Genomic DNA, 72,089 nt, shown 5'->3' on the forward strand with positions numbered 1-72,089 from the left:
AACATTGGACATTGGAAGATGGTTGGAAAACCTAAGTTAGGTTATCGGGTTAACCTAACTTGATTATGGGTTTTGTCAAACATCAAAAAGGGGGAGATTGTTGGTGCAACCTTAGGTCAAGGTTGACCTGGTTGACCCGACTCGAGTTGACTTGACTCGAGTTGTATTTTGATGTTTGACTTGGGAAGATTGTCGGTGCAACCTTAGGTCAAGGTTGACCTAGTTGAGTTGCATGTTGATGTTTGACGAAAAGAGAGTTCTATTCTTGATGTTTGACAAGAATAGATGTTTGGGAGATGGTTGGTGCAACCGTAGGTCAAGGTTGACCTGGTTGACTTGATTCGGGAAAAAGTCCAAGTATGGAGACTTGGCGGGAAAAGTCAAGCAGGAGCTTGGCACCGGAAAAGTCAAGTATGGAGACTTGGCAAAAGTTCAAACAGGAGTTTGGCACGGGAAAAGTCAGGAGTGAAGCGGACAGTGGAGAAGTCTGGTGAGTGAAGCCAGCAATGGAAAGTCCTGGTGAGTGAAGCCAGCGGTGGGAAGTCCTAACTGGGATGTTAGGCGGTTGGAAAGTCCCGGTGAGTGAAGCCAGGTGAGAAAGTCCTAACCGGGATGTTAGGCGGTGTGGAAAGTCCTGGTGAGTGAAGCAGTCCTGGTAAGTGAAGCGCGGTGAAAATCCTAGTGAGTGAAGCTAGGTGAAAGTGAAAGTCACGGTGAGTGAAGCCAGGCGGTGGAAATCCGTGAGTGAAGCCGGTGAAAACCCTAGTGAGTGAAGTTAGGTGAAAGTCACGGTGAGTGAAGCCGGCAGGAAAATCCAAATGGATCAAGGGTGATCGGACATCTGGTGTTGAGAAGGTCAAGTAGGTCAAGGGAGTGACCGGATACTTGACACGAAGAGAAAAGTCCAAGTGGGTCAAAGGGATTGACCGGACACTTGGTGGGAAGTCTTAGCAGGTCAATGGAGTGACCGGATGCTAAGTATGATATACCAACAGGTCAAGGTTGACCGGATGTTGGTTTGAAAGGTTTGGGACTTGGTTTGGGCAAAACCAAGCTCTGGATCGATCAGTGGATCGATCCAGTGATACACTGGGTTATCTGATCGGTCTGGTGACCGATCAGTAACCAAACAGTATGCTACTGTATGCTATCTGATCGGTCTGCAGACCGATCAGAAAGCGAACAGAAGGCAAAGAGAAAAGGAGAGGATCGGTCTGTGGACCGATCCACATGCACCCTGATCGGTCCACAGACCGATCAGGAGACGAACAGAGAACTTGGGCGAGTTCTCTGTGAAGAGTGCTGATCGGTCTGGGGACCGATCAGAACAGGTCCTGATCGGTCTGCAGACCGATCAGAGAGGATCTGGACCGATCAGGCTTCAGCCTGATCGGTCCACGCACTAGCCGTTGCGACACAACGACTAGATTCTGTGTCTTCTTTATCTTCTTCGCAGGTGCAGGTATAAAGGGGTCCGGGGCTTCGTTGCTGGGACTTAATCTCTTCCTCTAGAACTTCTGTTCTTCTGCTGCTGAAGCTTCTGCTTCAACTGAGCTTTGATTGAGCTCGCCTCCGAAGCTTCGCGTAAGCTTCCCGTCGTCGACAAGCTGCTGCGTTTGGGTTGTGAAGTTGCTGCTTCACCTCCAGTCGACAAGAAAGCAAGAAATTGGTAGAGTGCTATTGTATTCATATTGTATTGCTTTTCTTACTGTTCTTGTACTCTTTGTTTGCTGTTGCAAACGTTTGTGGCGAGGTTTCTCCACCCACAAGGAGTATATTGTATTAGCCGGTTCTCCGGGGACTCATCCACCGACGGATTGACTGGACTCGTCCACCTTACGGACACGCCGAGGAGTAGGAGCCCTAATCTCCGAACCTCGTTACATCCTTGTGTTAAGGTTTGTCTTTCTTCTCCTGTTTTCTTTCTACGTTGTATTTCCGCTGCACTAATCTAATCGTAGGAAGAAACGCGAAAGATTGGGGTCGGCTATTCACACCCCCCCTCTCTAGCCGAGTACGAAGGATCCTAACAAACTCAAGTTAAGGCAGGGTAAAAAAACAAATAAACAAAATAGTAAAATAATTGCAATTAATAATCATGCTATGTAATTAATAAGTATGCAAAATTAAAACATTTAATATGCAAAGTAAAATGTACCTCCCCTAGACTAAATCTATAATTCTCCCCATTAATCACATTAAAAATAAGATAAAAATTCTAAGGGTTACAAACAGTGACTAATACTTAAAAAAATTCTGGGAATTTTTTTTTCCAAAAACTAATTTTTTATGATTTAAAAGTTTATTTTAAAGGAAATAATTTTAAATTAATTTTTAATTGATAAAAAAATTTTTAATTTTTATAATTGGTAAACATACTTATCCAAAATAGAAATAAAATTTCACAAATTAACAAAATTAATATAAGTAGTGATAAATTATTGTTTATAAAAAGATGTATTTTGAAAAAAAAAATCTTAATAAATAGATTTTGAGTTCGAAAATTCTTACAACTTTTTTTCAATATGTAAAAAAAAAATTTATCTTTAGATTTTTTTTTAATATTGGTTTTTTTAGAATTTTTAATATTAAAAATTAGTATTTTTGACAAAAAAAAAAGTCGTAGAAAATTAAATAAAGCTTAAAAAATTTTGAAAAAATTTCTTTTGACAAAGAACTTGATACTTTAATAAGATAAATAAAATTTTTAAAAATAACTCTATGAAATAATTTTAATTTTAAATATATGATTTTTGCTAAAAAAAATTCTAAAAAAATAATATATTGGTCAAAACATTTCAAAATTTTTCTTTCAGTTAAGTGATAAAATCCTTTTCATAGAAAAATTAAGATCTAATTAATTTCAAAGAGAAAAGATACAAAACAATTTATTTGAAAATTTTGACAGTTTTAAGCATGAAAAAAAAAATAAACAATAAAAATAAAATTAAAACATGCATAAAGATTTAATTTAGGCATGATTTTAAAACTTAATATAGGTTCCTACCTAATGGATTAATCAGAAATTTTCTTAGAATATATTTCTTTATTACTTTTCTGATTTAATCCTTATAGATCTATATTACCAATTTAGGCCTCGATAATTTCTTAAATTTGAAATAGCAAAATTTGAACATGAAGAATTTTTTAAATTTTCTATTTTCTCTTTCAACTTAGCATTTTTAATTTTTAATTTATCAAAATTCTCTATTAAACATGATTTTACTAAGATTATTTTTATTTCTAATTTTTTTTTTCAATTTATCATTTTTGGTTTTCAATTTACACATTGATTTAGACATAGACTTTATTCCAAAATATAATTGATCAAGAAGTAAGAGACATACTTCACTTACCATGTCGATATGAAACTTGATTCTCCCCTTGTATCGTTGCTAGCTTCCGAGTTGCTTAGTTCTTCGTGACTAGTCATTAGTGCTAGTCCAGCATATGCTTCTATTTCAGACTAGGATGACATACTTTCATCCCAAGTGGCCTTGAGATTTTTGTGATTGATTTTCCTTGGCCCTTTATCCTTCCCCTTCTTGAGTTCTGGTCAGTCCTCTTTTATATGTCCTTATTGGCAATGGCAGCATCGAACTTTTTGTTTGTTTCTTGGATTTTTTTCTTGTCTGTATTTTTTTTATATTTGTTAGATTTAAAAAACTTTTTAAACTTCCTTACCATATAAGCTTCTTGGTCTGCTTCCATATCTGAGTCTAACTCGGATTCATCCTTCTTGTTGGATTTCAGTGTCAGATTTTGACTTGATTCTGTAGGATCGAAAAGAATTTAGATAACTCCACAATTGCATAATATTGTCCACTTTGAGCTTAAGCCCTCATGGTTTTTCTCTTGGGCTCTACCCAAAAGGCCTCATGCCCCCACTTTCTTTGTTCGAGGTCAATATTGTACTCACACGGCTCAATCAGACCATAGCTTTTGTGTACAGTCAGCGGTTAAACCTTCTGACAGTCCGGGCTCTGATACCAATTGTAGGGTCGAAAAGAATTTAGATATCTCCATAATTGTATGATATTATCCACTTTGGGCCTAAGCCCTCATGGTTTTACTCTTGGGCTCTACCCAAAAGGCCTCATGCCAATGGAGATATCTTTTCTCTTATAAACCCATGATTTTTCCCATGTGTTTTTAATATGAGACTATGTTTGCAACCTTGCAACCCCAACAGATTCTTTTGTTGTGCCTACACATCTAGTTTCATGTAATTCTAATATTAAGAAGAGTTCTTCTAAGGTACTTACCTCCAAGTCCTTAGAGATGTAATAGGTGTCTATTATTGAGGTCCACTCTAGAGTTCTATGAAATTCATTGAGTGTGTAGTGGACCAAATCCCAGTTGGTTGTCGTTTTACTGAGATTGATCAGTTCAGAGATCAGCTCCTTGATCTTCGCATGTAGTTGAGTTATCGTCTCACCTTTTTTCAGACAGAGGTTTAATAGCTTATCCCAAAGAATATCCCATCGTGCAAACTTTGCTTTGGATGTCCCTTCATGGAGCTCCAGGAATTTCTCCCAGAGTTCTTTCGCTGAATTATAGCTTCCAATGTGATTGACTTCTTAAAGCGGTAATACACTTAGTAAGTGATATTTCGCTTTGCTATTTGCTATGAAGTCGCTTTGCTCCTTCTTCATCCATTGAGTTTTTTTCTTTTTCTTCTCCTTGTTGATCCTTAGAAAATACAAAATCATACTTTATTATTAAAAAGAATTTTGAAATCTATTCTTAGGAATACCTCAATTTGGTGTTTCTAGTATACGAACTCCCCCTCAAACTTTGGCAGGCCATCGATTTCTTGGTTTCAATCAACGGTCAGTCTTTCTGAAGTGTCCTTGCTTTGATACCATTTGTTGGTCCCGGGCGGCCGACAAAAGGGGGGTAAATTGCCCTGAAAATGCAAATATACTCTTTCCAATACTTTTGACTTTAGATTAGAAAAACACTTTAATAAACGAAACTACAAGGCATAAATATAAGTACAAGATAAAAAGATTTACTTGGTTTGCAATCGGGGAAGTTAATAATTCAATGCAAATGGGAAGAATGTTAAATTAAGGAGCAAAATTGAAAAATCCTTACTTTGAAAATTTTAAAGTTTTTTAACACTTGAAAAACTTAAAAAAAAAAAAGAGTTTTCTTTTGTGTTAGAATTTTATTAATACTATATTTTACTTGACTTTAAACTAGGTTGCCATAAATTAAAAAGGGGAAGATTATTGATGATGGAAGCACAAGCTAATCAAACCTGTGTTTTAATATTGATAAAGGTTTAAAATTAAGGGTTGTTGTGATCTAACAAGGTTACATGAGTATGTAGGAAAGTCCTAGTTGAGGCTAGGCAAAGAAGCCTTTGTCAAGTGGATTGGGCACGAAATCCTGGTCAAGGGGTTTGGGCATGAAGTCCTAATCAAGTGGATTGGAGAAGACTTGGCTGATCAAGGCCATCGGGCGGAAGTCCTGGGGGTTGCGAGCACTAGGCGAAAGTCTAGGTGGATTGAGAATCAGATGTCTAGCTAAAGTCTCAAAGGTCAAGGTCAGAGCTGAGCAAAAGTCCAAATAGGTATTTGATAAAGGTAATCTCTCCTGAGAGGAGTAAATGAGGACGTGTTCCTCATTGAGGGAATAGTAAGTGTCGGTTCGACCTAGGATTTCAATAAAATCCAAAGCTAGAACCAGACAATCTCGAAACTGTCCAAATTATTATATTATGTCTATTTTTCTAACATTATAGTGTAAGAAATCGAAGCTGAAAGTTGGCCAAAAAAGGGGTATCGAGGCGTTCGGGAAGGGTCAAAACACTCAAAAGTTCTAGCGCCCGAACCAGGTCCAGGCGCCTGGATTTTCCCAATTTCAGGCACTCAAGTAGAGGAGTTAGTGCATGCTGATTGGCTAGAACACGTCAGAGTCTAGGCACCCAAATAGATCCAGGTGCCTAAATAGGTTCAAGCACCTAGAGAAGGATAAACTTTTGGCGGATAGAGTTTCGCTGAGATCACATAACGTCATCTTGATAGGGGCGCCTGGGACTGATCCAAGCACCCTAGCAAGGCTATAAAAAGAGGATTCAACCAGCACCTTAAACATAACTTTTCATACAACTTTTGTGCTTACGTGCTATTCTTTTTGAGTTGTTGGTGAAGTTGTCTCTTTACTATTAATTGCATTTCATTACATGTAATCAAAGTTTGTTTACTTAATGAATCTTTAGTGAATTTTCCAACAAAAGCTATCAATGATCATGGGCTTAGAGTAGGAGTTATCATAAACTTTGAACCAAGTAAAAAACAACGTGTTAGTGTTGCCTCTTGTGTTCTTCTCTTAATTCTTTCTTTCCGCTACATTTCCTCAATTATTTTATGATAAAAAGTGAAAAAGTAACTCTTATTATTCACTCCCATTGTAGTGCACTTTTTGATCCTACAACTATCCCTGAGAGTGCAGGATTATGTAATATATCGAGTCCTTACCACCTGCATCCTACCAGTCACATCTCATGACGTTGCTATGATGCGTCCATCCCACTCTTTTTTTATTTATACATTATGTCAGCGAATGAACATAGATATTTCCCTGCATATCTTTCATAATATTATTCATGCATCTAGCATAGTCACTACTCCTCTCAAGAGAAGTTACCTGTTGTCAGATTGATCCTCCAGACCAACTAGACTTTTGCTCAACGTCCGAAGCTTCTGGTCTTCATGTTGGACGTCTTCTCCATGACCCGCCCAGACTTCCACCTGTTCGCGACACCAGGATTTCAACCTAGAGTCCCCGACTCTAGGAATGTTGCCCGAAGCCTTCGATTCACCAAGACTTTCTACCTAGGGTTACCACCCCCTAGGACCTAGGGTTACCACCCCTTAGGGTTTCCCACCTACCTAACTGCAATTAGGACTTTTGCCTAAGAACACTTAGGACTTTTCTGTTGGAGGATCGGTGGCCGGCTTAAAGGGGGGTTGGATAGACGGCACCCCCAAATCGTTAGCTTCCTACGTATTCGTTAGTGCGCAAGCGGAAATACAAATACTAATTACGAATACGAAAGCTAAAGACAAGGAAAAGAAATGGCAAACCAAGCTAACACGTTCGTTTACGTGGTTCGGAGATAACTTGCTCCTACTCCACGGGTGTCCGTAAGGTGGACGATCCCTCAATCCGTCGGTGGGTTAATCCCCGGAAACTCCGGCTAGCACAATCCTCCTTGTCGGTGGAGAAACCTCACCACAACTCGATCAAGAGCACTTGGATTGCTAGGGCACTAGTTGACTACTAATTAGAGGTTACCCACCACTAATTTCGTCAACTTTGGCCGGCCAAACCAAGCTCCCTCTTATAGAGCTCGGGGAAACAGCCATGCTGTTTTGCCCGTTACCAGTCGACTGGTGCCAGCCACAACGGCACTCCAACGGCTATCTATCAGTCGACTGGTCCCATGACCAGTCGACTGATCCCAGCCATTTCGGGCACAGAATGCTTCTGTGCTCACCACCAGTCGACTGGTCCCAGTACCAGTCGACTGGTACAACCCTAAACTTAGGGTTTCCCATCCCGAGTACATTTCACTCGCACTCGGACCCTCACGACTCACTTGACTCTTCTTTGCAGCCTTGACCTCTTGCCTTCAAGCCTACTTCCTTTGGCTCTCGTCCCTCGGATGCATCCAAGCCCGCGGCTTGTCTCCAATGCCATCCTTCGCGTATGCCTCGAAGTCGCTTCCCTCGGCCCTTGTCCTTGCTGCCTTGTCCACGATCCCTCAGATGCATTCAAGCCCGCGGCTTGTCCTCAATGCCATCCTTCATCGGACCCGAAGCCGTCAACCTGAGTCACATGTGTCACCTGCAGTCCTGCACAACTCAAGTACACATATCAAATAACGAGGGTAATCCTAACTTAAACCCTTTGCCCAAACACCAAAACACATGGTCCCACGAACCATTGGGATTGCTCCAACAATCTCCCCCTTTTTGGTGTTTGGCAATACGTTTAAGTTAGGGAAAACATATAGCAAATAAGCATGCTAAAAACAATGGACTTACGATGCCAAGGCTACACACTTGGACTTACACCGCCGAATGGACTTACGATGCCAAGGCTACACACTTGGACTTATAACGCCGAATGGACTTACGTTGCCAAGGCTACACACTTGGCAACCGCCGAATGGACTTACGTTGCCAAGGCTACACACTTGGCAACCGCCGAAACAATGCACCAAGCATTGGAACCTATCACAAGGCTCCCCCTACACCTAAGCTCCCCATTGAGCTAGGATTTTCCCACAGGGCTTTTTAAGAACCTATCCCAAGGCTCCCCCTACGCAAAGGCACTTAAGGTTCACTTAAGGTTTTCCCAATTTAAACCTTACTTCTCCCCCTTTGCCTAACATCCAAAAAGTTCTCCAACAATATCCCAATTGTTGAAAACTTATCATCTAAACTGACCCTAAACTCATGTATTAATCCCCCTTGGATCCCATACATCTAAGCGAGTTGACATGGTCACAAACCAATGCTGAAAACAGTTTCAGATTGGTATCAGTCGACTGCCCTAAGTGCCAGTCGACTGCCCCTTTCGACAGAACCTTACAGAACCATTCTGTGGTCGAAAAACACTGTTACCAGTCGACTGGTATCTGTACCAGTCGACTGGTACCCTATTTCTGAAAAAATCAGCCTTTTCAGGCCAACTTCAGAAATGCACCAATAATTCCCTAGACCTCCAAAAATTCCCAAATTTTGTGGAGAGGTCTATTGTACCAGTGTCTACTTGGGAAAAATACATTACAAAATGTATCTATCACCAATCCCAAGATTGACACAAAATCCAAAACTAGCTAAATGGTTCAATTGAACCTTGACCTAAAGTCCTAGTTTTGCCTTCCTTTTGATGTATTTGCCCATACTAACCCACAATGCATCCCTAGCATTGGTTTATATGGCATCTATACATCCAAAACCAATTATCATGCTATATGACCCCAAATGTCATATTTTCAAGCATGAAACACAACCCATGTGTGCCAAATCCCTAGGTTTGAGACTCAAATCCATCTCCAAACCTTTTGGCACACTCCATGGCTCCTCTAGACTCCCAAGTAGTACCCACCTGAGATCCATTGGCCATGGGTCCCAAATTGACTCTTAGAGCTCCCCCTAGAGCTCTTTGCCTTAGCCACCTCCCTAGGTGACTCATCCACAATGGCTAGGCCACATCGGTCCACCCCCGGTGACACTTGGCCTACAAACGTAACTTTCTTAACCTTGGACACCTTGTCCTTGGTTAATTTCTTCTTACCATTAAATGGCTTTCCCTTGCCATTTATTGACTTCTCCTTGCTATAGTCATATGCAACCCTAGCATAAGACTTTCCCTTAGCCTTGGAGACCTCTCCCTTGCCATGATCATTTGCCACCCTAGCATATGATCTCCTTTTGGCCTTGGAGGGACTAGATCGGTATCCCAAGCCCGATCTATCATTGTTGGGTCTTTGGCTACCCAACACCATCCTTAATTCCTTAGATCCAATAGTGAATCTCTTAAGGAATTTCTCTAAACCATCAAGCTTTGCCTTCAAAGCTTGATTCTCCCTTTCTAGGTTCCTAAACCTAGAGTCAACATGTCCACCTTGGACATTCCTAGACCTACCCTTCCTAGGCATATGTCTCCCCTTCTTGGGATTAATGCCTTGGGCCTCCTTAGGTCTACCATTCCTAGGTTTTTCATGAATTGGCCTCCTAGGGTTTTGATCTACATTAACCCTATTCCTATCATGATACTTAAATCCAAAATTTTGCATGGGTAAATAATAAGAATTATTCCTAGCATGCATGGAGGAATTTAAATTTGACTTCAAATTCAAACTAGGGTTTACCTTACCCTTTACCTTTGGAGCTCCCCCTTGACATGAGCCTCCATTCTTCCTCCACTTCTTTTCCCACATCTTCAAATGCGCCAACTTCTTGAGCTCTTTCTTCTTTGGGCATTTGGTGTGGTAGTGCCCTATTTCACCACAAGTGAAGCATCTAATGTGCTTCTTCTCCTTCTTCTTCTTGGCACCATCATTTCTACAACCCACATTAGTATTCAAATCAACTTGAATGGGTTTAGAATTTACCTCTTTCTTACCCATAGGACATCTACTCTTGTAGTGCCCTTTTTCATTGCAACCGAAGCAAATGATATGGTCCTTTGACTTGACTTCGGTGGAGGTGCTCACTAGGTTGACTTCTTCCAAGATTTCTTCTTCTTCTTCTTCACTTGTCTTGGATTCTTCTTCAACCATTGAGAATGTAGATGCTATATCTTCCTCATCCACACTTGTGGATGACCTTTCTTCATCCTTTTCCTCAAATGTGACCAAATTTACTTCCTCTTCTTGAGCTACTAATCCCAACTCCTTAGGCTCCACATCCGATTGGTCCTTCTTCTCCTCTTGGACCACTTCATCACTTTCTTCGGATTTTTCTTCTACTTCTTGTGTAGGCGAAAATTCCTCCCATGGAAATTTCTTTATTTTGCTCCACAAATCATGGGCATTCTCGTATTTACCTACACGGCTTATCACGTCATTAGGCAAAATATCAATCAAAATAGATATTACCTTATCGTTTGCCTTTGACCGTGTGGTTTGCTCCTCCGTCCAATGTCGTGATCGGAGCTTCTTCCCTTTCTTGTCTTTTGGGACTTCGAACGGTTTCTTGATCATCATCATGATGTCCCAATCCGTGTTGAAGAAGATCTCCATCTTCTTCATCCAATAGGTGATGTCCCCAAGGCTTCCTCCTTCAAATTTTGGAGGGACAATCAACCCGGCCATCTTATGCTTCCTTGGCGGTTAGTCCAACGGAGAGCGTCCTCGCTCTGATACCACTTGTTGGAGGATCGGTGGCCGGCTTAAAGGGGGGTTGGATAGACGGCACCCCCAAATCGTTAGCTTCCTACGTATTCGTTAGTGCGCAAGCGGAAATACAAATACTAATTACGAATACGAAAGCTAAAGACAAGGAAAAGAAATGGCAAACCAAGCTAACACGTTCGTTTACGTGGTTCGGAGATAACTTGCTCCTACTCCACGGCTGTCCGTAAGGTGGACGATCCCTCAATCCGTCGGTGGATTAATCCCCGGAAACTCCGGCTAGCACAATCCTCCTTGTCGGTGGAGAAACCTCACCACAACTCGATCAAGAGCACTTGGATTGCTAGGGCACTAGTTGACTACTAATTAGAGGTTACCCACCACTAATTTCGTCAACTTTGGCCGGCCAAACCAAGCTCCCTCTTATAGAGCTCGGGGAAACAGCCATGCTGTTTTGCCCGTTACCAGTCGACTGGTCCATGCACCAGTCGACTGGTGCCAGCTCAACGGCACTCCAACGGGTCCCATGACCAGTCGACTGATCCCAGCCATTTCGGGCACAGAATGCTTCTGTGCTCACCACCAGTCGACTGGTCCCAGTACCAGTCGACTGGTACAACCCTAAACTTAGGGTTTCCCATCCCGAGTACATTCCACTCGCACTCGGACCCTCACGACTCACTTGACTCTTCTTTGCAGCCTTGACCTCTTGCCTTCAAGCCTACTTCCTTTGGCTCTCGTCCCTCGGATGCATCCAAGCCCGCGGCTTGTCTCCAATGTCATCCTTCGCGTATGCCTCGAAGTCGCTTCCCTCGGCCCTTGTCCTTGCTGCCTTGTCCACGATCCCTCAGATGCATTCAAGCCCGCGGCTTGTCCTCAATGCCATCCTTCATCGGACCCGAAGCCGTCAACCTGAGTCACATGTGTCACCTGCAGTCCTGCACAACTCAAGTACACATATCAAATAACGAGGGTAATCCTAACTTAAACCCTTTGCCCAAACACCAAAACACATGGTCCCACGAACCATTGGGATTGCTCCAACATTTTCTACAATCTGATTCAATCTTGTTAGATCACAAATAATCTTAACTTTGAACCTTTTGTCATTATCAAAACTCAGGTTCGATCGTCAGATGCTTCCCGCACCAACAATCTCCCCCTTTTTGATTATGGCAATAACAGTCAAAGTTAAGTAAAAAAAAACTTGATTATAAGAACATAAATGTGCACAAAAAGATGTAATATCAAGATGCAAGTGCAATTTAAAAAGTTGCAATATTTAGAACAACTTGTTGTAGCTCCCCCTTAATTACTTATTCACTACTTAACTTCACTTTTCTCTCCCCCTTTGCTATATATCAAAAATACTAAATAGAGAAAAGGATGTAAGGATAGGAACTTTTTAGCTCCCCTGAAAGGTAGCATTTACTTGGCAAATTCTTAGTTTTGAAAGTAGACTTTAATTAAGAAGAAGGAAAAACTTTTTAAAGTTTTAAGCTTTGAAAAGTAATTTAGGGTTTACTAAAAACTTAGCTAGTTTTGAAGCTTTGAAAATGACTTAGCTTTTCAATTAAAACTTAGTTAACTTTAGTTTTAAAAAATTATTGTTTTGAAAAAAACCTTAGCCAAATTAGAAATACTTTTGAAAATACTTAGCTTTGTTAAAATACTTTATCAAGATTTGAAAAAACTTTTGATAAAAACTTGGAAACATAAATTTTAAAACAACTTTCTAAACCAAATTTGATATAAATTTCATTTTTTAACAAATTTTTGGAAATAAGGGCTATCTGACTTAGGTTTTTATAGGATGATCTAGTTCGAACTCCTAGGGTTGGGTCACCCAAAATTTGGTCAGATGGGTGATTGGTACTTATTCTTGATGGTCTTATATTAGGGTCAATAACTGGTTCTTATGATTTACTAGATTTACTTTGAAAATTTTCTTCATCGTCTATGTTTCTTGTATTAACCTTTTCTGTATTGACATTTTCATTTGTTAAATTAGTTAAGTTATTTTTTTCATAAAAAATTACATTAGTTGTTTCTTCAACTTTTAGGGTATCTTTGTTATAGACTCTATAGGCCCTACTAGTTGTGGAGTACCCTAAAAAAATTCCTTGGGTTGATTTTAATGTAAATTTTCTTAAGTAATCTTTAGTGTTTAGAATGTGGACTTTACATCCAAACACTTTTAAATAGTTTAAGTTGGGGATTTTATTATAATATAATTCATATGGAGTTTTATTCTATAATTTATTGATTAAAATTCTATTTTGAATGTAACAAGCAGTATTTATTGTCTCATCCCAGAATTGATTATTTATATTATATTCATTTAACATAGTTCTAGCGACTTCTTATAGGGTTCTATTTTTTCGTTCTACTAGACCATTTTGTTAGGGGATTCTAGTGCATGAGTACTCATGTTTGTATCCATTAATTTCACAAAATTCAGTAAATTTATGATTTTCAAATTTTCCTCCATGATCACTTCTAATTCTTTTAATTCTAGTATCTTTTTCATTTTCTATTAACTTACAAAAATTATTAAAGATTTCAAAGGTTTCATCTTTAATTTTTAGAAATTTTACCAAGTAAATCTTGAGTAATCATCAATTATAACTAAGTAATATTGGTTTTTTCTTAGTCACTTGGCTCCATGTGAATCAAACAGGTCTAAGTGTAGGAGCCCAAGTATCAAGTTAGTTCTATTTAAGTTGGTTAACTTGTGGGTTGACTTGGTTTGTTTATCCTATTGGCAAGTATTATAAATTGTATTATCTATATTTTTTAAATTTGGGTAAACTTCTAACTAAGTCATTTTGACTCATTTTTTAAATGAGTCTAGTATGAGTGTGACCCAGTCTTCTGTGCCACAACTTAGTTTCCTCATGTAGTGTCAGGAGACACTTTAGTGAGGAGGTTGGTAGGTCAATTGTATAAATATTTTGTTTCCTAATTCCTTTAAGTGAAATTTCAGGATTTTTAACATTTTTAATTAAATACTTAGATTTTGAAAATGTGACTAAGTACCCAGAGTCACATAACTGACTAATGCTAAGTAAGTTAAAATTCAATTTATCAACCAATAGTACTTTTTGAATAATAAAATCGGAACTTAGTTCGATATTACATGTTCCAATTACCTTAAGTTTTTCGTCGTTGCATTCACCCTAGGTTCTTGAGTTGTAACTTAGTGAATTTAAAGTCTCCAGTCATGTGTTTGGAGTATCCACTATCTAACATCCATTGATCCAAATCTTTATGTTCCTACACATAAAGTATTTGATTTGGTTCAATTTGACGGATCATGCAAAAGATAGTTTAATTGAAATTAGCTCCTTACTACTCCATCTCACCCAGTTTAGATTGTCAAATATGTTATTCCTATGGATGACCGTGAGATAGTTTTGTGTTTAATTGAATTTATTAAAATAAGTTAAGTTATGAATTGATTAGACTTAATAAATGAATAAAATTTATTAATAAAGATTAATTAAGAATTATAGATTTATTAATTGATTAAGATTTAAGATTTATTAATTAAGATTTATTAAGTGATTAATTAAGATTTATTAAATTATTAAATTAGATTTGTTAAATTATTAAATTAGATTTATTAAAATAGATTTATTAAGTTAGATTTATTAAAATAGATTTATTAAATTATTATATTAGATTTATTATAATTTATTAAATTAGATTTATTAAAATAGATTTATTAAACTATTAAATTAGATTTATTAGAATTTATTAAATTATTAATTAATTCTAAATTTTACCTAAGTCCATCTCACCCTTTTCTAAATTATCAATCAGGGAACCTTATAGGTTTTTGTGAGATGGTTAATTTTATCTTTGATTTAGATTATTATCTAAGGATTGATTTACATTTGATTTAAACTCAGGTTTTACAATCAGTCAATTAAATATTCATTTCAAAAATTGACTTTCAGGCTGTGGCGAGGCACTAGGTCTTCTTGGGTATGGAATCATCCACTATTTCTAGACAAAGCCTTTCAAAGAAATTGGATATTTAATTCCTTTTTGAAACCCCTAGGTCTAACTAGTTAAGTGTAAATCATGCATAGGTCCTTATCTAGCCTAGTGTAAGCATGTATAATAAAGCAATAAAAACAAGAATCAAACAAATTTATTTATAGATAAAGATGGTCTTTCTATTGGCTCCCCCTAGATCATAGCTTCGATAGGGTCTATCAAGGTAATGGATATAATCCTTGGGGATCCAATATTGACCAAGTCCAACTTGATTAACCAAGTTCGACTTGCAAACCCATGCTTGGACTATTTTTCTATTAATTCTATTTACAAGTGATAAGTAAGACTTGTATTTTTGTTTAGCCTTAAATCCAAGTCCGGATCTGTTGTATACGTCTTTTTGTTTTCCAAGAATCATATCAAGATTCTTGGAACCCAAGGTAAACTGTTCCAACATGTCCTTAAGTTCTTTAACTTGAGTTTTCAAATTGGAATTTTCTTCCTCAAGTTGTTGGACTTGAGTTGAACTTTCATTTTGAACTGACTCAGTCAAAGAACTAAGTTTAGTCTCCTCTTTAAGAAGTGTTACCTCCTTTTGGAGTGACTTGACCCGGACGTTGGATTTAGCTAACTTACACATAAGATAATTAACTAAGTTATGTAGTTTAGTTATATGAGAAGTACTTACAGTGGGGTTAGACCTTTCAAAAATGGATACAGATCTATGGTTTCTCTCCGACTATGTTTCTGACTCGTTCTCGATTTCTGATTCATCGACTTGTTCCCGAGTCGTAAGCACGAGGAAGCTCGTCTGTTCGAGCTCTTCGTCAGAATCTTTGGAGGAAGACTCATCCCACATCGCCTGCAGTGCTTTCTTCTTCCTTTGCTTCTTCACTTCCTTTTGATTCGGACAGTTAGCTTTGATATGTCCCTTCTTGTTGTAGCCGTAGCAGGTTACCTCGGTCTTTATTTTTGGACTTGCTTGTACCGTCTTGGACTGAATTACCTTTTTGATGTCCTTCTTGGTGAATCCCTTCTTCTTCTTGTAGAGTTTTCATACCAGATTCACCAGCTCGGCTGTGATTTCATCGTCGTCTTCATCTGAGTCCAGTTCTTCTTCAGACTCGGGTTCAGTTCCGCGCTTTGCTTTTGCTTCCCGCGTTCTACTCGTACCTGTAATCCAGGCAATGCCTTTCTCGGTCACAGGTGTATTAGTCTGTTCATGTAATTCAAACTCTGAGAATAATTCATCTAATCTAATGGAGGAAAGGCCCTTAGAGTCCTTATAAGCATCTACCATTGATCCCCACAAGGTGTTCCTAGGGAATGCATTTAATGCATACCTGATAATGTCACATTTTTCCACCTTCTGTCCGATTGCGTGGAGACTGTTGAGAAGGTCTTGGATGCGTGCGTGTAGTTGACTCACGAATTCGCCATCCTGCATTTTTATGTTATATAACTTATTTAAAATCAAATCTCTTTTACTTACCTTCGTGTCAGACCTTCCTCGTGGAGCTCGATCAGCTTCTCCCATAGTTCTTTCGCACTTGAGAATGGGCCTACTCTGTTTAGCTCCTCCTTTGTTAAACCACATTAAAGAGTGCATGTCACTTTAACGTTGGCCTCAACCTTCTTCATCAGACTTGCGTCCCAGTTCTCACAAGATACTGGTTTTCTAGTGCCGTCGAGTGGGAGTGAGATGTCGATTTTGATGATCATCTACATCTCGAGTTGGGTTTGGAGGTAGTATTCCATTCGCCCTTTCCAATAGCCAAAATCTTCGCCGGAGAAAAGAGACGGGCGAGCTGTGTTGAAGCCTCATTGGTGGGTCATTTAAAAATCTAGCATGATAGAAAAAAATAAGAAAACTTGTTCCAAGACTTGGTCTTGGATTAGTAGTGTGGGATAATGAATTAAAAATGCGAGCTCGAGTGGTGTTGCACCGATTTCAAGAAACGAAAGAATTCGATAAAAAAAAATCAGAAGATGGCAATTTTACCGATTCTGATTGACTCTAAAAAATTAAAAATTACCACAAAAAAATTGCTTGAATGGTGGTTTCACCTATTTGAAGTGATCTCACTCTAATACCAATTGTAGGATCGAAAGCGCTAGAGGGGGGGGGGGGTGAATAGCGCTCATGGCTAATTCGTTCGTTTAGAGTAAAACACGCAGCAGAAAATAAAACACACAATGCAAACACCAAGATTTTACTTGGTTCGGAGCATGTGGCGACTCCTACTCCAAGGTCCGCACGTAAGAGTGCTTTTGATGGACAATCACTAATCAATCCAGAATAGTACAAAATGATTACAGTTGTAGTACAAGGAACTTCTAAATAAAAATAATACCAACAGCTCTGTCTGAGAAAATCTCCAGAAGAAACGTCGTCGGAGCTTTCGGGCGTTGTGGAAGTACTTTCTGAGCAGCTCGAAGAAGCAGAAGTTGTTCGTTTTGTTGTTTTGAAGCTTCTGGTCGAAGTTGCTTTTATAAGCTGCTCCAAGCGCTCGAAACCCCTCCGGGTGCTTGGACCACGTGGCTCGGCCACTCCACGCGCGCCACATCAGCTTGGCGATAACTTTTGAGTTCCGGGCACTTGGACCCACTCTAGGCGCCTGGACTAGCTCGAGGCACCCGAACTAGTTCTGGACGCCCGGACCCCTTCAGGGCGCTTGGACCAGCTTTTTTCAGCTCCTTATTTTTTGTAAAATAAAGTTAGTCCAAGCATAAAATAATATATATAAACTGAAATTTGACAACCTCAGACTGTCCGGTTCTGACTTTGAGTTTCGACGAAACTCTAGGTCGAACCAATGTCTACTGTTCCCTCTTCGAGGAACGCATCATCACCTATTCCTCTCAAGAGAAGTTACTTGTTGCCAGATTGATCCTCCAGACCAACGGGACTTTTTCTCAGCGTTTGAAGCTTCCAGTCTTCATGCTGGACGTCTTCTCCACGACCTGCCTAGACTTCCACCCAGTTCGCGATGTCAGGATTTCAACCTAGAGTCCCCGACTCTAGGATTTTTGCCCCGTGCCTTCAACCCGTCAAGACTTTCCACCTAGGGTTACCACCCCCTAGGACCTAGGATTACCACCCCCTTGGGTTTTCCACCTGCCTAACCGTAGGTAGGACTTTTGTCTAAGAACACTTAGGACTTTCCTGCAATCTCATTCAATCTCGTTAGATCACAAATAATCTTAACTATGAACCCTTTGCCATTATCAAAACTCAGATTTCATCGTCGGATGCTTCCCGCACCAACAACTTCATTTCTGTACATGCCGACACTTGAATATTTTGGAATTTAAATTTGTCCTTTTAATAGAAGACAACATAGGATAGCCAAATATGAAAATGAAGTTTTCATTGGCGTTCTCTATCCTACTCTGCTTAGTTCCTACCTTATTTCGATTAAAGAAAACAAATGTAAAGATATGGTCCAACTTATTTAAGGTGGTGGTTAAGATAATTGTGAAGCACTAGCTGTAAGTATGGTGATAAAGGAGTGTTTTTGGACTCTTGTGGGTGTTGGTGCGGTTAGCACTAACGATTTAACTCTGGTTTTGATGAATGACAAATCAGGTTAAGTTAGTCTGTTGTTGTCTAACATTCTGATCGAGTGTGCAGGAGAAGTCCAAACAGGTCGACGGGCTGACCGGATGTCTGACACAACTAGGTCGACGGGCTGACCGGATAGCTGGCACGAAGTCCAAGCGGGTCGACGGGCTGACCGGACGCTTAGGCACGAAGTCCAGCTAGGTCGACGGGCTGACCGGATAGCTGGCACGAAGTCCAGACGGGTCGACGGGCTGACCGGACGTCTGGCAGGTAAGTAAGGTAAGTCACTGGAGGAGAGTGACTGCGAGGACGCGTTCCCGGGAAGGGAACATTAGGCGTCGATCCGGCTTAGATCTATTTCGGATATCTAAGTCGAGATCGTGACTAGATTTCGGTCTCGGAAAGACGGAATCTAAGTCATACTCCTTTTTGCTAATTCATACTCACTTTGCTTTTGCTAACAATCTGTGTTGCAGGGTAAATTTGCCTCCGGACTAACGCTTGTCTTGCAGGACGGATTCTGCAGGAAAACAAGGTCCGGGCGCCCGGAAGGGATCCGGGCGCCCTGGAGGCAAATTTCATCCAAACTCGCGCGTCGCCACGTGGAGCTTGCTGGTTGGACCTGCCACGTCCCACCAGGGCGCCCGGAAGGGATCCGGGGCGCCCCGAGCCTCATATAAAAGGAGGGTCAGAGGGGAGCTTCAGAACAACAACGAAAAGAAAGTCTTCCACTGCTTGCTCTACTGCTCTGCGCTCCTGCAATGCTAACAAAGCTCCGACAATACGCTCCTTTCCTTGTTTTTTATTCTTGTCGGTATTTGCTTTATTTCCATTAGCATTCCTGTACTTTAATTTGTAATAATTTTTGAACTGCTAGTGATTGCCCACCGAAAGAACCCTTGTGTGCGGGCCTTGGAGTAGGAGTCGACACAGGCTCCGAACCAAGTAAAACCAGCTTGTGTTAGCATTGTCCTTTTATTTCCGCTGTGTTTATACTCGAACGATTTTGTTTATCGATATTCACCCCCCCCCTCCTCTATCGAATCTCACGGTCCAACAAGTGATATCAGAGCAGGTACCGCTCTGATTTGGTGCAACCACCAATCAGACAGGGGGTGAAAATATTAACTGTTATTTTATCTTTTTATTTTCAGTTTTACGCTTAGTTCTAATATGATATTATTATTAATTGCTTTGGAAATTTCTTCTTCGTTGCAATTAAATCTAAATTGGTGCAACACCAATTTAGATACTTCTATTATTTTTTTCCCCGCACTGTTAATCCTAGAGCAAGTCTTGGGATATTTCCTTTTTTTTCGTTGTTTACTTGTGTGCAGGATGTCTCAACTAGAAGGCTTTAGCACAGTACGTCCTCCCCTATTCAACGGGGATGACTTCTCGTACTGGAAGAAAAGAATGGAGGTGTACCTAAAGACAGACTACGATCAATGATTCAGCGTCATAAAGGTGTACCGAACTCCAGTCGACAACTCCGGAAATCCACTAGACCCGGAACAGTGGACTCCGGACATGAGGAAAAAGGCATCAACAGAAAACAGGGCAATCAACACGCTACACTGCGGTCTAACACGAGAAGAGCTGAATCGGGTCAGACCGCATCAGAACGCTAAAGAATTATGGGACAAACTGATCGAGTTGCACGAAGGAATGAGCGACGCAAAGGTAACAAAAAGAGACCTACTTTTAAATAAAATATTTAATATAAAAATGCAGGAAGGGGAAACGGCAAGTCAACTGCACGCGAGGATCAAGGACGTCCTCAACGGACTCCACGCGATAGGCCACCAGATGGAAAACAGATATTTAATAAGGTACACACTAAATGCCTTTCCACGTAATAGCTTGTGGGCATCGATCGTAGATGCCTACAAAATTTCTAAAAATCTATCTAAGTTAAAATTAGACGAGCTTTTTTATAAGTTAGAATTACATGAACAAACTAATGCTGGAGCCGAGAAAGGTATTGCTTTATTTGCAGGCTCATCCAAAGCAAAGAAGAGCAAGTCTGAATCTGAAGAAGATTCCGGTCAAGATTCCGAAGACGAAGAATACCTGGTGAACTTGGTAAGAAAAATGTTCACCAGGAGAAAAAGGAGCTTCAGCAAGAAGGACCTTCAAAAGATCAGTTCTCCCGCGGAACAAAAGAATGTGACTTGCTTCGGATGCAACAAAAAGGGGCACTACAAGAACGAATGCCCAAGACTAAAATTCGACAAACCGAAGCCGACCAAAAAGAAGGCCCTCAAAGCAACTTGGGACGACTCCTCCTCGAACGAATCGGAGGTAGAAGAGTAGAAACACCAGAGCCACCTTGCGCTGATGGTCCGCGAAGCTGAAACGGAAGACGAATCTGAAGACGGGTCCGAACCCGAATCGAGCCACGAGTCCGTACTCGTTTCCGAAGGCCCGGATGAGGTATATTTTAATTTAAACAAATTTTTTTTTAAAATTATTTCCTGCTTAAATAGTAAATTAGTTAAAATAGAAAATGAAAACAAATCACTACTTGAGGAAAATCAAAACCTCAAGGAACAAATCAAAAATTCAAATCCAACTCAAGATCTAACACTTGAGGAGAATTCATCATTAAAATTGGAAATTAATAAGTTAAAAGAAATGCTAGAAAAATTCACAACAAGATCAAAAATCTAGACTTAATCATGAATAATCAAAAGGCGTGTTATAATAAAACCGGACTCGGATACAAGTCGAATTCAAATAAAACTTTTAAATCATTAATAACCCAATACAAATCAACTAATCAAGCTTGGGTTCCGAAAGCATGTTTGACCACGCAAGTAGGACTTAATCAATATTATATACCTAAAGAAAAAATATATTATATAAACTCGAATAAACCAAATCAAAAACCAAAATACAAACCTAAATAAAAAAATTCAAAATTTAAACATTTTAAAACTCAACAAAATATAAATTATCACCAAGTTAATTATAACTATAAAAGAAATAGACAGAAACCTAAAACGAAAATTTAAGGCCAATAATTCAGGGGGAGGCTCTAGAATAGCTGGCACCTCCAAAACTAACTTACCCGACAGGGTAACCCAAACAAACTAACCCGGCAGGGTGATTAGGATTAGTTAAAAAGAGACCAAGTTTAACTTGAATCATGGTACTGGTGAAGTTTTTGGATGATAGTACGTTAGGGAAGCTTGGGCATCGCATATCTAGAAAGATATGGCTTCGATCTAGTGCATTTGGCCAAGTGGAACTGACCGAAGCTACCCTTAAATGGATCATAACTAGTTAGACCAAGGTTTAGTACTAAGCTCCGTGGATAGGACTATTCGAAAAATCTCGAAAGGTTGGTTACTTCTAATGACGTCCAAGTGACTCACCAAGCTTCGAAGTTTATCCGAAGAATGCCTATTTGTTGAGACCAAAGCTAAACCTGAATCTAACACAAGTTAAACCAAACTCTATAATTAAAATCTAATTCATCTCACAAAATTATAGAATTCCCTGATTGAAAACTTAGATCGGGTGAGATGACTAAGGATCAAAATTAAATTTTGAATTAAATTAATTAAATTAAATTTTGAATAAATTAATTAAATTAAATTTTGAATAAATTAATTAAATTAAATTTCGAATTAAGTTAATTAAATAAATTTCAAATTAAATTAATTAAATTAAATTTTGAATTAAATTAATTAAATTAAATTTCGAATTAAATTAATTAAATTAAATTTCAAATTAAGTTAATTAAATTAAATTTCGAATTAAATTAATTAAATTAAATTTTGAATTAAATTAATTAAATTAAACTTCGAATTAAATAACTAAAATGAACTATGATTAATTTATGTAAAATTTTAAATTAATTTTAAATTTTAATTAAATTAACTTTAAAAATTATTTTAAAAATTAAATCAACTTTAAAAATTATTTTAAAATTTTAATTAATTTTAAAAATCAAATTAACTTTAAAAATTATTAAAAAAAATTATTTTCAATTTTAATTAAATTATTTTAAATTAACTTTAAAATTTTATTTTAAATTTTAACTTTAAATTAATTTTAAAAATTAAATTAAATTAACTTTAAAAATTAAATTTAAAAATTATTTTAAATTAACTTTTAAAAAAAATTATTTTAATTAAATTAACTTTAAAAATTATTTTAAATTTTAACTTTAAAATTTTTAAAAAAAATTAAATTAACTTGAAAAATTATTTTAAAACTAAATTAACTTTAAAAATTATTTTTGAAAATTAAATTAACTTTATAAAATTATTTTAAAATTAAATTAACTTTAAAAATTATTTTTGAAAATAAAATTAACTTTAAAAATTATTTTAAAAAGTATATTAACTTTAAAAATTATTTTAAAAATTAAATTAACTTTAAAAATTTATAATCTTAAAAGACTAACCTTAATTCCTACTCATTGTAGGAAACCAAGTGGATTTTAGACAGTGGTTGCTCCAAACACATGACTGGAGATCACACCAAGTTCACTCAACTCACTTACAAAAGCTTAGGAACAGTTGCCTTTGGAAACAACAGCAAACTCAAGGTAATTGGTATAGGTAATATTGAATTAAAAATAGATTTCATAATTACAAATGTTCTACTTGTCGAGAATTTTAAATACAATCTCCTGAGTATAAGTCAATTGTGTGATACTAGGTATAAGGTTAAATTTCTATCCACAGAGTGCTTAATCAAACATCTAGATAATCCTACTATAAGCCTAAAAGGATTTAGAAAAGACAACATCTATGCTATCAACTTAACCACTTCTTCAATTAAATGTTATTTAACACAAAAAGAAGAAACTTGGTTATAAAATAGAAGAATATCTCACACCAACTTCATAAATATAAGCAAACTAAATGGACTAGTGAGAGGCTTACCAAAATTACCTAACCTAGATTCAACCATATGTAATGCTTGTCAACAAGGTAAACAAACAAAATCCACTCACAAACCAACCAATCAGCCACAAACCAACTCGATATTAGAACTTCTACATTTAGACCTTTTTGACTCCCATGGAGTCAAATCCATAAATGGAAACTTATACTGTTTAGTAATAATAGATGATTATTCTAGGTTTACTTGGGTAAAATTCTTAAAACATAAAGACGAAACTTTTGAAAGCTTTACAAACTTCTATAAACAAATTGAAAACGAAAAAGATCTTAAAATTAAAAGAATTAGGAGTGATAACGGGGGAGAATTTAAAAATCATAATTTTAACAAATTCTGTCTTGAAAATGGCTATCATCACGAATTTTCGTGTCCAAAAACCCCCCAACAAAATGGAATTGTAGAAAGAAAAAATAGAACCTTACTGGAAGCCTCTAGAACTATGTTAAATGAATATAACTTACCTAAATATTTTTGGGCAGAAGCTGTTAGTACAGCCTGCTATGTGCAAAATAGAACAACATTAAATAAAAGACATAATAAAACCTTCTTTGAAATATTTTATAACAAACAACCCAACATAAAATATTTTAAATTATTTGGATGTCGAGCCTTCATCTTAAATACTAGAGAACACTTAGGAAAATTTACCTCTAAAGTAGAAAATGGAATTTTTGTAGGATATTCTCTAAACAGTAGGGGTTACAGAATATATAATAAAATTACGTTAAAAATCGAGGAAACCACAAATGTAAAATTTGAAGAAACCCAAGGGCAAACTCAACTTCAACCTATTGAAATTAATAATTCTGAAGAAACCAATCAATCCCTAGACAATGAAAAAGATGAACACACTCAAGTAAATCAACCCCCTAGAACTATAAGAGTCAACCCTAACCATCCAACTGATCAAATAATAGGTGACCCAGACCTAAGGGTTCAGACCAGATCATCCTTTAGGAACCTAAGTCAAATTTCCCTGATTTCAAAAATTGAACCCAAAACTGTAGCTGAATCCTTACTTAATCCAGATTGGATCATAGCCATGCAAGAAGAACTAGCTCAATTTGAGCGTAATGAAGTTTGGGATCTAGTACCACCACCTAAAGATAAGAAAGTAATAGAAACAAAATGTGTATTTAGAAACAAATTAAGTGAAACTGGCGAAATTACTAGGAATAAGGCTAGGCTAGTTGCCAAAGGGTTCAGTCAAGTTGAAGGACTTGACTACGATGAGACCTATGCCCCAGTAGCTAGATTAGAATCCATTAGAATGTTACTAAGTTATGCAGCTCATAAGGGATTCAAGCTATATCAAATGGATGTTAAGTCAGCCTTTCTCAATGGACTAATAAAAGAAGAAGTTTATGTAGGTCAGCCTCCTGGGTTTGAGAATCTAGAACACCCTGATTATGTCTTTAAGTTAAAGAAAGCATTATATGACCTTAAACAAGCACCCAGGGCATGGTATGAAAGGCTAACATCTTACTTAACATCCAAAGGATTCAATCAAGGTCAAATTGACCCAACCTTGTTTGTTAAATTACTAAATAACGACATATTCATAGCACAAATATATGTAGATGATATAATATTTGGTTCAACTAACTCAGACTTTTTAGAAGAATTTATTAACCTAATGGAACAAGAATTTGAAATGAGCTTAGTAAGAAAATTGACCTATTTCCTAAGATTACAAATCAAACAAACAAATGAAGGAAATTACATTTATCAACACAAATACACTAAAGAATTACTTAAAAAATTCGGAATGGAAAATACAAAAGAAATAAAAACACCTGTGGCAGTAAACACAATCTTAGACAATGACCCAAATGGAAAACCAGTGGATCTAAGGTATTATAGAAGTGCAATAGGTAGTCTACTTTACTTAACTGCAAGCCGACCTGATATTTTATTTGCAGTTAATATGTGTGCTAAATACCAAACCTGTGCTAAAGAATCCAATTTGACTCAAGTCAAAAGAATTTTTAGATATCTTAAGGGAACAACAAATGTAGGAATTTGGTATCCTAGGACAAATAACTTTGAATTAATAGGATATTCTGACTCAGATTATGCTGGGTGCAAATTAGACCGCAAAAGCACAAGTGGTGGATGCCAACTACTAGGCCCATCACTTGTTAGCTGGTTTAGTAGAAAGTAACACTGTGTTGCACTATCTACAACTGAGTCAGAATACATAGTCATAGGAGAATGTGTAGCTCAATTATTATGGATGATGCACACCTTAAAAGATTTCAACTTAAAAATCACAAATGTAAAAGTCTTAATTGACAATATTAGCTCAATCAATTTAACAAAAAATCCAGTGCATCATTCAAGAACCAAACACATTGAAATTAGACACCACTTTATCAGGGATCATGTTACTAAGGGTGACATTAAGCTCAAATACATTGAGTCCAAGTCAAACTTAGCTGACATATTCACCAAACCACTCCCTGAAAGTGAATTTAGCAATTTGCGTAGAAAACTAGGAATGTGCCTAATAGACTAGGAGTTTCGAATTTCAAAAATATTTTCAAAATGATTGTTCTCAAATTATAGTTTAAACATGGTTCATTTTCAAAACCTTCCTATTTTTAGATTTTTAAAAATACTTTTAACCTTATACTAGTTCAAAATCCTTAGAAAGCATGTACCCATAGGACTAGTTTTTGAGCATCTCACCAAAACCCTAGGCTTACCTTGCTTGTGTTTGACGAACATAGAAAGAGGTGAGATGCATAGGCCACTTGCCTAAGACTTAAGATGCTTATTTCAGTGCATCGATATAAGTCTGGGCGTTAAATACAAAATATACATCAATCAAGTTAAGTTTGAACTTAACTTGACTAACCAAGTGAAAGCTGCTATCTTTTGATAGTTAGTCAGTAACTAACTGGTTAGACATTTGATTTAATGTCAGGTTCAGGGGGAGAAATAAAACTAATTCAATTTTTCAAATTGAATTTTAAACTTAATTTTGAAAATCAAATTTTAAAAATCAATCTTCAAAATCAACCTGTTTAAAATTGTAAAATTTTTTTTTACAAACTCTTATTCTTTTTACTTAGTCTTTAAAAACTGAATTTTTTTAGGTATTTTTAAACCATGGTTTTAAAACTAGTACTTTTGAACTTTGAAAATTTGATTTTGGGAAAAGAATTTTACAAACTTATTTTGAAAACTCCTTCATTTTACTTTCCCAAAATTCAAGATCACTTTTCTTAATGTTTAAATTTAATTCAACTTCACTTTGAAAATTATCCTGAATCCAGTTCTGAAAAATTTGATTTTACTTAATTTTGACAATTTGATTTGAAAGTTAAATTTTACAAAAATTAGTTTTAAAAATTACGTTGTTATTGAAAATTGTGGAAATTAGATTTTTCAAAACTTAAGTTTACAAACTAAGCTTCTCAAAATCATTTTCCTTAATTTTGAAAATTGAATCTTTTACAAACTTAGTGTTGAAAAATAAATTTCAATCAGTTTTGAAAAATAGATTTTTCAAACTTAGTTTTGGAATTTTGGTTTTTGAAAACTTATGTTTGAAAAGCGTTTCAAAGTTGAAACTTGTTTTGAAAATTTAAATTTAGAACTTATACACTTATGTTTGAAAATTAGACTATCTATACTTAGCTATTTTTCTAAAAGCTAAAAGCTAATGCTTTAAACAAGTTTTCAAAAGTTTAAACTCCCCCAAGTTAACTTGACATAATTTCTTACTTTGTCTAAAGTCTGTATTTATGCTTACTTGACATTAGTTCTTTTGATGAATGACAAAGGGGGAGGGTTAGGTGGTTAAGTTAGCTAAACCAAAATTGAAAATACAATACAAACTCACTTAAAAAACCCTTTAAATGCTTGTTTTTTCTTGCATATGTTTTCACTAACTTAACCAGGTTATCATTCCATCAAAAAGGGGGAGATTGTTGGTGCGGTTAGCACTAACGATTTAACCCAGGTTTTGATGAATGATAAATCAGGTTAAGTTAGTCTGTTGTTGTCTAACACTCTGATCGAGTGTGCAGGAGAAGTCCAGACAGGTCGACGGGCTGACCGGATGTCTGGCACGAAGCCCAGCTAGGTCGACGGGCTGACCGGATAGCTGGCACGAAGTCCAAGCGGGTCGACGGGCTGACCGGATGCTTAGGCACGAAGTCCAGCTAGGTCGACAGGCTGACCTGATAGCTGGCACAAAGTCCAGACGAGTCGACGGGCTGACCGGACGTCTGGCAGGTAAGTAAGGTAAGTCACTGGAGGGGAGTGACTGCGAGGACGCGTTCCCGGGAAGGGAACATTAGGCGTTGATCCGGCTTAGATCCATTTCGGATATCTAAGTCGAGATCGTGACTAGATTCCGGTCTCGGAAAGACGGAATCTAAGTCATACTCCTTTTTGCTAATTCATACTCACTTTGCTTTTGCTAACAATCTGTGTTGCAGGGTAAATTTGCCTCCGGACTAACGTTTGTCTTGCAGGACGGATTCTGCGGGAAAACAGGGTCTGGGCACTTGGAGGTCCGGGCGCCCAGAAGGGATCCGGGCGCCCGGGAGGCAAATTTCATCCAAACTCGCGCGTCGCCACGTGGAGCTTGCTGGTTGGACCTGCCACGTCCCACCAAGGCGCCCGAAAGGAATCCGGGGCGCCCCGAGCCTCATATAAAAGGAGGGTCAGAGGGGAGCTTCAGAACAACAACGAAAAGAAAGTCTTCCACTGCTTTCTCTACTGCTCTACGCTCCTGCGACGCTAACAAAGCTCCGACAATACGCTCCTTTCCTTGTTTTTTATTCTTGTCGGTATTTGCTTTATTTCCATTAGCATTCCTGTACTTTAATTTGTAATAATTTTCGAACTGCTAGTGATTGCCCATAGAAAGCACCCTTGTGTACGGGCCTTGGAGTAGGAGTCGACACAGGCTCCGAACCAAGTAAAACCAGCTTGTGTTAGCATTGTCCTTTTATTTCCGCTGTGTTTATACTCGAACGATTTTGTTTATCGATATTCACCCCCTCCCCCTCTATCGAATCTCACGGTCCAACAGTGGGTGTGTTTAACACTTAGATATGCTTTCATGTTGGATACTCATGCCCAAGTTGAATTGATAACTTTTTAATACATCAACTGCAATTTGATTAGTCTTCTTTTATTTCTACTTCATGTTTTTATTTCTAATGTGCTGGTTAAATTCGTGGTTGAAATTGTTTGCTATCATAGTATATATCTATTCTATTTTTGTTTAGACTTTCTATTTCACAATGTGCTAGTTAGTTATGTAACACATTAATGTGCATATCAAAAGTGTGGAAACTCATACCATAAAACAATAAGATGAATGTTCTGTTATGTATATCCTTATTCTCAATAGTAGTAAGCTGTTGGTTATCGTGGTAATCAATAGTCTTCACTATCCCGGTATTGTTATAAGTTCCTATCTAGCAGAACTTTGAGAACAAGGATATAAATAATATAGAGTTCCAATTTTGAGAACAAGGTTATACTTTTTGAGAACAACTATAATCTAACAGAACTTTGAGACCAAGGTTATAAGTTCCAATTTTCTTCATAGAGTTAAAATGGACTACTGATGGGCATTTATATTTTTTTCCCCCATCACTAGATCCATTCAAACTTATAAAGGGTGAGCTTGCCCCAAAATGTTGAAGAATAACTCTTTAATAATCATAAGTGGATAGATTCAGATGTTTGATTTTCAATTCTGGCCATTAGCGGGCACCTACTAAACTCTTTGATATGTAAGTTTTTAATAAATTTGGCTTCTATATTTTGCCCATATTTACCTTGATTTTGTTTGGAAGGTGAAGCCTATATTGTCCTTGAGGCTTCTTACTATCCTTCATTTTAGTTCTAAAGTTATTTTTGCTTTATTCACTTGAATTTGGTACCCTATCTTCTCTAGCTTTTCTATCCGTATTTAAGAATCTAATTGTAGAAAGAGGAAGTATGATATAGAGAATAGATGTACTGCTTTTCTAAATTTTAATACGGGCTCCTTTCCTTTGAAATGTTTCCTTACTACTTGTTTACTTTATTTTGTTGTTTGTTATGTTAACTAAAGAGATTGTTCTGAAATGGATTTACTATAGAATAGATACTCAAAAAATGTATTTTTGTACATATATATGCATCTCTATTCATCTCTTTTTTTTTCAATGTTATGGACTTATGGATGAATACATACTAAATTATCTAGGGTCCTCTATCATCCAATCTAACTTGAATAATGTGTAGGGAAGATGTTTTATATATATATAAATGAAAAAAATGCTAGCACATATTTCATTTGTTGTAAACTGATTCTCTAGGTCCATCAATCACAATATACTCATCAAGTTAGTTTGTTCCATGGATTATAGACTAAGAATGTTGTTGAAGATTATATAAATTAGAGTCGAGTCATTGTAAACCTTTTATAGTTCTTCTATTCATAATATTTCATAGACACATCATGCAAAATTAGCAATGAGGATGCCCATGTGAAAGATGTGAATAGGACTAACAAACTTTTTCTTATATTGGCATCCATGTTTTTCTCCCTTCTTTTTTTTTATAGATTAAGATAATTAAAATATGAAATTCAAGATGTGAAAGATATAAATTTTTACCATTACTTTGTCATTACCTTACAATTACCTTATAGTTACCTTTACAAATACTTAAAGAAAGAAAATAGAGCTGAGTATGTCTCATTTGTGAATCCTAGTCACAAACCTACATGCGATGTGGGCGAAGAAGACAATAAATTATCATAACATATTGCTGCCCAGTTGGGAGCACCAAATAGAGATAACATCTGTTTTATCCCATATAACACTGTGTAAGATTTTAATTATTTATCAATTCTTACTACATGCTAGTTAATGTTATATTTTCATTTGTGCAGGTACCATTGGATCATGACTATAATGAATGAAGATAAGAATATGATATATTTATTAGACTCTTTGAGTAACAGGAACCGAGACCATGCTTGGCAAACTATTGTGACTAAGTAGGTAGTATATTATATTGATTTTGAATGCATTCAATTCATTATAGGTTGAAAAAATAACTTTCTATTTTTTTATAATGTAGTGAGGTCAAGATATACAATGCATCAATGGATATTTCAAAAGGACCAGGTTTTAAACAATTGGTAATATGTATTGTGACTATGTATTTAGACATCAATTAATAATTAATATTATTTGGATTGTGACTTTGTGCATGACATTTTCAATTTCATTAGGGTAATCTTAAACAAAATGGTGGTGTTGAATGTGGATATTGTGTGATCCGGTACATGAAAGAAATAGTCTTGGATGAAGATCCACAATTGGAGAGGAAGGTAAATTTTTTCTTTATGAAATATTTTCTTTATAAAATATTGAGTCATTTTTCATTCACCCTCAAACTTCTGTTAATACTTCAGTTTGCAACATCAAAAAAATAAATAGTATTATAATCAATCTCAGTATAAAGTCAGAAATGAATGGAGCGAATTCATCTACTTCTATGTGGGTGCCTAAGTGTAGGCTATGATATAAATTTTAGATTCTATTTAGAGATTTATAGATACAAAAGTTTTTTAGTTATGGTTAAACATGTCTTTTATGAATACACTTTTAGATTATATTTGATAGATATTAGTGATATATTTGTTCAATTTTGGTAGTGAAAAATATTGTGTTATAGCAAAATATTATGATATATACTTTTCTCAATTAAAATTGTATTATAGTAAAATATGGTCAATTACTTTACTTTGACACTATAAATAAAAATGATGGAGTAATATAACACAAAAGACTTCAATAAATTTAAATAGTTGTGTAGTTAAATAAACTATTTACTTTGCCACTGATCAAATTTGTAAAGTCGTTCGTATGTATTACTTCACTAAATTAAATTTTTTTATTGTAGTAAAATATGGTTTATTACTTCTATACTACGAGGAAGTAATATAATAAAAAATACTTCGACCATGCTAAATTATGCAGAAGTAAAATTAAACATTGGCTACACCAGAATATAAAAATTATGAAGTTGTATACATATTTTACTTCGTCAGTCAATGTAACCTATGAAGTAATATATCATCAACCACTTCGGTACTTTTATTGATTTCGATTAAGTAATAGAGCCATTTTTACTTCAAAAACAGTCCGATTTTGAACCAGATTTGGACCGGTGATAGACTTCAGTAATTATGCGGCGAAGTAATACACTGATCCTTTTACTTCACATGCGTCTACTTCGGTAATTATCTACCTATTACTTCGAATCATAGCTGAAGTCTATTATTGATTTTCATATAGTGGTATCTTTAAGGAACTCAGTTTCAGAGTCTCTTATTCCCTTCTACTTTCTCGTTAGAGCTGCATACATACTATAATGCTAATTGGGTGGACAACCCTACTGATTGTAAGTTGACCACCATCTTCTAGATTTTTTTTTGGAAATTCTCTTATCTCTTGGAAGAGTAAGATGCAAGATACTATTTCTAGATCTTTCACAAAAACTGAGTATCGTGCCATGGCTACCATCACTTATGAGATTGTTTAACTACATTTGTTGCTTGCAGATATGAAAATTCTTCTTCGATAACCTACTATTCTTTATTGTGATAATAAGAGTGTCATTCAGATTGCACGTATATAATTTTTCATGAGAGAACAAAACATATTGAGATTGATTGTCATCTGATTCGTCATCATCTACATCTTGGCACTATCACGTGACCTTTCATTCCTTCCTCACTATAGATAGCAAATATATTTACCAAAGCTCTTTTCACTTCGTACTTTTATTTTTTATCTGATAAACTCTCAATGTTTTTAATTAGCTATAGCATCGTGAATTTGAAGGGATGTTAGATTATATATATTTATTAGAATTATTTATTTATAACTTTTAGAATATGTTGCTTAACTTAGCTATACTTATATAAGCCTTGTACATTATATTTCTCAAGATATATTTTAATTTTAATAAGACGACTATGTTTCTCTTCTCAAAACTTTTACCAGTGACAAACTGTATCCTGATAATAATCCACTGCCTGCAATAGTGTTCACACTCTTTGGATGAGTACAATTCAAGTCTTGGATTCCAACCCCCTCTGATATTATATATCAGTCTTAATGTACTAATAACCTGTTCCATTCAGATTTTTCTAGCAACTTCAAAACCGATCACTTTGTTCTCAAGCATTTCACCACACCAAATAAAGAGGTTTGAGCCATACGATTCGTGATAACAATTAAGGAAATTGCTACCAAATTTGAGATAAGATAATCTACAAGAAAATGAACACAACTTCTAGCTCACAATAAAATGCAACAAGCTAACTTGTTATGCTTGATAGGGATTTTTTTTGCTTTCCAAGAACATACTAAAAATTCAAATACCAATAGAAATCTGTATTAATTCATCTCAAAGTCAACACAACTGACATCACTACATTTCAACAAAATATATTGCACTCATGAAGAAATTATATGCTATCAATTTACACATTGTGTTTGCTAAAGAAGCTATAGGTACCTTGCGATGGATTTACCAAGTTGTACATCCCAATTGCTTGCCTATACAAGAAACTCCTTTCAATAACCAAACAAAGAACAGAACAAGGGGAACTAATTTTTTGTAGCATTTTTAAGACTTCGTATTGTCATGAGGAGTTGTTGTCTTTCACTTTCTACTTCTGCAAACTTCAGGCTTATGTTAGAATATCTTTCCTGCATTTCTTTCAGTTCAGAAACCATCAATTCATTTTGTTCCTTCAGAAGTGCCATTTCACTTAACACTTTCTCCATAACCTTCTGATCACAGGCAGAAGAAACAAAAACTGATTTGTCTTCATCTAAATTAGATTCTGCAAACCTGTAAATAACCATAATCTAGCATACTTTTAGTAAGTTTTTCATGTAAGTTTTTTCAAACAGCAACTTATGGAATAAGTTGTAAAGTTTCAATTTACAAATGAGTAAGTTAATAAAGGCATTATATGATCATTCACCTTCTCTGTGATTCTTTATCTGTGACATTTTTGTTGTGTACGCATCCTTTGTCTTCCTCCGGCTGTTGCTGATATTCCAAATGGCACTGGACATTGTTTCTAGTGAATCTCGGTATCTGATGAAAATTATTGGAATCCTGAAAAAGAAAAACAATCCATGAGCTATGTCTTCACTCAGATGATCATACATGTGCGTGTATATTGTTAAGGCATACTGTCATGTACTGGTAAAATACAATCTACACAAATTCCAAATGAGCCAGTACTTCATTGACCCTTCTACCGTATTTAGTTATGTGATGTTTTGAACCCAATCAAATGAGATAATAAATGAGCATACTCAATTGTTCTAAGAAGAGCAAAATCATCTCCAAGATCTTCACCTTTTTATAACTTGACCTCTGAACAAAGTACAGGATCGACAGACAAAACAATTTGAACTGATCATGTACTAATTGTATAATCAAAAACCAAAGGAAAATGCATAGAATACTCATTGGCAATAAATAATGAAAATATGGTGTGTGTTTGTATGAAGTCATGAAATTCAGAAGAAAACAAAATTGAAATGAAATTTTAAGTTAGTTTGTACATGTTGATAATTAAATTAGAAAAAAAAAACATTATATTACACTTATATAGAAATTAATTCGTGAGAATTCAAAAACGGCCTAAGGTTGTAATCCTCCTAACTCATACTCTTTATCATCAGGTACTTGAATGCTTTGCATTACTTCAATTGTATTACTTGGATCCTTGTCTGAGTCTTTAACCAATGAGTCTGGTCCCTATTGAAACATATCATAGTAAACACAACAGAAACAGCTTAAGTGAATAAGAAATGATGAAATAGCGATGAGCACTAATGTGAACAAGTTATGCAATATCATTTTGTTTGTATAACTGTGTTCATGTGCACATTCACAGAAGTGTTTCTGTTCTGCACTCATGTTTTGTGGTGTTCATGCCCTAGATCTGTGTATCTACGTGCTACAATGAATTTGGTAATCAGTTATGTGAGCTACAAAATATAAATTTTCATCTCATGTGGACATTTATATTCTAAACTGAAATCATGTTGGTCCTTACATTTGTACTTGTTGTCTTGTTGCATTCACTTTGTTCCACCAAGTCGGTAATCATTTGCTTTTCCTCCAAAAGACCATTTGAGTCATGCTTCAATAAATTCTGCTTTAATATTTGGTTTGGTGCCTTGGATTTCATAGTATCAAGAATAGCATCTCCATCTTTTGTATGCCTGAGATCATTTATGTTCACCAATGATTTACAGACTTTCTCTCTTAAAGTTTCTATCTCTTTCTTAAGAAAATCAATTTCCAGATTTCTGTTTTGCAAAGATATCTCACTTTCTATGAATTTTTTTCTTAGTAGCTCCATCTCAACTAGCAACTTTTCTTTTTCTCCATTCTGTTCCAAGAGAAAAGATTTCTCATCTTGGAGAGTTGCCACTTCAGATTTGAGTAACTGCAACTCTCTTATGAAGTTTTTTTGCAATGCTTCCTCAGATAACTTATGGTTGTCTAGTTCTTTGCTCTTATCTTTTAGTTTCAAGATCAACATTTCTACATCTCTTGACTTGATACCTATTAGACCTACTAGCTGCTTGAGTTTCACTCGGTACTTCTCCTGTAATAGCACCATATCTTTATTAGATTTCTCCAAAATTCTTTCCAAGTTCCCTTTTTGTGATTGCAACTTGGCATTTTCTTTAAGTGCTTGCATGACTGTCTTCTCATTAGCTTGAAATGTAGATGACATAAATGCAGAAAGACTCCTGAGTTCCTCTTGAAAACACTCAACACTCTTGGAAATGTTCCATTTAGTATTTCTCAATGTCTCTTCTGCTACTATGGCTCTTTTCTCTTGCTCAACTTTAGCTAGTGTGATGGTTGCTAGATCCGCTTCAATCACTCCGGTTTGTTTCTGAAGCTCTTTCTCCAATAACTCAACCTGTAACTCAAGATCACTGATAATGGAAAAATGTGCAGAACACTCATATTGCATCCTGAGTTGTTCATGTAGTTGCATTTGCTCAAGCTTTGTTGTGGCATCATGGTTTTCCTGTTTCAAAATTTCATAATCCAGAGAAAGTTGTTCCATTTGCATTTCTAGCTCTTCACAATTTTTCCTGTAAAATTCCGCTTCATTATTGAGATCAATGATCTTATTCTCCAATGAGTAAGCAGTCTTCATGTCATCACGCTCATTTATAAGTGCAACCAATGCATACTCCTCTTCATTGTCACTTACAGAAATTGTTTTGGGTATCTGTTGCTTACATTCAGATTTGTGCAGATGTGAAGATCCATTCCCAAATTTAGTGGCTTTAAGATCCAAATTAACTGTGTCTTTCATTTCCATTTTACTACAATTATCACATAATGTTTCATTATGCCTCTGTTCCAACATTCCCTCTAGATCTTTCACAGCAAGCACCAACTCAGAGTTTGCTTCTTGTGTCAATTTTAGTTGCAAGAGAAGATGGACATTCCGATTTTTCTCATGATCTAGCTCTTGCTGAATTTCTTCAAGTAAAGAAAGATGATTATCTCTGTCATGCTGCAAGCTGGTAGTTGTGTCAAACTTTCTCCTCTTTTCTAAGATCTTGAGTTCATCACATTCTCTTTTAAGTGCATCTCTCTCTTCTTGTAGATCACTCATTTCCTTTGAAATGTCTTGCCCTCGTTTGTTCTCCTTGATGATTTGCTTTCGTAGAGTCTGCAACTCTAGATCTGACACTTCCAATTTTCTAGTTAAAATATCTATATTGCTCTTTAATTTCTCAAAACTGTCCTCTGAATCATGTGATATCTCATGCAAACCGTCATCACTGGAACTTCTTGTGGATGCATCTGAACTGAACATCCTCATTTTAGAAGTGCCATTGTTGGTAAGAGGCAACAACACGATACCATTCTCTCTTGGTGTATATATTCCAGAACCAGTATCTGAACCTGAAGCTGACACGGCATCGAAGGTGTGTGACTTTTGGAGGTTTCCATTGGAATCAGCATTGTGGAGAGGGATGCCCCTGCTTGATGAGAACCTGACTGCAGCCTGATTGTTTATTTCTGAACCATCCTGAAGAAGAAATATCATAGTTCAATTCAATAATAATCTAAGAGGGTTCAAATGCAATTGGAATGAGCCCTCGCTTTCTTACAGAAGAAAATAATTCTAATACTAATACCGTTAAGTGTTAAGGATTTGCCTTATAAACGACCAAACATGTCCAAAAAAACAGTTATGAGCATTTGAACATTTGGAAGAGATGAGATTCATTTAGGCATTTTTTCATTGGGAGTCTTTTAATTATCAAGATGGAAGTCCTGACACCAAAGCTAGAACAATCTCAAGGAAATTTTTTTGTTCAAATAAACATATAAAAAAAAAAAAGTTGATGCGGTTCACCTCATCATCACACTTGCTTAACTGAGACTCCAATGTTCTTCTGTGTCGCTTCATGGTTGATTCTTCAATATCGTTTCCTTCCCTGAAAAAAGGGTCATGGAGATTAATGATTAGCCAAATCAACCCCTACAAAGCGTATTCCTCCAACCCCACTAGTATTGAAAAGAAGATACCTTCCTTCATCATCATCCTGCAGCCTCTGGATGGTTATCTGTATTTTGAGCAAAAGACAAATGATCAGGAAATGCAGTCATAACTAAATGCTTGTTCAGACACACACACACACACACACACACACACACACACACACACACACACACACACACACACACACACACACACGGTTAGAACTAAATGCTTGCTTCACAGGCAATGCATGAACTTATTCCTCTTCTTTTTTCGCTTTTGTGTAGTAACAATACGATTTAAGAAAATTATAAAGATAAAAAAAAGGGTTTGAACATTGAAGAGACAGACAGCGCGAGAGAAAACTTGTGATTTGAGTTATTCTGCATTATGGCGAGCAAGGGCACTAAAAATCAATGCTCATCAATTCTTAAAGTTTCAATGCTCACACGTAAAGAAGCTCCAGTGTTCGATCCCTTCAGAGGAAGAACGACAGAGGATGGCCTGAAAACATCAGTATAATCTGCTAGGTTGATGCTTGCCTCCCCCAAAATTTTGGTTTTGCTCGATCCCTGCAAACGATTTCCCAAACTAATCGTCGTGGATTCCACACAGCACACAACCAAAAGCAAACCTGAAAGACTCAAGAATCTTTCATACAGCATCGGAAACCACAAATCTGTAGACTTTCTCATCCATCTTTCCCGTCTTTGGATTCCGGACAAGCTTAGCCACCTCGAAAACCGGATTCACCCAGTCACAGGCCCCCTCCACCACGGGTACCCTCTCCGATCTTGCCGTCGGCCGGCCGGCGTCTGCTGGTATCACGGTCACCGTCACCGCCTCCCGTCCCGTGGGTTGCACCTACCAAAATGTAACGGCACGGCAAAATACATTACCCTCGGTAAACCTCTCTAAAAGATCACATTTTTGTTTATTTCTGGGCAATGCGACACTGACCTGAGTCGCATGGAACCGCAGTTGGAACACAACTTTGGTCTTGCTCTTCTCGCTCCTCCATCGCGCCGCCTTGAACATCTTCGATCTCGGCTTCAGTTCTCCATCCTTCGGCAGCTAAATGCAGGGCGATAACCTCACCCGATACCAACTTCTTCAAAGGAATCGGCAAGTGGATTTCAGAGATCGATCAATGTCAGTTATGCAAGCGGATTGAATTCAGACGTTGACTCACCAAAAGGCCAGCGCGAAGGGGGCGGCAATCAGCAATGCGATGGCCGGCGAAGGCACCAAAGATTCGAAGAGAACCAGAAAGCAGATCTGAGGTCCGAGCTCTTTTCGATCGCTCTCGGTCTCCTTCACCATTGATGAGTAGAAGAAGAGCAGCAGTTTCAGAACAAAAATGAGAAGCTTCTGCACGATAAAATAATAAAAATATACAGGTTGGTTTTTGAAAAAGCGAGGTTTATCCGTTGCTGTACTAATTTAATATATGAAAAATTTTCAGTTTACCCCTTCTACTTTTTACTTTTTTAGAAATTCTGATGAGGTCTTTCTTTTAATCTTATTGACTATTCTAGATGATCAATTTTGGTCTCATAAAATTTTCCCACTAGTCAAGTAAATCAGGAAGTTTAATATTTTTTAGTTGTGTATCTCATTTGGAGGAATTTTTTTTTATAAATTTGTCATAATTAGGGATCAAATTGTAGATACTTGAGTGATAATTTAGATATCCTATCACTATATCATAGATCCAGAGGCAAAATTATCACTAATAAAGAGAATTAAGATAGATGGTGATGGAATCTCAATGGTTTGCTTGTGTTTGATAATTCTAAGTGTATTTTATATTTAGTGTGGTGTTGACCTTTTGGGCATGTGGGGTGAAGGTCTTTTTGGGGATCCGAGGGTGGACAAGTAGGGTCATGAGGCAAGGTACAAGTTACTTTTATTGTGTTCTTATATAAGAAAGTCTTTGTATAGAAATTATACGGTGAGTGAAAGAAATCTCTCTTGATGATGATTGAAAGTTTTATCTGCATTCAATCGAACATGTAAGAAATCCTCAATTACCTATGTTCATACCTTAGGAGGGCCATTAGGAGTAGTTGACCTAAAGAGATTGGGAGTCAACAATAACAATGAGGCAAGACCAAAAAAAAAACAAAAAAAAAGGCTCACGATTGAATTGAGTTGAGCTAAGACAATGAGGAAAGGAATGTGTTGGGGTTTGATTAGGTAACGACTAGAGATGGAAATTTACATAGCTAATAATTTTTTTTATATTGGACTGGAACAGTCCTGTTGAAGATCCGTACAACAACCATGGGAACTTCACATGGGGTAATGAAAACGAGGGAATGAAATTACTAAAATATATACTTAAAATTATCAAAAAAAATATTGTTTATTTTTCCTGTCGTGGATTTAAAAACGCTCAAAAAAGTTTCTCCCTTAAACATGGAATGGAATTACTAAAATATATACTTTTTAAATATATATATATATATATATTAGAGATATGGATAAGTAATGAAGTATAAAACAAAAGGAAAAACAAAACACAATGTCTGTTTGACTGATCCGTCGCCTAAGCCAGACTGTGTAAGGATGCAGCACTGCCCGATGACTTACCCTACAAAAAGTGGTGCTTTACTGTCAGATCTAACCATGGTTAATGCGAAGTACTTGCTGGCCTTGGCCCTCCTCCTCCCACAATTAATCATGTGCACTGCTTTGCCTCCGTCCATGGGCAGCAAAAAGGCCAAACACACCATGCACTGCCAGCGAAGCCTGGGCATGGAGGCTCAAGCACACAGTAAGTAGTGTACTGGGCATAGTGCATTTTGCGTCATGGCCATGGTCTCCTCTTCTCTCCTCGTGCTTGGCACTGGGCCTCTTGTTTGAATCTGCCACACTAGACAAAGTTGGATCAATCGCTGCTTATCAGAGCTAACTACTCGCACATTTGTTCTTCGACCCAAAGATTCCATTGAGAGTAAATAAATCAAATCGAGTCAAATTTTGAGATATTTAAATTTATTTAATGAGATAATTAAATTAAATTAAATCAAATCTATAATAAATTAAGTCATTTAAATGATTATTTAAGTTTACCTTAATTTATTTTTTTATGAAATTGAGTTTGATCCAAGCTTGACCTGAATTTGGTTCGTTTAAATATTATCAAGATCTCAATTCAAACTTATTTAATTATTTAAAATTTTTATTTATTTGATTGATTATTGAACTTGATCATTTAAACTTGTTTATTCATTTGAAGTGTTTATTTACTTATTTAGTATATTGATAAGAGTTTTATTATTGAATATGATTTATGAACGTTATTCACAAATATTATTAACGAATGACGAACATGGTTCGTGAACGTTATTCAGGAACATTGTTCACGAATGTTATTCACAAACTAACGAGTTAAACATATGTGTTTAAGCTTATTTGTTTAGGTTAACGATTTGTTCAAGCTTGCTATTTAATTGATCTTATGTGTATTGAACGAAGATAAACAATCTCTTCCCCTCTGCAAGAACTCTTCCTCATACTCTTGAAGCTCATCCTCTTTATGATAAATGCTCCGCTTGCCCTGAAATGATCCGGCCCGATAGGAAAATCCCAATCCAGTGGGCCTTTCAATACAATCAAATAGATTGGTCCAAGGGCGTCATATTCTCGGAGCTCAAACTATGTGATTGAATAAATCCTCCTCCATTTGTTGCGGGTCGATGTTCTCTTCCTTATCAAGCCGAATACTAAGTTTGTTCATAAATATTCAGTTCATTTACGACCCTATATTCTACCATAATCTCTATTTCTTTCTTATTTTTCATTGTTGGAAAAAGAGTACCTAAGGGCTATAAACAAGTCAAGATGAGCTAAACTTTATGGTGTTCAGTTCAATCTTGTTTTATAAGATAACCAAATCAAGCCAAGACAAGCTGAACCTAAAATAAATCAAACTGTTGAAATAATTGTTTAAGCTTGACTTGGTTTCTTTTATATGAGCTTGAGCTTGAGCTTGATTCGTTTAGATATTATTGAGCTTTCAATTTAAGCTTATTTGATTATTTTAAAATTTTGCATTTTAAGTTTGTTTGATTGGTTGTTGAGCTTGATAATACAAACTTATTTATTTATTTTAAAAATTTCTTTGTTTATTTAGTATGTTGATAAGAGTTTTATTAATAAACACAGTTCACAAATATTATTTATGAATGTTGTCCACGAATATTATTCACGAATGTTGTTCACAAACATTAATGAGTTGAACACATATGTGTTCAAACTTGTTTGTTTAACTTAACGAGTTATTCAAGCTTGTTATTTAATTGATCTTGTGTGTATTGAATGAACATAAAATAAGCTCTTACCAAGTCGAACGTCAAGCTTGTTCATTAACATTTGTTCCTTTAAAGCCCTACATTCTACTACAATCTCTCTTTCTTTATTTTTTTTCATTGTTGGAAAAAGAACGCGCACCTAGAGGCTATAAACAAGTTAAGCCGAGCCAAGTTTTGTGGTGTTCAATCTGTTGGAGATCGGATGGTCGGCTAGAAGGGGGGTTGAATAGACATCCTCAATTCAAGGTTCTTCCTACACTTGTTAGTTACACAGTAGAATAATACAAAACAAACAAGCTAAACAATAAAGGAAAGAGCAAACTGCTAACACATTTCCTTTAACGTGGTTCGGAGATTAGAGTTCCTACTCCACGGCTATCCGTAAGGTGGACGATCCCGATCCGTCGGTGGATTAGCCCCCAAGAAACTCCGGCTACATCAAGTTGCTCCTTGTGGGTGGAGAAATCTCACCACAACACCAACTAAGACCTCTTGGAATACAAAGAACTCTTGAGCACTTGTTGACTACTAATTAGGGTTAACCAACACTAATTTCATCTACCTTAACCAAACTTCCAAGCCTTGGTTTATAGGCCACGGGTTGAAAAATCCCGCCTACCAGTTGACTGGTGAAAGTGCCAGTCGACTACCCTCTGTGGAATTTCGACCGTTACAACCCAACAGCTCGATACCAGTCGACTGCTCCACACTATTCGAGCGAACAGAAGCATTCTGTTAGTTCCCAGTCGTCTGAACCAGTCCACTGATGAAAGTACCAATCGACTAGTACCCCGAGTATAATTCCTCAGCACTCGGACTCTCACCCTCACAACTCACTTGACGTTTTTTTGCAGCCTTGACCTCTTACCTTCAAGCCTACTTTCTTCGACTCTCGTTCCTTGAATGCATCCAAGCTCGCGACTCGTCCCCAATGTCATCCTTCGCGTATACCTCGAAGTCGCTTCCCTCGACCCTTGTCCTTGCTGCCTTATCCACGATCCCTCTAATGCTCCATCCTTCACCAGACCCGAAGCCATCAAGCCGAGACATATGTGTATCCTACAAACCTACACACTCATATACACATATTAAATACAAAGGTGAACCTAACTTAAACCCTTTTCCCAAACACCAAAACACATGATCGCACAGACCATTGGGATTGTTCCAACAATCTTCCCCTTTTTGATGTTTGGCAATACGTTTAAGTTAGGGAAAACATAATAGCAAATAAACATGCTAAAACAAATGGACTTATGTTGTCAAGGCTACACACTTCGACTTACACCACCGAAAAGACTTACGTTGCCAAGGCTACACACTTGGACTTACAACGCCGAATGGACTTACTTTACCAAGGCTACACACTTGGACTTGCACTGCCGAATGGAGTTACATTGCCAAGGCTACACACTTAGACTTGCACCGCCGAATGGACTTATATTGCCAAGGCTGTACACTTGAACTTACACCGCCGAATGGAAAATACAAACATGCATTGGAACCTATCCCAAGGCTCCTCTACACCTAAGCTCTCCATTAAGCTAGGAATTTTACCACAGGGCTATTTAAGAACCTATCACAAGGCTCCCCTTACACCTAACCTTCTCATTGATCTAGTATTTTCACCACCACAAAGGTATTTCAGGTTTTCCCACTTAAACCTTACTTCTCTCCTTTACCTAGTATCAAAAAGCTCCAACAATATCCCAATTGTCGAAATTTATCATCCAAACTGACCCTAAACTCATGTATTTATCCCCTAAGGATCTCATACACCAATGCGAGTTTACCCGGTCACAAACTAATGTTGAAAATAGTTTCAAACTTGTATCAGTTGACTGCCAAAAACACCAGTTGACTACTCTTATCTAAACAAACCCATAGAATCATTCTGTGTCCAATAAACAATGTTATCAGTTGACTAGTAATTGCATCAGTCGACTTACACACTATTTTCATCCCAAACAACACTTCTGACCTAACTTCAAAAATGCGACAAATATTCTACAGACATCCAAAAATCTCCAAATTTTGTAGAGATGTCTGTTTTACTCGTGTCTACTTAGAAAAAATATATTTAAAAATATATCTATCACCGATCCCAAGATTGGCACAAAACCTAAAACTATCTAAATGGTTCAATTGAACTTTGACCTAAAATCCTAGTTTTGGCTTCCTCTTGATGTATTTAATCATACTAACCCACAATGCATCCCTAGCATTGGTTTATATGGCATCTATACATCCAAACCAATTGTCATGTCATATGACTCCAATGTCATATTTCCAAGCATGAAAAATAATCCAATTATGCCAAATCCCTAGGTTTGAGACTCAAGTTCATCTCCAAACCACTTGGCATATTCTATGACCCATCTAGAACTCCAAGTAACATCCACTTGAGATCCATTTGCCATGGGTCTCAAATTGATTTTTTAAGCTCCCCTAGAGCTCTTAACTTTAGTCACCTCCCTAGGTGACTCATCCACAATTGCTAGGGCACATCGGTGCACCTTCGATGACACTTGGCCTACAAACTTAATCTTTTTAACCATAGACACCTTGTCTTTGGTTAATTTATCTTTACCTTTAAATGACTTTCCCTTATCATTTATTGACTTCTCCTTACTATAGTCATATGCAACCCTAGCATAAGACTTTCTCTTAGCCTTGGAGACCTTAAATCGGTATCCCAAATCCGATCTATTATTGTTGAGTCTTTGACTACCCAACACCATATCTAACCCCTTAGATCCAACATTGAATCTCTCTAGGGTTTTCTCTAAATGATCAAGCTTTGCCTTCAAAGTTTGATTTTCCCTTTCTAGATTCTTAAACCTAGAATCAACATATCTACCTTAGATATTCCTAGACCTACCCATTCTAGACATGTGTCTCCCCTTCTTGGGATTAATGCCTTAGTTTTCCTTAGGTCTACCATTTCTAGATTTATCATGCATATATCTCCTAGAATTATGATCTACATTGACCTTATTTCTATCATGATATTTAAAGCTAAAATTTTTCATTGCTATATAATGATAATCATTATTTTTCCTAGCATGCATGGGAACATAAGAATTTGAATGATAATTCAAGTTAGGGTATACCTCCCTTACCCTTGAAGCTCCCCCTTTACTTGAGCTTTTCTTCTTCTTTTCCCACTTCTTCAAATGTGCTAGCTTCTTAATCTCCCTCTTCTTGGGGCATTTTGTATGGTAACGTCCCCGCTCACCACACGTGAAGCACATTATGTGTCATTTCTGTTAGAATGTATACTAAAAGCCTAGCTTTTGGTATAAACATTTATCTAGAAATAAGAATCACATTGGTTAGATGTCTACATTTATGATAAGTGTAGTTGTTCAATTAATTTATATTGTAGATAACATGGTGTGTGGTGTCACACACAGAGGATCATGTTATCAGTACCTTATAAATTATAAACAGTAGCTCACGACCATGATGGAAAGGAACAAACCATTGGAAGGTCGTAGTGTAATTAGGTATTAGTTTATCTTAACTATATAATTACACTAGTACACTTAGAGTGTATTGAGTAGGACCATTAGAGGTCGTTTCTTTTATACTGACTTTATAAAGGAACAAAGACCTCAGTTATTATGGAAGTGTGTGCTCTTAATCCTAATATAATAACAAACACATATATTTGATATTTATTTCTTTAATTTATCAATGGGTGAGATTTAGTTCGATGAATCAATAAGCCCGATAGGTTGGGAAATGATATCACTTATAGTGTGTATTGTTGATTATAGAAGGAAACTGTGTCCTAGTAATCTAGGTTGAGAATATCCCCAAGAGGAGCTCATAAGGATTGTCATGTTAAACCCTGCAGGTAGACTTAGTCCGACATGACAATAAGGTTGAGTGGTACTACTCTTGGAGCTAGATATTAATTAAGTGAGTTGTCAGTAACTTACTTAATTAGTGGACATTTGTTATCTTAAACACAGGGAGACTGACACACTCATAATAAGAAGGAGCCCAAAATGTAATTTGGGATTGGTGCGGTAGTTCAATAATAGTTCTCTAGTGGAATGAATTATTATTGATAAAATTAAGTTGTGTGTTCAGGGCGAACACGGGATGCTTAATTTTATCGGGAGACCAAAACCAATTCCTCCTCTCGGTCTCTATCGTAGCCTCTTAATTATAGAGTACTATACCCACCTATACCCACCTTCTTACCCATCCCATAAGGGGTCGGCCAAGCTAGCTTGGAGACCAAGCTAGGGTCGGCCAAAGTTTGGTTCATGGGTGCTTCAAGGTGGTCGGCCCTAGCTTGGGTTCAAGCTTGGTGTGGCCAGCCCAAATTAAAATAAAAAGGATTTTTATTTTTAAAAATTTTTCTTATGTGGATAACATGTTTTAAAAGAGAGTTTAAAAATTTAAATCTTTCCTTTTATAAGATTCTACAAAAGATTAAGAGAAGAGCTAAATCTCTTTCCTTATTTGTAGATTAAAAGGTTGATTTTAATTTTGGTAAAAACTTTATTTTTTAATCATGTTCATGATTTAAAAGAGAGTTTAAAATTAAATATTCTCTTTTATAAGTTTCTACAAAAGATTAAGAAAAGATTTGATATCTTTCCTTATTTGTAGATTAAAAGAGATTTTAATTTATAGAGATAACTTTCTTTTTATCCACATGTTTAAAAGAAAGATTTTAATTTATTAAATTTCCTTTTTATAAACCAATCATGAAGGGATAAAAATTATTGAGAAATTTTTATAAATTTCCGGAAGCAAATAAGGAAGTTTTAATTGGTGTTTAAAATTTTATTTGCTTGGAGATTTCTTGGTGTGGCCGGCCATTGCAAAATTGAAAAGAAAATTTATTTTTAATTAAATAAATTTTCCTTTTCAATGGCAAAAGAATTAAGGAAGTTTTTATTAAATTTTTCTTATTTGCCAAGACCAAGGATTATAAAAGAGGGGGTAGAGGAGGCTTCAAGAAGAAGGACTCTATTCTATTTTTCTCCCTCTTTTCCTTGGTGGTGTGGCCAGCTCTTTCTTCTTCTCTTCTTCTTCTCTTTGTGGCCGAACCTCTTCATGCTTATGGAGTTTTAATTGGTGGTCGGATCTAGCTTGATGAAGAAGAAGAGAAAGTCTACATCCCTTGGAGCTTGGTTGGTGGAAAAGATCTTCATCTTTTGGAAGCTTTGTGCTTGGCCGAAATTTGAAGAAAGGAGAAGGTGCTTTGGTGGTTTCTCATCTCGGAAGATCGTTGCCCACACAACGTCCGAGGTTAGAAGAGGAATACGGTAGAAGATCAAGAGGTTTTTCTAAAAGGTATAGCTAGTATTTTTTCTTTCCGCATCATACTAGTTATTTTTGGAAATAATACTAAATACAAGAGACATACGATTCTAGAGTTTCGAATTTGTTTTCGATATAGTGTTCTTTTGTTTTTCTTTTCCTTGTGATTTGATTGTTCTTTTCGGTTAACCCAAAGTTATTTTAGGAAATTAAATATTAGCTTTCCATAAAAGGTTTTGTCTAGTCGGTGGTGGTTGCTCCCATATCCAAGAAGGTCATGTGCCTCGCCACGTTAGTACTGGGAACCAATTATGGAAATTAATATTTAATGGAATTAATAACTTAAGGTGACTTGGGTCGAACGTGTTAAGTTCCGCAGGAGATCCAAGTCAAAACCTAAAAGAACAAATAGATTAAGTTTTGGATCAAACTTGTTAAGTTCCGCAGGCGATCCAAAATTTAATTTAAAAGAACACATGGTAGCTAGGAAATGGTTCAGACCTTTGTACAAAATTTTTGTACAGTGGAACCATTAGGTTTTTCGAGTAGCAACCAACAATTGGTATCAGAGCTAGGGTTTTGCCTCTGTGTATTTGGTATTAGTTTAATTATGCACATGTCATACATAATTTAGGCAGGTTAATAGTAGGATGTGCTAACTTTGTGGATGCAGGATCCAACTATTATGGCTTATAGTTATTATGTGTGTGATTGGACCCTTGGACATGTCAAGGGCATTTTATTGTGTGTGCATGATTGTATTATAAAATACAGCAGGAGCTGTATTTAGTTTTATTAGGATTTTATTTTTGATCTAGTTACATGTACATTCCTTTTATGGAATATAGGATCGATGGATGTAAATTTTATTTTATATTCGATCTAGTTTACATGTACATTCCTTCGAGGAATATAGGATCAAAATGTAAAATTCTATTTATGTCGCGGATCGAATCTTGCAAAGCGTGGAACCTTCTAAGGACCAGAGGCGCAGCGGAACTAGAAGCAAGATGGATGCGACAGCTAGACCCGGTGGCAGTGGCCAAATATGGCAACAGCTTGGGATGACAACACACGGAGGACAACAAGAGATAAAAGTCATAATAGTTGAAAATTAGATTTTCTATTTATTGCTTTTATATTGTGCTGTGTGTGCATGTTAGTTTACATATTTAGTAGGCTAGCATAGTTAAAATTCCTCATTTATAAATAACTAAGTGGAGGGATTTTAAGTAAATCCCATGGTCTCCATTACTGGTTTGTAAGTGATGCAAACAAGCTTGCGCGTTGGCTCTGAGTGCCTTCCTCCATAACGGATGAGCTTGTTTGTGGATCACTAGAACAGACTTCCATTTTTGGATGACTATAGGAAGTTAATTAAGAGCGTGTGATCTTCCCCAACGGAAGGGGCATAATCTTATTAATGGACTTAGTGTCAAGTAATGGTATACACTTAGACACATCTAATAGTATCCTCCCCATCGGAGTCACTGCTATTATTTGTGTGACCAAATGATACCAACTATTAATTTTATTTGTCAAAAAGTTAGGTTGACAAGATAATAAAATTAATGGGTTAAACCCTCCTTTTACAAATGTTGAATTTATATACGTCCACACTAACGTGGCATGCAAAATTCACGGTGTTTGAGGTGTTGGTGAATTTAAATAATATTGTTTGAGGAATCAATATTTTTTTAAATTCAAAAGTTTTTGACCAAATATTTGATCAAAGACAGATCAACTATTAATTTTATTCGTCATAAAGTAAAGCTGACGAGATAATAAAATTAATGAATAAAATCTCCTCTTCGATTTTGTATACGTCCACACTATCGTGGCATACAAAATTCATGGGGATTTTTAAAGAGTTGATCTTGACCAAGTATTTTTGTGATTCTTAGGATTTAAAATGTTTGTCAATCCCCTAGTAGTCATACTATAAGAAAGACTTAGTAATCCCAATTGTAATGATTGGAAATAGGACTTGGACATTAAGGTAGACTGTCTTCTTAGAACTAAGAACAATATAGGTGTATTTAATTCATTAGTTGAAACATGTTTAGTCGTGTTATCTACCAGAACCTGGAGTGTAGATACAGATTCCATTAATCATGTCCGCAATTCATTGTAGAGTTCCAGGAAACCCGACAACTAAATGAAAATTAAAACACCATCTACATGGGCACTACTGTAAAAATGGTACCTGTTGCAGTGGGAGATGTTTATCTTTTGATAAAAATAAAACATGGATTTTTGAGTAATTATCTTTACGCACCAAGTTTAGAAAGAACTAGTTTTCAGTTTCTAAACTATTCAAAGAACTTAATATTCTGCCTCTTTTAATAACAAAGTTGTTATTAAGAAAAAGAGGGAAGTTATCTGTTCTGGTACGTTGGTTGGCAATTTATAAATCCAATAACTCTCACGATGCAACAAATGGAAATTAGTAACACATCTTCTAACTTTAAGAGAAAGTAACCTTCGAAAATGAACCAATTATATCTTTGGCTTCTAAGGCTAGGTTATATTAACTTGAGTAGGATTCATTGGTAGCTGATGAACTTTTGGGTTCATTAGTAGTGGAAATCTTTCCAACCTACGAGTCTTACTTGGAAGGAAAAATAACCAAGAAGTTTTTAAGTCTAAGGGGTATGGAGTCAAAGATATATTGGAATTGGTTCATTCTGATTTGTGTGATTCTATGAGCATCTAGACAAGAGGTTGTTTCAAATATTTCATCTATTTTATAGACAACTATTTGAGATACGGATATATTTACTTGATGTGCCGCAAGTCTAAGTGCTTTGATTAGTTCAAAGAGTACGAGGCTGATGTGGAGAAACGACAAAGTAAAAGTATCAAGACACTACGGTAAGATCGTAGTGGCAAGTACCTCTTGGGAGAATTTAGGAGTCATTTATCAGAAGTAGGGATTCAATCCCAATTAACTGCACCTGGTACACCCCAACAGAATGGTGTAGGAAAAGGAAGGTATATGACTCTTATGGAAATAAATAGATTGATGAGTTATTAAGAATATTATCAAAATCATTTTAAGGATATACTCTGGAAACGGGAGTGAATATAGTACCTTCTAAAGTCAGAACTCTCTACTCATATAGAATTGCTGAATAGGCGTAAGCCTATTTCGAAGCATATTCGGATTCAGGTAGTCCAACACATATGCAGAAGAGAGACAATGATAAGTTGGACAAGAATTCACTTGTTTGTGGGTTATCCTAGTGAAATGAAAGTAGGTTTATAGTCTTAAAAATCAGAAGGTCATTGTTAGCATCAATGACCGATTTTTAGAAAAAGACTATGTAATAAACCATGTGCCCATAAGAAAATTTGTTCTTAAGGAAATAATAAAAGACATGTCTAATCTAGTACCAACTGTACAAGATGAGATACCACAAGGAAACTGCAACACGTATCACAAATGATACACAATTGCAGAAAGTGCCTTGTCGTAGTGGGAGGGTTGTTAGGCAACCTAAAAGGATTCATGTTTTGGGAGAGTTTTTTGGACTCGATCCCTGGAGGACATGAACCTGATCTCCGGACATATGACGAAGCACTCCAAGATAAAGATGCAACATCTTGGCAAAGAGTAATGAATAATAGAATTAGAATATATGTATTCTAATAAAATCTGGAAGCTTGTAGCAACACCAAATGGTGTAAAAGCCTTTGGGTGTAAAAAGGTCTATAATAGGAAAAGAGGGATAGACAGGAAGGTAGAAACTTTAAAAAGCAAGGCTAGATGAAAAAGGAAACTTTTTCACTGGTAGCCATGCTTAAGTCTATCTGGATTCTTTTATCTATTTGGCAAGTGGATGTCAAGACAGCATTCCTTAATGGAAGTCTTGATGAAAGCATCCATATAAAGCAACCAGAAGGGTTCATTGCAAAGGGCTAAGAGCATCTTGTGTGCAAGCTCAGTCAGTCCATGGACTGAGGCAAAGCTTCAAGGTCTTGGAATATCTGGTTTATCAAAGTAATCCAGACCTATGGATTTATTGAGTAAACGGATAAGTCTTGTGTATACAAAAGGTGTGATGGAAACGTGGTGGTATTTCTTATATTATACGTAGATAGCATTTTTGGTAGTTGGAAACAATATCAAAATGTTGTCAGAAGTAGGGGTATGGTTGTCCAAATAATTCGATATAAAGGACTTGGGAGAATGTATATATTCTTGAGATCAAAGTAATAAGGGATCGCAAGAAAAGAATATTTTACTTATCCCAAGCTTCATACATCGGAAAAATCCTTGCTCGTTTTAAGCATGCAAAACTCCAAGAAAGGTTTCTTACCTTTTCAGGATGGAGTAACTTTATCTAAAGATATGTCTCTGTAGACATCAAAGGAGATAAAGGAAATAAAGGCAGTTCTTTATGCTTCGGCTATCGGAAGCCTAATGTATGCTATGCACGAGATCAGAAATCTGTTTAGCCAAGGGCATAGTTAGCAGATATCAAAGTAACCCTGGACAAGGACAGTAGACTGCAGTAAAGCATATATTGAAGTACCTTAGAGGCACTAGAGATTATATGCTAACTCATAAGGCAGTTAATTTGGTTCTTGTGGGTTGCATGGATTTTGACTTCCAATCGGATAGGAACAATAATAAGTCAACCTCGGGGTTTTGTGTTTACTTTAGGAGGAAAAGTCATAACTATGGAAGAGTGATAAGCATAGGTGTTTTTCTGGACTCCACCATAGAAGCTGAGTATATGGCAAGCCTCTGAGGTAGCCATAAAAGCTGAATGACTTAATAACCTCAAGATAGACTTAGATATAATTTCTAGTTTGTCCAAAGATTATTACAATTTATTGTAATAATAATGGTGCAGTAGCAAACTCGAAGAAACCATGAGTCTATAAGGCAAGTAAACACAATAGAGCGCAAGTACTACCCAATACGAGAAATTGTATAACGAGGAGAAGTTGTTGCCGCCTAGATTGCATCAGATGATAACCTAAGGTCCTTAAGGCAAGAGATTTTTAAAAGGCATGGGAATCAGATATGGCAGCTTAGTCTTTTAGTATAAGTGGGAGATTGTTAGAATGTATACTAAAAGCCTAGCTTTTGGTATAAACATTTATCTAGAAATAAGAATCACATTGGTCAGATGTCTACATTTATGATAAGTGTAGTTGTTCAATTAATTTATATTGTAGATAACATAGTGTGTGGTGTCACACACAGAGGATCATGTTATCAGTACCTTATAAATTATAAACAGTAGCTCACGACCATGATGGAAAGGAACAAACCATTGGAAGGTCGTAGTGTAATTAGGTATTAGTTTATCTTAACTATATAATTACACTAGTACACTTAGAGTGTATTGAGTAGGACCATTAGAGGTCGTTTCTTTTATACTGACTTTATAAAGGAACAAAGACCTCAGTTATTATGGAAGTGTGTGCTCTTAATCCTAATATAATAACAAACACATATATTTGATATTTATTTCTTTAATTTATCAATGGGTGAGATTTAGTTCGATGAATCAATAAGCCCGATAGGTTGGGAAATGATATCACTTATAGTGTGTGTTGTTGATTATAGAAGGAAACTGTGTCCTAGTAATCTAGGTTGAGAATATCCCCAAGAGGAGCTCATAAGGATTGTCATGTTAAACCCTGCAGGTGGACTTAGTCCGACATGACAATAAGGTTGAGTGGTACTACTCTTGGAGCTAGATATTAATTAAGTGAGTTGTCAGTAACTTACTTAATTAGTGGACATTTGTTATCTTAAACACAGGGAGACTGACTGTCACGCCCCGAGAGTAAGGTTGTCCGACGAAAATCGGACAGCACCTCCCCTGTAGCAATGACAAATAGAACCGGTATTCAACACCACAGATAATACATATACAAATATATCACAACCACGCAGATAATATGCAGCCCACACGGCTGTAAAGTCAAACACAGCGGAAAACAAGAATAACAAAGATAAAATAACAAAAACTCACCGCGGGCCGGCCCGGCTTGACTCATCGACAAAACAACCCAATACAAAATAACAAGTTCACAGCTCAATTATTACAATGCTAAATTCAAAGGTTTAACTGACAATAAAATGAAAACCAAAACCGTAAAACCATCCTCGGAAGTGACGTGGGACCGACAGTCGGGATCCTCCTCCAAGCGTACTAGCATCGCTATCAGCTACCTGGTGAAATTACCAATGCGGGTGGTGAGTATATAAACTCAGCGGGTAATAGAGTAGACAGTGCATGAGTATCATAAACGGCTAAGAGTACAACAGGATACAGTCTCGGAAAAGATAAATAACAGATACTACTGGGTAAACAGGGTATATATCCATACCTGAAACCGTATCCTAGGCTAACAGTGTAAGGTCTGAGATAACATAAACTGCTACAGTACTGCTCATAACTACATGGTATCATGTGAGGTATATACATATCAACAGTAAGTCAGTGTCTAAACACATATCACAGGTATAAATCTCAACATATGTAAGCATAACAGCATAAATAAACGACAGCAGCATAATCTAGTAACAGCAACATAGATAAGCAACAACAGCATAAGTAAACAACCAGCAGATATAATAACAACAGAGGACGGATGGTCACCCCGCCCACCTCTCGCACCACGATATGGTCGAGAGGCCGGATCGATGACAAACTGTACCACCCAAAGGCCGCCACTACTCTCGAGTGACCGGATGGACAGGTGCATAGTAGCTGAATAGCTACGTCTGCGACGGGGTCCCTGCTGCCGCAACTCCAGCCGCCACTACCCATGAGTGGCCGAGTGTGACACGACAGGACAAGCGGCACGCTCCAGCTACCACTACCCATGAGCGGCCGAGCGTGCCCGTGCCAACGACTGCCTCAACCACAAGGAGCCAAAGTCGTCACATGCATGCAATGACATGATGCGAAAATGCAGCAGTCATCATATATATATAAACAGAAACAGGTATGCTATATGAAGCCAGCATGCTCAGCAAGGTGTGTAAATAAACAGAAATCAAAGCAGGTAAACATGGTATCAGGAGTCCATATATCCAATACCTACTATCTAATGTCTGGTATCTGGTATCCAATACCTAGTACTATAGTTTCTGCTAAATATCATGAATAGCAACGAGAGACTGTATAGATACATAAACGAGTAGCTCAAAGATTGAGTGGAAGTATCAAGCGCAGGAAAAATAAGAGTGGAGTCAAGATAAACATAGTAGCCAACTAAACATATAGCTCATGCACTAAGATCAATGTGCTAAAGGGATAAAGCAAGAAGTACCCGCCTCTAAGTGTAGGCTGAATCCGACGCCAATCTCGTCACGACGCTCGTCCCGATCAAAGTCCTGTGTCAACGTATCAATTTTTAGCTAAATATATATATATATATATGCAACTAACTAACTGTACTAATGTACACGACAGGTGAATTGGTTCTGAGTTCCATTTATTATCCAAATGCAACCACACTTCTATCTGTGCCCACAGATCCCACACTTCTAGCTGAAACAGATCAACCCGAGGAAATACTAAGCATACATGGATTCTATATGAACTGATACAATACAAGAACTGGCCACATTCTCTAACCACATCTACAGCTATCAATCTTCTGAGAACAATCCTAACAAATTTCTCTAAACTTCCAACAGGATCACTATAATTCATTACCTGAACAGAACATACCTCAATCACCTCCCACAAGCTCAAATCTGATCCCCACACTCAACGTAGGGTTCGTTATCAAACCTGCAATCCAATGTTTCCACAAAGCTACAATTGGTACAATCACATTAATCAACACCCAATTCTCACCGAATTCATCACCTAGATCTACAAATAGAACTCCTGGAATGGTGCAGAGCTTACCTGATGTTTCCCGAGTGAAAACAGCTGCTGGAATTGTGATCGAGCCCCTTCCCAGCAAGCCTCTGCCACCACAAAACCTCAATCCATACAATCCTCCCAACCTGGTATCAAATCACAGGTCTTCATCATTAAGGAAACCCTAATCTAAACCATCCTTACCTCAATTTACCTCCATGACAGTACATACCTCAAGCGGCACAGAGATCCCGACGAATATGGCTCGGCCCTAAGGCTCGGAAAGTCGATCCCACCGTCTAGAGCAATTCTCACCAAAATCGGCCCTAGGGATCGACAATTCTTCCTCAGTAAACTCCGGAGCTCAGATCTGTCCCTTCCGGCCGGAGATTCTTCGCGCGCTACGGCTCTCCGAAAAAGGCTCCACCGTCGCGACCTCTGTTAAGGGGTTGAGAAGCTCGGAGGCTCGATCTGCGACAAAGCGCCGGCGATCTGGTGCGAGCGTGCGTCGAGGTCGAGTTCGTCCGCGAGATCGGGAGAAAATGACCCGAGAAGAGGGGAGTCGGCGTTTTAGGGCTCGGCGGGTGTACTGTAGCTTATAAGGGGAGGGTTTGGGTTAGGTTAAGTCCTCACAACTCCTTAACTAACCCTCTTTTAATGATGATTTTCTTTACCACCTTAAGCTTAACAATTTATCCCCTTAAACATTATCATACGACCTCCAAATAAATCCAGAAAATGTCTAAAAATTCTCGGTAATCCTTATAGATTATTTTATTTTGTCGTATCTCACATTCTCCCCCTCTAATAAAAATTTGGTCCCCAAATTTACAACCTAAATGCGTTAAACACGAATGACACATTTCCCGGTCATCCATTCAAGACCCAAGGAAATGTCAAGTCCCACCACTTCCAACATTTATAGATCCACCACCAGTGTTTAACCATCGAAATCCACATAACAACCTCTGACTTCTTGATGTACAACAAGTACCTCTCCAGACGGTAAAGGTACCGCCATGTCACGTGTCTAGCATATAGGTACCACCCCCCGAAAAGACACTTGAGAGATGAACAAATGGATTCCACTAGCATCTATTAATAGTCCTATAATAAACGTATAAAGTAAAATAATACCTCGGAAGACCGATCTCTCAGCTCCCTGTGCCTCCTCTCGTGTGACAGCATAAACACGACCCTCCTCTGAGCTCAGCTGAGGCATGCCTGGGGTGGTCTGTGCTGGAATTGAAGGTGCAGGAATCGGCTGCTGATACTGTGACTGAAACTGCTGCTGGAACGCTGAGTAGGGCTGAGGTGGATGGAAAACCTGTTGTACAGGAAATGCCTGATGAGAAGATATTGCGGCAGAATCCTGTGTAGTCGCCGGTTCCTGACCCTGTACATGATATATCTGTCCCTGAGATGGTTGGGGTCGTTGCTGACGAGGAGCACTCTGATTCGTTTGAGATCCTCCCTGCTGCCATGGCTGGGTGGGTCGATCTCCCTGAAAGGTAACTTTGGTAGTCTCTAACTGAGCCTTCAAGGAACATTCCCGACTTTCATGGCCCGGAAGCTTACAGTAGAAGCATATCGAATGATCCAACGGACAATCGGGTTTGAGGTGACTTTTCGAACCGCACTGGAAACACCTAGTTCCACCACTGTCCTTCTTCCGATCTCTCTTAGGGAAACAAGTAGACTCGTCCGTGGTTCGCCCTGATTTCTGTGGCCGTGAAGATCCTTCGGAGGTAACTTGCAAGTCTTGACCCTTATTCCCTCTCTTCTGCGACAGCTGCTTGTCATTACTTTTCTCCTGATTTACCTGCTGCTGAGTCATCTCGATAAACAGTGCACAATCCAAAACTTCTCTGTAGGAGCTACCTGGAAATCCTGACATCCTGAGTCGAATATATGCTGCTAAACCCTGGGTGAACTGCTGCATCCGATCATAATCCTGCGCCACTAAGTGAGGATAAAATTCTGCCAACCTACAGAATTCAGCATTATACTCCATCACTGACCGGTCGCCCTGCTTGAGATTCAGAAATTCCTGACGTCGAGCTAGACAGAAGGTCGCTGGGAAATATTGCCGCTCAAACGCGTCTCGGAACATCACCCATGTGATGCGCTGCTCTCCAAAGATCGTCTTCTGCATGTCCCACCATGTGACTGCCTGATCCCGGAGATGATACGCTGCCAGTTCCACTTTCTCCTCATCCGTGCAACTCAGGTACCCAAAGGTGCTCTCTAAATTCTTCAACCAGCTTCGAGCAGCCCAAGGATCTGCTCCGCCCAAATATAAGGTAAATCTGTCCTTGACGGACCTCGCTAGCAACGGTATCCGAGCTCTATCCCTCATCCAATCAGTGGTAGCAGGAGTAGGAAGTGCTGATGGTATCCCGGAGGGAATCCCCTGAGGCTGAAATTCCCGATCTCTACCCGATGGTATGACTGAAGGGATCTCCTGAGGCTGACGTCCCTGATCTCTAGGAGTCTGATGGGTCTGTCCTCGACTAACCGTCTCAACATCAGCTGGATCCCTAGAAGAATCTGCCTCCTGAGTCATTGGTTCTGGTTCCTCAGCCTCAATTGGTTGTTTCCGTGGTCGTCCCGGACCACGACGAGGACCGGCTACCGCTCGACCACGTCTCATACCTGGTGTAAACCACTAATAAGTACTACAAACAATATAAGTTCGTACTTATAAACTTACTGCCAATAACTTGGAGGTGTTCCGCCGCCGCCTGGTCCCAAATCCCAAAAAGTCACTTCGAGGAATAAAATCACGAGAAATCCAAAACGTACGAATCTGACATCGTAAAACCTGTAGCTCTGATACCAATAAATTGTCACGCCCCGAGAGTAAGGTTGTCCGACGAAAATCGGACAGCACCTCCCCTGTAGCAGTGACAAATAGAACCGGTATTCAACACCACAGATAATACATATACAAATATATCACAACCACGCAGATAATATGCAGCCCACACGGCTGTAAAGTCAAACACAGCGGAAAACAAGAATAACAAAGATAAAATAACAAAAACTCACCGCGGGCCGGCCCGGCTTGACTCATCGACAAAACAACCCAATACAAAATAACAAGTTCACAGCTCAATTATTACAATGCTAAATTCAAAGGTTTAACTGACAATAAAATGAAAACCAAAACCGTAAAACCATCCTCGGAAGTGACGTGGGACCGGCAGTCGGGATCCTCCTCCAAGCGTACTAGCATCGCTATCAGCTACCTGGTGAAATTACCAATGCGGGTGGTGAGTATATAAACTCAGCGGGTAATAGAGTAGACAGTGCATGAGTATCATAAACGGCTAAGAGTACAACAGGATACAGTCTCGGAAAAGATAAATAACAGATACTACTGGGTAAACAGGGTATATATCCATACCTGAAACCGTATCCTAGGCTAACAGTGTAAGGTCTGAGATAACATAAACTGCTACAGTACTGCTCATAACTACATGGTATCATGTGAGGTATATACATATCAACAGTAAGTCAGTGTCTAAACACATATCACAGGTATAAATCTCAACATATGTAAGCATAACAGCATAAATAAACGACAGCAGCATAATCTAGTAACAGCAACATAGATAAGCAACAACAGCATAAGTAAACAACCAGCAGATATAATAACAACAGCGTATGTACGGATGGTCACCCCGCCCACCTCTCTGCACCACGACCCCTGTATGGTCGAGAGGCCGGATCGATGACAAACTGTACCACCCAAAGGCCGCCACTACTCTCGAGTGACCGGATGGACAGGTGCATAGTAGCTGAATAGCTACGTCTGCGACGGGGTCCCTGTTGGCCGTGACTCCAGCTATCACTACCCATGAGTGTGCGAGTGGGGGCATGATAGGACAAGCGGCACGCTCCAAGCTACCACTACCAATGAGTGACCGATCGTGCGGCCTAGGCCAACGATCGTCTCACCCACAAGGGAGCCAAAGTCGCCGGCAATGCATGCAATGACATGATGCGAACAATGTAACAGTCATCATATAAAAATCAGGTATGCTACATGAAGCCGATGCTCAAATAAGTGTAAATAAACAGTAATCAAAGGTAAACATGGTATCGAGTCCATATATCCAATACCTACTATCTAATGTCTGGTATCTGGTATCCAATACCTAGTACTATAGTATCTGCTAAATATCATGAATAGCAACGAGAGACTATATAGATACATAAACGAGTAGCTCAAAGATTGAGTGGAAGTATCAAGCGCAGGAAAAATAAGAGTGGAGTCAAGATAAACATAGTAGCCAACTAAACATATAGCTCATGCACTAAGATCAATGTGCTAAAGGGATAAAGCAAGAAGTACCCGCCTCTAAGTGTAGGCTGAATCCGACGCCAATCTCGTCACGACGCTCGTCCCGATCAAAGTCCTGTGTCAACGTATCAATTTTTAGCTATATATATATATGCAACTAACTAACTGTACTAATGTACACGACAGGTGAATTGGTTCTGAGTTCCATTTATTATCCAAACGCAACCACACTTCTATCTGTGCCCACAGATCTCACACTTCTAGCTGAAACAGATCAACCCGAGGAAATACTAAGCATACATGGATTCTATATGAACTGATACAATACAAGAACTGGTCACATTCTCTAACCACATCTACAGCTATCAATCTTCTGAGAACAATCCTAACAAATTTCTCTAAACTTCCAACAGGATCACTATAATTCATTACTTGAACAGAAGATACCTCAATCACCTCCCACAAGCTCATATCTGATCCCCACACTCAACGTAGGGTTCGTTATCAAACCTGCAATCCAATGTTTCCACAAAGCTACAATTGGTACAATCACATTAATCAACACCCAATTCTCACCGAATTCATCACCTAGATCTACAAATAGAACTCCTGGAATGGTGCAGAGCTTACCTGATGTTTCCCGAGTGAAAACAACTGCTGGAATTGTGATCGAGCCCCTTCCCAGCAAGCCTCTGCCACCACAAAACCTCAATCCATACAATCCTCCCAACCTGGTATCAAATCACAGGTCTTCATCATTAAGGAAACCCTAATCTAAACCATCCTTACCTCAATTTACCTCCACGACAGTACATACCTCAAGCGGCACAGAGATCCCGACGAATATGGCTCGGCCCTAAGGCTCGGAAAGTCGATCCCACCGTCTAGAGCACTTCTCACCAAAATCGGCCCTAGGGATCGACGATTCTTCCTCAGTAAACTCCGGAGCTCAGATCTGTCCCTTCCGGCCGGAGATTCTTCGCGCGCTACGGCTCTCCGAAAAAGGCTCCACCGTCGCGACCTCTGTTAAGGGGTTGAGAAGCTCGGAGGCTCGATCTGCGACAAAGCGCCGGCGATCTGGTGCGAGCGTGCGTCGAGGTCGAGTTCGTCGGCGAGATCGGGAGAAAATGACCCGAGAAGAGGGGAGTCGGCGTTTTAGGGCTCGGCGGGTGTACTGTAGCTTATAAGGGGAGGGTTTGGGTTAGGTTAAGTCCTCACAACTCTTTAACTAACCCTCTTTTAATGATGATTTTCTTTACCACCTTAAGCTTAACAATTTATCCCCTTAAACATTATCATACGACCTCCAAATAAATCCAGAAAATGTCTAAAAATTCTCGGTAATCCTTATAGGTTATTTTATTTTGTCGTATCTCACACTGACACACTCATAATAAGAAGGAGCCCAAAATGTAATTTGGGATTGGTGCGGTAGTTCAATAATAGTTCTCTAGTAGAATGAATTATTATTGATAAAATTAAGTTGTGTGTTCAGGGCGAACACGGGATGCTTAATTTTATCGGGAGACCAAAACCAATTCCTCCTCTCGGTCTCTATCGTAGCCTCTTAATTATAGAGTACTATACCCACCTATACCCACCTTCTTACCCATCCCATAAGGGGTCGGCCAAGCTAGCTTGGAGACCAAGCTAGGGCCGGCCAAAGTTTGGTTCATGGGTGCTTCAAGGTGGCTGGCCCTAGCTTGGGTTCAAGCTTGGTGTGGCCGGCCCAAATTAAAATAAAAAGGATTTTTATTTTTAAAAATTTTTCTTATGTGGATAACATGTTTTAAAAGAGAGTTTAAAAATTTAAATCTTTCCTTTTATAAGATTCTACAAAAGATTAAGAGAAGAGCTAAATCTCTTTCCTTATTATTAGATTAAAAGGTTGATTTTAATTTTGGTAAAAACTTTCTTTTTTAATCATGTTCATGATTTAAAAGAGAGTTTAAAATTAAATATTCTCTTTTATAAGTTTCTACAAAAGATTAAGAAAAGATTTGCTATCTTTCCTTATTTGTAGATTAAAAGAGATTTTAATTTATAGAGATAACTTTCTTTTTATCCACATGTTTAAAAGAAAGATTTTAATTTATTAAATTTCCTTTTTATAAACCAATCATGAAGGGATAAAAATTATTGAGAAATTTTTATAAATTTCCGGAAGCAAATAAGAAAGTTTTAATTGGTGTTTAAAATTTTATTTGCTTGGAGATTTCTTGGTGTGGCGGGCATTGCAAAATTGAAAAGAAAAATTATTTTTAATTAAATAAATTTTTCTTTTCAATGGCAAAAGAATTAAGGAAGTTTTTATTAAATTTTTCTTATTTGCCAAGACCAAGGATTATAAAAGAGGGGGTAGAGGAGGCTTCAAGAAGAAGGACTCTATTCTATTTTTCTCCCTCTTTTCCTTGGTGGTGTGGCCGGCCCTTTCTTCTTCTCTTCTTCTTCTCTTTGTGGCCGAACCTCTTCATGCTTATGGAGTTTTAATTGGTGGCCGGATCTAGCTTGAGGAAGAAGAAGAGAAAGCCTACATCCCTTGGAGCTTGGTTGGTGGAAAAGATCTTTATCTTTTGGAAGCTTTGTGCTTGGCCGAAATTTGAAGAAAGGAGAAGGTGCTTTGGTGGTTTCTCATCTTGGAAGATCGTTGCCCACACAACGTCCGAGGTTAGAAGAGGAATACGGTAGAAGATCAAGAGGTTTTTCTAAAAGGTATAACTAGTATTTTTTCTTTCCGCATCATACTAGTTATTTTTGGAAATAATACTAAATACAAGAGGCATACGATTCTAGAGTTTCGAATTTGTTTTCGATATAGTGTTCTTTTGTTTTTCTTTTCCTTGTGATTTGATTGTTCTTTTTGGTTAACCTAAAGTTATTTTAGGAAATTAAATATTAGCTTTCCATAAAAGGTTTTGTCTAGTCGGTGGTGGTTGCTCCCATATCCAAGAAGGCCATGTGCCTCGCCACGTCAGTACTGGGAACCAATTATGGAAATTAATATTTAATGGAATTAATAACTTAAGGTGACTTGAGTCGAACGTGTTAAGTTCCGCAGGAGATCCAAGTCAAAACCTAAAAGAACAAATAGATTAAGTTTTGGATCAAACGTGTTAAGTTCCGCAGGCGATCCAAAATTTAATTTAAAAGAACACATGGTAGCTAGGAAAAGGTTCAGACCTTTGTACAAAATTTTTGTACAATGGAACCTCTAGGTTTTTCGAGTAGCAACCAACAATTTCTTCTCCTTATTCTTCTTGGCACCATTATTCCTACAATGCACACTAGTGTCTAAAATAATTTGAGTGGGTTTAGATTTTACCTTCTTAAGCAAGGGACATCTACTCTTGTAATGCCCCTTCTCATTGCAACCGAAACACATAATATGATCCTTTGACTTGACTTCGATAGAGACGCTTGTAAGATTGACTTCCAAGACCTCTTCTTCATCCGTCTTGGCTTCTTCTTCAACTTTTGAGGATGTTTCCTCATCCACACTTGTGGATGGTCTTTCTGTTAGAGTGTATACTAAAAGTCTAGCTTTTTGTAAATATTTATTTTGAAATAAAGAATCACATTGGTCAAATGTCTATATTTATATGCTAAGTGTAGTTGTTCAATTAATTTATATTGTAGATAACATGGTGTGTGGTGTCACACACAGAAGATCATGTTATCAATTCCTTATAAATTATAAACAGTAGCTCACGACTAAGATGGATAGGAACAAATCATTGGAATAGTCGTAGTGTAATTTGGTATTTGTTTATCTTGACTATAAAATTACACTAGTACACTCTGAGTGTATTGAGCAAGACCATTTAAGGTAAGTTTTTTTTTATACTAACTGCATAAAAGAACAAGACCTTTGTTATTATAGAAGTGTGTGCTCTTAATTCTGATATAATAACGAGTGCATATATTTAGTATTTTTTTAATTTATCAAGGGGTGTGATTTAGTTCGATAAATCAATAGGCTCGATAAGTTGGAAAATAATATTATTTATAGTGTGTGTTGTTGATTATAGAAGGAAATTATGTCCTAGAAATCTAGGTTGATGATGCCCCCAAGAGGAGCTCATAAGGATTGTCATGTAAACCCTGCAGGTGGACTTAGTCTAACATGACGATAAGGTTGAGTGGTACTACTCTTGAAGCTAGATATTAATTAAAGTGAGTTGCAAGTAACTCATTTAATTAGTGGATCAATATCTTAAACACAGGGAGATTAACACACTCATGATAAGAAGGAGCTCATATAGTAATATGGGATTGGTGCGGTAGTTCAATAATAACTCTTTAGTGGTATGAGTTATTATTGATGAACTCAAGTTGGGTGTTCGGGGCAAACACGGGAAGCTCAAGTTCATCGAGAGACCAAAACCAATTCCTCCTCTCGGTCCCTATCATAGCCTCTTAATTATAAAGTGTTATATCCACTCATACCCACCTTCTTACCCACCTTAAGGTGGCCGACCAAGCTTAGCTTAGAGCCCAAGTTAGAGCTGGCCAAACCAAGGTTAGATGGGTCAAGTAGGTGGTCGACCCTAGCTTGAACCCAAGCTTAGGTGGTCGACCACATAAAAAATAAAAGGAGTTTATTTTAAAATCTTTCCTTATGTGGAAGCCATGGTTTTAAAAGATAGTTTAAAATTTAAATCTTTCCTTTTATAACTTTCTACAAAAGATTGAGAGAAATGTTTGATATCTTTCCTTATTTGTAGTTAAAAGGAAGATTTTAATTTTTGATAAAACTTTTCTTTTTGTAACCATCCTCATGGTTTTAAAAGAGAGTTTTAAAATTTAAATCTTTCCTTTTATAGCTTTCTACAAAAGATTAAGAGAAAAGTTTGATATCTTTCTTTATTTGTAGTTCAAAGGAAGATTTTAATTTTTGATAAAACTTTTCGTTTTTGCAACCATCCTCATGGTTTTAAAAGATAGTTTAAAATTTAAATCTTTCCTTTTATAGCATTATACAAAAGATTAAGAGAAAGATTTGATATCTTTCCTTATTTGTAGTTAAAAGGAAGATTTTAATTTTGGAGAAAACTTTCCTTTTTGTAATCATCCACATGTTTTAATAGAGAGATTTTAATTTATAAAAGTTTCCTTTTATAACCAACCATGAAGGGAATTTTTAAAGAGAAATTTTTATTTTAAAAATTCCCGAAAATAAATTAGGAAGTTTTAATTTTGTGTTTAAAACTTTCCTTATTTGAAGGACTTGTAGGGGTCAGCCACATTAATAGAATAAAAGGAATTTTAATTAAATTTTCCTTTCATTGGTAAGGAAATAAAGGAAGTTTTAATAAAACTTTCCTTATTTGCCAAGATCAAGGAATATAAAAGAGAGGGTAGAGGTGTCTCATCTCACAACAACATACATCTAGTATTTCTCTCTTCTTTTCCTTGTGGTGGTCGGCTCTCTCTTCTTCCTCTTACCCTATTCTTCTTCTTAAGTGGCCGGTGGCATCATCTTCTGGGAGAGATCTTGGTGGCAGGATTTTACTTGGAGAAGAAGAAGAGATAGGAGGCATTGTTTCCTAGCATCCTTTGGAGCTTGGTTAGTGGCCGAAAGTTATGCATCTCTTGAAGATTGTGTTGGTTGCTACTCGGAAAACCTAATGGTTCCACTGTACAAAAATTTTGTACAAAGGTTTGAACCTTTATCCTAGCTACCATGTGTTCTTTTAAATTAAAATTGGATCGCCTGCGGAACTTAACACGTTTGATCCAAATTTAATCTATTTGTTCTTTTAGGTTTTGACTTGGATCTCCTGCGAAACTTAACACGTTCGATCCGAATCACATAGGCTATTAATTCCATTAAATATTAATTTCTAAAATTAGTTTCCAGTGCTGACGTGGCGAGGCACATGGCCTTCTTGGATATGGGAGCAACCACCACCGACAAGACAAAACCTTTTAAGGAAAACTAATATTTAATTTCCTAAAATAACTTTAGGTCAACCGAAAAGAACAATCAAATCACAAGGAAAAGAAAAACAAAAGAACATTACATCGAAAACAAATTCAAAACACTAAAATCGTATACCTCTTGTATTTGATATTATTTCCAAAAATAACTAGTATGATGCGGAAAGGAAAAATACTAGTTATACCTTCTAGAAAGACCTCTTGATCTTCTACCGTATTCCTCTTCTAACCTCGGACGTTGTGTGGGCAACGATCTTCCAAGATGAGGACCACCAAAGCACCTTCTTCTCCTCCTTGCTAGGTTCGGCCAAATCAAAAGCTTTACCAAGGATGAAGAAAAAACATCAACCAAACTCCAAGGGATGAAAGCTTTCTCTCCTTCTTCTTTTTCTTCTCCAAGTAGTATCCGACCACCACAAGAGCTCCAAGCAAGAGAAGGTTTCGGCCACCACAAAAAGGAAGAGAGGGAGAGAGGATGGCCGGCCACAACACCAAGGAAAAGAGGGAGATAATAATAGAGATTGTGTCTCATGAAGGCACCCCAACCCCTCTTTTATATTCCATAGCTTTGGTAAATAAGGAAATTTAATTACAATAAAATTCCTTAATTTTCCTTGACTTGAATTAATTGAGAAAAATAAAATAAAATTTCTCAATTAAACTTGTAATGGTCGGCCACCTTATGGAGAGCAAATAAGACAATTTTTAATCAACAATTAAAAATTCCTTATTTGTCTTCGGAAATTTTAAAAAATAAAATTTCCCTTTAAAATCCCTTCATGGTTGATAAAAAGAAATTTTTATAATTTTAATTTTTCAACATGTGAATAATTTTCAAAGAGAAAAAAATAAAATATCTTTCCTATCTACAAATAAGGAAAGAGATCTAATCTCTTTTCTTAATCTTTTGTAGAAGAGATATTTTAATTTTAATTCTCTTCAATAAATTATATCTTCCACATAAGAAAATTTTAAAATTAAAATTCTTTTAAATTTAATGGGGGTCGGCCACCTAAGCTTGGGTTCAAGCTAGGGCCGGCCACCCATGAACCAAGGCTTGGCCGGCCCTAGCTTGAACCACAAGCTAGCTTGGCCAGCCCCCTTATCATGGGTATGAAGGTGGGTATAGTACTCTATAAATAAGAGGCTACGATAGAGACCGAGAGGAGAAATTGATTTTGGTCTCCCGATAAAATTAAGCATCCCGTGTTCGCCCCAAACACATAACTTAATTTTATCAATAATAATTCATTCCACTAGAGAACTATTATTGAACTACCGCACCAATCCCAAATTACATTTTTGGGCTCCTTCTTATTATGAGTGTGTTAGTCTCCCTGTGTTTAAGATGTCGAATGTCCACTAATTAAGTGAGTTACTGACAACTCATTTAATTAATATCTTAATCCAAGAATAGTACCACTCAACCTTATCGTCATGTCGGACTAAGTCCACCTGCAGGGTTTAACATGACAATCTTTATGAGCTCATCTTGAGGACATTATCAACCTAGATTACTAGGACACAGTTTCCTTCTATAATCAACAACACACACTATAAGTGATATCATTTCTGAACTTATCGGGCTTATTGATTCATCGAACTAAATCTCACCCATTGATAAATTAAAGAAATAAATATCAAATATATGTGCTTGTTATTATATTAGGATTAAGAGTACACACTTCCATAATAACTGAGGTATTTATTCCTTTATAAAGTCAGTATAAAAGAAACAACCTCAAATGGTCCTACTCAATACACTCTAAGTGTACTAGTGTAATTATATAGTCAAGATAAACTAATTCCTAATTACACTACGATCTTCCAATGGTTTGTTCCTTTTCATTTTGGTCGTGAGCTACTGTTTATAATTTATAAGGTACTGATAACATCATCTTCTGTATGTGGCACCACATACTATGTTATCTACAATATAAATTAATTGAACAACTACAACTAAATGTAGACAATTTGACCAAATGTGATTCTTTATTCAAAATAAATGTTTACAAAAGCTTAGGCTTTCAGTATACACTCTAACAATCTCCCACTTATACTAACGACTAAGCTGCCATATCTTCTGTCATACATCTGATTCCCATTCCCTCCACATGTCGATCGAAAGCTTTTGCTGGAAGGGCCTTAGTGAAAGGATCTGCCAGGTTATCTGTTGATGTAATCTTGGCGATGACAACTTCTCCTCGCTTCATGATATCTCGTATCAGGTGGTACTTGCGCTCTATATGTTTACTTGCCTTATGGGCTCGTGGTTCCTTCGAGTTTGCAACTGCACCGCTATTATCACAATAAATTGTGATGATTTTGGGTAAACCAGGAATCACATCTAAGTCCATTAGAAAGTTCCTGAGCCATACTGCTTCTTTAGCTGCCTCAGAGGCTGCTACATACTCTGCTTCCATGGTTGAGTCCAAAACGCATTTCTGCTTAACACTCCTCCATGCAATGGCTCCACCTCCTAAAGTAAACACATAGTCTGATGTAGACTTACTGTTGTCCCTATCTGATTGAAAATCTGAATCCGTGTAACCCACGGGGAGCAAATCGTCTGCTTGGTAAACTAGCATATCATCTCTAGTCCTTCTCAGGTATTTTAATATATGCTTTACCGCAGTCCAATATCCTTGTCCAGGGTTACTCTGATATCTGCTAACCATGCCCACGGCAAAACAGATATCAGGTCTCGTACATAGCATTGCATACATTAGGCTTCTTACAGCCGAAGCATAAGGAACTGCTTTCATGTCCTCTATCTCCTTTGATGTCTTCGGAGACATCTCTTTAGATAGAGCTACTCCATGCCTACAAGGTAAGAAACCTTTCTTGGAATCCTGCATGCTAAAACGAGCAAGGATTGTATCTATATATGAAGCTTGGGACAAACACAACATTCTTTTCTTGCGATCCCTTATAACTTTGATCCCAAGAATGTGTGCACAATCTCCTAAGTCCTTCATATCAAATTGTTTGGACAACCATACCCTTACGTCCGATAATACCTTGACATTGTTGTCAATTAACAAAATATCATCTACGTATAGTACAAGAAATACCACCACGTTTCCGTTACACTTCTTGTATACACAAGACTCATCCGGACACTGAATAAATCCATATGACTGGATTACTTCATTAAACCGGATGTTCCAAGACCTTGAAGCTTGCTTTAGTCCATAAATGGACCGATTGAGCTTGCACACTAGATGCTCTTTGCCTTTTTCAATAAACCCTTCTGGTTGCTTCATATGGATGTTCTCTTCAAGACTTCCATTAAGGACAGCTGTCTTGACATCCATTTACCAAATCTCATAATCCATATGAGCAAAGAATGGATAAGAGTATCCTGGATAGACTTAAGCATGGCTACGGAAAAGGTCTCCTTATAGTTGATTCCCTCTTTGAGTGTACCCTTTCACAACAAGCCTAGCTTTGAAGGTTTTACCTTCCCGTCATCCCTCTTTTCCTTTTGTAGATCCACTTGCATCCAACGACTTTTACACCATCGTGGTTCTACAAGCTCCTGGACCTTATTAGAGTACATAGACTCTATTTCGAATTCATTGTCTTTTGCCAAGATCATCTATATCTTGGAGTGCTTCGTCATATGTTCGGGGATCAGGTTCATGTTTACCCGGGATCAAGTCCGAAGACTCTCCCAAAAACATGAATCTTTCAGGCTGCCTTACAACCCTCCCACTACGACGAGGCACTGTCTGTGGTTGTGTATCATGTGTGACACGTGTTACAGTCTCTTGTGGTACTTCATCTTGTACTGTTGGTACTAAAGTAGATGTATCCTCTCTAAGTTCTTCTAAAACAACTTTGCTACTGGGCTTGTGATCCATTATATAGTCTTCTTCTAAAAACTGGGCATTGGTGCTAACAATGACCTTCTGGTCTTTAGGACTATAAAATAAATCACCTTTCGTTCCTTTGGGATACCGCACAAACACGCGAACTTCTGTACGAGATTCTAACTTATCAGCATCTGGTTTCAGCACATGTGCTGGACTACCCCAAATCCGAATATGTCTTAGACTGGGCTTTCGCCCATTCCACAATTCTGTGGGAGTAGAAGAAACTGATTTAGAAGGTACTAAATGTTAGAGTGTATACTAAAAGCCTAGCTTTTGGTATAAACATTTATCTAGAAATAAGAATCACATTGGTAATCACATTGGTCAAATGTCTACATTTGTGATAAATGTAGTTGTTCAATTAATTTATATTGTAGATAACATGGTGTGTGGTGTCATACACAGAGGATCATGTTATCAGTACCTTATAAATTATAAACAGTAGCTCACGACCAAGATGGAAAGGAACAAACCATTGGAGGGTCGTAGTGTAATTAGGTATTAGTTTATCTTAACTATATAATTACACTAGTACACTTAGAGTGTATTGAGTAAGACCATTAGAGGTCGTTTCTTTTATACTGACTTTATAAAGAAACAAAGACCTCAGTTATTATGGAAGTGTGTGCTCTTAATCCTAATATAATAACAAGCACATATATTTGATATTTATTTCTTTAATTTGTCAATGGGTGAGATTTAGTTCGATGAATCAATAAGCCCGATAAGTTGGGAAATGATATCACTTATAATGTGTGTTGTTGATTATAGAAGGAAACTGTGTCCTAGAGATACTAGGTTGAGAATGCCCCCAAGAGGAGCTCAAAAGGATTGTCATGTTAAACCCTGCAGGTGGACTTAGTCCGACATGACGATGAAGTTGAGTGGTACTACTCTTGGAGCTAGATATTAATTAAGTGAGTTGTCAGTAACTTACTTAATTAGTGGACATTTGTTATCTTAAACACAGGGAGACTAACACACTCTGTCACGCCCCCAGAGGAGTCCTTACCGAAAAATTTCGGCAACATCTCCCCTGTACCGGTGACAATCTGAGGCAAACATACATTCAAAATACATCAGCCACATACGGCTGGAATATATATACACAACCACGCAGTTATATAATCAGCCCACTCGGCTGGAACAGAACTAAACACAACCACGCAGTTATATAATATATGTGAATCAGCCCACACTGCTGAACAAAAATCAACACAGCGAAAATCTCAAACAACGATCACAAAACACAAATCAACTGACTACGAGCCGGCTCGGCTTGACACAATAATATCAAACCAAATACAAGAGAATACAAATACATAAACAAGTACAAAACCCAAAATACAAATAACGTAAGAAATACCGAAATCGTAAAGTCGTCCTCGAATGTGACGTGGAACTGGCGGACAGGATCTCTAGGCGACTCCATAAATCCTTTACCTGCTACCTAGTGAAATTACCAATATACGGGGTGGTGAGTATAAAGACTCAGCGGGTAATAGACTGATAGTGCATGAGTAAAGTAAAGAACTAGAGATGCAAAGGTATACAGTCTCGTATAGAAACAGCAGATACTACAGTGATATCATAATAAGTGTCCATACCTGAAACCATATCCTAGGCTAGTGGTAGAAGGTAAAGTGTAGCAAAGTCCTGCTACAGTACTGCTCATAACTACATAGTATCATGTGAGGTATATACATGTCAACAGTAAGTAGGCCAGTGTCTAAACACATATCACAGGTATAAATCTCAACCTATGTAAACATAACAGCATAAATAAACAACAGCAGTATAATCTAGCAACAATAGCATAGATAAGCAACAGCAGCATAAGTAAACAACCAGCAGATATAATAACAACAGCGTATGTACGGATGGTCACCCCGCCCACCTCTCTGCACCACAACCCCTGTATGGTCGAGAGGCCGGATCGATGACAAACTGTATCACCCAAAGGCCGCCACTACTCTCGAGTGACCGGATGGACAGGTGCATAGTAGCTGAATAGCTACGTCTGCGATGGGGGTTCCTGCTGCCACAACTCCAGCCGCCACTACCCATGAGTGGCCGAGTGTGGCACGACAGGACAAGCGGCACGCTCCAGCTACCACTACCCATGAGCGGCTGAGCGTGCGGCCCAGGCCAACGACCGTCTCAACCACAAGGGAGCCAAAGTCGTCGGCTATGCATGCAATGACATGATGCGAAAATGCAGCAGTAATCATATATATATAAACAGAAACATGTATGCTACATGAAGCCAGCATGCTCAGCAAGGTGTGTAAATAAACAGAAATCAAAGCAGGTAAACATGGTATCAGGTGTCCATATATCCAATACCTACTATCTAATGTCTGGTATCTGGTATCCAATACCTAGTACTATAGTATCTGCTAAATATCATGAATAACAACGAGAGACTGTATAGATACATAAACGAGTAGCTCAAAGATTGAGTGGAAGTATCAAGCGCAGGAAAAATAAGAGTGGAGTCAAGATAAACATAGTAGCCAACTAAACATATAGCTCATGCACTAAGATCAATGTGCTAAAGAGATAAAGCAAGAAGTACCCGCCTTAAAGACATAGATCGTGTCCGGAAATCCCACGTCGAGATGCTCATCCTGAATCCAAGTCCTGCGATCAATCAATAGATATATTTTATTTAGCTAAATCCATATAAATTTAAATAGCTAAACAAAACCCCTAACCCAGTTAAGATCACTCCAATCAAATCTGATCTTCGATTAATCCTCCAAATAATCCTTAATCATACAACCTTATTTGAATAGATTTATATAGAAATCATCTCTAGAATTCCCTGAATCAACACATCATTTAATCCAATAACAAATCCACATAATGATATCAACTCACAATAACCTATCATGATCATCCACAACTAACCAAAACCACCACATCTGATAATCCAACCAACGATCAATCCAATGATCTTAAGAGTGATCACATAACAATCTACATCAACCAATCATCATATCCACAAATTCCAACCCAATACAACCCTAATCAATCCATTATATACCAATAGCGATCATGAATCCATCTATATAAATTATTCACTAAATAAGCATTATAAATCAACTTCGAAACTTACCCAAATTCGGATACACCGTTATTGATCCAAAACCAACTCACACCCTTTGATTAACAAATCCAAAGTTTGCTGTGGAGAAAACAATGGAGCTTCCCCACCCATTTGCAGCTGGTCCGGCACAACAGGGGAGACAAGAGACCTAAAGCATTTCGTCAAACACCTGTTAAGCACAAGAAAAAGCACTGCCCTAATCCTCAATACAAAAACTCACCTCAACGGAGCCTCACCTCCTCTCCCAAGACTTTCACAGCTTCAAGAAGTGGAATTTACAGTGGTCAGCAACAGCACAAGTCCACAACACATTGATCCGATGCTTCCTCCTAATCGATCGCTTCCAAATGGCGTCGGCACAAGGCGAGGTTGACCACAGCCAAGACGAAGTCGACTAAGAGAATGGCAGTGGCTCGGCGCTGAGGAGGAAGATAGGTTGGCGTGTGG

At 37.4% G+C, this 72,089-nt stretch overlaps 1 protein-coding gene across 2 annotated transcripts; it reads right to left on the minus strand.

Moving 5' to 3' along the window:
* Positions 1-32,826: 32,826 nt before the first annotated feature.
* LOC121996812 (intracellular protein transport protein USO1-like) lies at positions 32,827-38,328 on the minus strand. 2 transcript variants are annotated; one of them, XM_042550929.1, is made up of 9 exons: positions 38,147-38,328; positions 37,915-38,062; positions 37,615-37,818; positions 37,404-37,526; positions 37,002-37,039; positions 36,829-36,910; positions 34,486-36,498; positions 33,397-33,533; positions 32,827-33,260 (listed from the first exon to the last, which is right to left on the minus strand). In XM_042550929.1, the coding sequence occupies exons 2-9, from the start codon at positions 37,990-37,992 to the stop codon at positions 33,014-33,016; spliced, it is 2,922 nt and encodes a 973-aa protein (XP_042406863.1). In that variant the 5' UTR covers positions 37,993-38,062; positions 38,147-38,328; the 3' UTR covers positions 32,827-33,013. The 2 variants fall into 2 exon arrangements, with proteins under 2 accessions (XP_042406863.1, XP_042406862.1); XM_042550928.1 differs by having other exon boundaries at positions 37,915-38,065.
* Between the last annotated feature and the right edge of the window lie 33,761 nt (positions 38,329-72,089).

This window comes from Zingiber officinale, chromosome 6A, assembly GCF_018446385.1.
Source record: "Zingiber officinale cultivar Zhangliang chromosome 6A, Zo_v1.1, whole genome shotgun sequence".
NCBI lineage: Eukaryota > Viridiplantae > Streptophyta > Magnoliopsida > Zingiberales > Zingiberaceae > Zingiber > Zingiber officinale.

What these genes read in the sequence shown, in the direction of transcription:
- LOC121996812 (XM_042550929.1), bottom strand. Translation starts at nt 37,992, where the DNA reads ATGTTCAAGGCGGCGCGATGGAGGAGCGAGAAGAGCAAGACCAAAGTT. An exon ending in GATTTGTGGTTTCCGATGCT is followed by an intron (nt 37,527 to 37,614) that starts GTATGAAAGATT and finishes AATCGTTTGCAG; the next exon opens with GGATCGAGCAAAACCAAAAT. An exon ending in TAAGCAAGTGTGATGATGAG is followed by an intron (nt 36,499 to 36,828) that starts GTGAACCGCATC and finishes TTTCTTCTTCAG; the next exon opens with GATGGTTCAGAAATAAACAA.